Consider the following 72,089-nt stretch of genomic DNA (forward strand, 5'->3'; position numbering starts at 1 on the left):
CTCTGACGATGTTCTAATCATTTTCACCTGAGCTGGTGCACCTGATTCTAATTTTAGGTATTTGAAGTAGTGATAAATTTCGGGTGTACTTACTTTTTCCACATACAAAATTTGCATTTATGTTTATTTAAATTATACAATGGACTACAAAATGTAAATGTTTCATGATATTTGTTATATTATATCACCTTTATCTATCAATATTGTTGAAATGAAGATCAAATAGCTGTATGTTGAAATATGTTGAAAAAGTCAAAACTTTACATGGGGTGTACTTACTTTTTCACGTGACTGTATATGTATAAGTATATGTATGTGTATGTGTATGTGTATATGTACACTACCGGTCAAAAGTTTTAGAACACCTCAATTTTTCCAGTTTTTGTTGAAATTTAAGCAATTCAAGTCCAGTGATTAACCTAAAATGGTACAAAGTTAAGCAGTAAACTACTCGAGGTTAAAAAAAAGTTTAGGTTAGCAAAAACGGGAAAATAATGTAAATTGCACAGTTATATTGTAAAAAAAAAAAAAAGGCCTTCTTCAGGGAACAAGTAATGGGTTAACAACTTACAGCTGTTCTGCAGCAATGTAAGTAAATTAAGCCTTGAAAGTTTATGCAAACAATTCCTACAGGTGTCCCAACCTCTGCTGATTACTTGATTACAAACCCCCTGTCTGTATAAAAGCAGTATTGGAACAGACTGTTATTACACCCTCTGAAGCATTATTTGGACAATATTGCACTGCAGGAAGTAGTATATTGCTATCATAATGGTGAGAAAAAGGCAATTAACAATGGAAGACAGACAGACCATTATAACCCTTAAAAGTGTAGGTCTTTCCTTTGGAGAAATTGCAAAGAAAGCCAAGGTGTCAGTGAGTACAGTTTCCTACACCATCAAAAGGCACTTGGAAACTGGAGGAAACTCTGACAGGAAGAGGTCTGGCAGACCCAAAGCCACAACAGAATCAGAATGCAAGTTTCTGAGAGTCAACAGTTTGTGTGATAGGTGGCTCACAGGACAACAGCTTCAAGCACAGCTAAACACTCGTCAAAGTAAGCAAGTCTCGGTTTCAACTGTGAAGAGTAGATTTCAAGCTGCAGGTTTGACAGGTCGAGTGGCAGTAAGAAAGCCATTGCTAAGATGGCAAAATAAGAAAAAGAGGCTTGCCTGGGCTACAGAATCTTGTTTCTCACAGTCTGAGAGTCCTTTAGGTGCTTTTTTGCAAACTCCAAGCGGGCTTTCATGTGTCTTTCGCTGAGGAGAGGCTTCCGTCTGGCCACTCTGCCATGAAGCCCAGATCGGTGGAGTGTTGCAGTGATGGTTGTCCTTCTGGAAGTTTCTCCCATCTCCACACCGGATCTCTGGAGCTCAGCCAGAGTGACCATCGAGTTCTTGGTCACCTCTATTACCAAGGCCCTTCTCCCCCGATTGCTCAGTTTGGCCGGGCGGTCAGCTCTAGGAAGAGTCCTGGTTGTTCCAAACTTCTTCAATTTAAGAATTATGGAGGTCACTGTGCTCTTGGGAACCTTCAATGCAGCAGAGATTTTTTTGTAGGCTTCCCCAGATCTGTGCCTCGACACAATCCTGTCTCTGAGCTCTGCAGGCAGTTCCTTCGACCTCACGGCTTGGTTTTTTGCTCTGATATGCATCGTCAGCTGTGAGACCTTATATAGACAGGTGTGTGCCTTTCCAAATCATGTCCAATCAATTGAATTTACCACAGGTGGCCTCCAATCAAGGTGTAGAAACATCTCAAAGATGATCAAGAGAAATGGGAGGCACCTGAGCTGAATTTCAAGTGTCATAGCAAAGGGTCTGAATACTTATGTCAATGTGATATTTCAGTTTTTTCTTTTTAATAAATTTGCAAAACTTTCTAAAATCCTGTTTTCTCTTTGTCATTCTGGGGTATTGAGTGTAGATTGATGAGGGAAAAAATGAATTTAAACGATTTCAGCATAAGGCTGCAACATAACAAAATGTGAAAAAGGTGAACGGGTCTGAATACTTGCTGAATGCACTGTATATATATATATATGTGTGTGTGTGTGTGTGTGTGTGTGTGTGTGTGTGTGTGTGTGTGTGTGTGTGTGTGTGTGTGTGTGTGTGTGTGTGTGTGTGTGTGTGTGTGTGCGTGCACACATGTTACTGTGATTGTTGGCAAAGTCAAATAATGCATTATTTTACTGAAAATGAAGAGACCAAGACATTCTGCCCTCCTTGTCCCTTCCATGTAAGGGGCGCCCCTCCATTGCAGGGAATTGTTGCTGTGATTGTGATTAAAGGTGAGGCATCTTGGGACACCTGGCAAGGCCTCAGGCTGAGAACATCATAACCCCGTGGATTCAATGTCTGTGGCTCCATCAGCATGGATTATCTCTCAGCGGGCTTTTACCCTCCCGGTGTCGCCTCGAATATTCACAATAGCCGCTGATGTCTCCGTGCGAAAGTCCTGCCCTGTTTGGTATGCTGTTCTGAAACCGCAGCAAAATCACCGCGCCCGCGAGACTCAGTGACGTCATAATGCATTCCCATTGAAGCCCATAGGAAACCGATGAAATATCACGCTTACCGCAGCATTCTCAATGCCTCCTTTGGCAGAATCTAAAATATTGCACATTTGCAATTATACAGAATCACCTTTCTCTGGGTCATCAGTGAGAATAAAATCTAATTTGAAAGTCCGTCGTGTTATCTTACTTTGTGTTTCACATGCATAGTCTTCAAGATATTCTGCTTGGTTAGGCACAGGTAATATAGCTGGGATATCCATGCCAATGTAATTCACAGTGATTCTTATTATAAATAGTGATTATATTAGTGATTATAAAGTGATTATAAAGCTAATTGTAGCCAAAGACGAAATACATACATGGTACTGTAATTCTATTGAAATTCACATGAACACACCCTTCATGTGGAAAATTCAAACCCTAAGTGACAAACATATTTCTAGGCTCTTGCCATGATGCTCTTATTGGTGTCTCACTGCCACAACTCCCATGCAAACTATAGATTGTCACCCCTTGGTGTTTCGCAAGCAAGGTGTAGTGTCGGTGGGCATTCCATCTTTTAGGGAGTTGACCAGGTGTCCCTTCTGTTTACATTTGTCCTCTCTGTCAATTTATATTTTTTCCATGAATTGAAATAATTTATTCGGAATAAATTACATCCTTACATCAAATGTCAGATTATTTAATTTAAAAAGAATGCAGTGTTTCATTTTTTTTTTAAATTGTATGCATAGTCGATGGTTGTGGAAGAGCTAGAATTCGTTCACTGAATGGACATTCAAGCTGCTTGATGAATTTACTTTCCGATGCCAAACAACTCAGATGGGCATCTCAGGTCATTTGACTGGTCACATGACACTTGTTTTCATGAAAACAATGGGTTGGATTGCATTGGAATTAGCCTGATTGAAGCAAAAGCAGTTGTGCCTCATACCAGCAAGAATACAGAAAGCTCAAGTTGTACGTTAATTCTCTGAACAGTTTATTATATATTTGAACAAGAACGGCACTCAATGGAGAGCATACCTTCGCCAGGCTGAATAGTTTACGTTTCGTATCTCAATGATAGGCCGGATCTGCATCCCGACCAGAACCAAAATCTAATCAGCTTGTTCTTGTCTAGCTCTTTCACCTTGTTTGTCATAATTTTTTGAAATATTGTGCTATATATTGTTTTTCGTCCTATCTCTCAATTATGAAGAATCACTTTTAAAATTCTAGAGTGCGGATCTGGATCTTCACCAAATTCCAATAAGTTCCTCCTTGATACACACCCAACCTCCCAATGTTCATCCCAATCCGACCATAACTTTTGTACACTGCTCCTTTCCTATTCCATCCCCAGGTGCTGCATGACATCATCGCCGGGCCGGAGGGGGCACGGCCGGAGGAGGGAGTACCGGAGGGGGCCCGGCGATGACCCACGCTGAAAGGGAGTACTCAGTTTTCACTCAAGTTTCTTGTTTTCTGGCTTGTTTTTGGGGTCAAAATGTCAATAGGTCAACATAGGCCAAAGGTCACCAACTTTGTCAAATTCCTAAAATCCTCAATTTTCATCCCATTGACTTGAAATTTTAAGAGGATTTGCATATCTGGTTACTGAATTCAACCACCAACTATTTTTGAGGTCAACATAGGCCAAAAGGTCAACATTGGCCAATTTTCTAAAATCCTCAATTTCAATCTGATTGACTTGAAATTTTAAGAGTATTTGCATACCAGGTCACTGAACACAACCACCTATTATTTTGAGGTCATCATAGGCCAACAACTTATTTTCGGGATTTCGCAAGTATCGTGATATGCACGACATATTTCTTGTTTCTTTGTTTGTTTGTCCGAGCATTATCTCAGCCATTCTTTGAGCTAGGAATCTGAAATGTGGGCACGTGCTTTGGCAAAAATGGTATTCTATGTTTTTTATTAATTAATTAATTGATGAGTTACTTAATTATTAGCGATTAATTAAGTATTGATTTATAGCCTTTCTCATCTTTGCAACATCTTGGGCACTTTTTGAGCTCAGAAGATGATATTTGGACATGACAATGACCAAGTGATGTGGCTGTAAAGGCTATTTTTGATTTATTGATGAATCAATGAATTGATTAATTATTTGATGAATGACATAATTAATTATTTTTTAAAAAGTTACAGATTCAGATGAAACGGTGGTGGTTTAGGTATTCTATTAGCCAGTTGATTAATAATTTAATTCTTTTAGGATTTTTATTTATTTATTTCCGTTATTAATCACCTTTTTATTTTCTTTCTCATCTGAGCAATATCTCAGCTTTATTTTCCTCCTCAGTGCATTGAGTTTGATTTATTTTCTGTAATACCTCCAATCATTTATTAATCTCACTGGTTTCCAAATTTTTATATTTTTCCTCCCTCTCTCTTTTCTCCCGCTCCTCATTCTCTCTTTTCTCCCTCTCCTCATTCTCTCTTTTCTCCCTTGCCTCCTTCTCCTTTTTCTCACTCTCCTCCTTCTCCCTTTTCTCACTTTCCTCCTTCTCTTCTTCAACTCCTTCCTCATCTCCTGCTACCCTTGAACCATCTCCCCATAATATTATCCATATATTCATCTGGATTTTGAAATATTCTTGTATCTGTAATTATTTTTCTCATGATAGGATACCAATAAGATTTGTTGATGATTTATAAAAGTTTTATATTTCATAACTTTTAGAAGTTGATTTTTATTTAATATTTAATCAAACCTTCATTTATAGGTTTATACACAATATCAGTACAAGACCTGTTTGTCCAGATTCTAATTTTGACCTGTTTGTCCAGATGCCAAGTTCTAATTCATAAGGAATGTAATATCTAACACCCTTTTCTTGTAGGTATCCTTGAATACAAAAATTATAATTCTCTTGAAGTCTTCTCCCTACCATTTATGTATTAAAAAAATTCATGTTTCAGAAATATAGGAGAGATTAATATGATGCCAAGTAATGCCACCCCATCTTCCTGTTGTTAAATCGGTTTGTATTCCCTGGCTTTGTATATTTATCCGATTTCCTTCCTTCTTTGTCTTATAAACTATCGCTTTGCTGTCATATAATTTTCTATTCTTGAAATCATGTATTTGTTGTTTGCTAATTATGCTACCACATATCTCATTATCCTCACCAAGCGGGTAATATTCTTCTTTGCGAGACTGATTAAAATCATGTAGTCTTCTAAGTTTATTGAAGAGGACCAATTATACCCTAAATCATACATATTATACCCCCATTTATTGATTCTCATATTAACTACATGTCCTTATTTATGAAGTTAAATTGTAAGTAGATAGTTAAATTTAATAAGGAATGGTGTATGGTTTGTAGAACCAGGTGTTGTGGTTGTAAATTCTACTTGTTTAACAAATCGTGCTGTTTTATCTAAAGATATATATTGTGATAAATCATTAAATCTAATTAAGTCATTGGCATCTGTGGGGCTTGGATAATTGATTAATTTATAAGTATTTTTCAAATTAATATTTTTTGTAATATTATATTTTTGTCGTTCAGCCTGTGCCTTTGCATAATAATTTGATAAATCAATATCCTGAGGGGATTCTCCAAAGATAGAACCATCTTTTCCAACATAAGTCATTTATATTAGATGAAAAATGACATCAAAATTTTCATTATTGTTGAGTTGAAATAATACATATAAACATAATTGACCACAACATTTGGAATTAAAGTCTTGGACTTGAAATGTTTTATAAACACCATTCTGTTTGAATTATATTACTTCAAGAGGCGGTGGAAGGCCATAACTATCAAAATAAAAATAATTCCAGACTTTATAAATACAAACCCCATGAGAACCATTCCCATTATTATTTTCTAAATTAATAATAATATTCTTTGTATTTTTAGACAACTTTGTTAATTCATCTCTCATACAAATTTATAACCACATTATCAATTTTTAGATTTTTACCATATTTAGCAAGTTCTATATTTGACGTAATCTTTCCAAATTCTTTAAACCATTTATCCATTTATTTATGAGAAAGATATAATCCATTACCCCTTTTAGTTAGTTTTACACCTGCCTGTGCGATAGAAGAAAGCATGTCTCCAACTAACAATCAAGCTTTATCAGGTAGGCTTTCAAGTTTTTCAGCAAAATCTACAATTACACCACTTCCATGAAATTTTCCTCCAACTCCTTGTTATGTCTTTCCAATTCTTTTTGAGCCTGTATTTGAGCCTTCCTTTCGTTAGCAGTTTTTACTGCTGCTGAAAGCAGCCATCAATGCTCCTGCGGCACTTAAGCCAGCAAATAAAGGAATGAGAAACAGAAGAAATCCTCCCCTCGTTTCCCTTGTTGAATATTTCTTTAACATAGGTTTTGTCATTTATATTTTAAGTGAGCCAACATCATTTAGTGTTTTCACCTGCTCTCTTGTGAGCAAAACATCAATTCTTACTGCTCCTTTTCTTTGAATTGTATGAACATTAATAATACAAGGCTTTTGATTTTGAATACAAGATAATAGTTTGTTAAGATCGATTTGATTAATATTGTCACGTAACTGCTCTCCATTAAGACCGAGAGTAAGCCACGGATGGAAACGATCGTTATTGGAGGCGTTCGACTCAAATTGATTGTGGATGATACTTGATGAGGAAGAAGAGTACCGACTTACCTGGACGGGCTCACCGATGTCTTCAACCTGCAAAAAGTAACTCAAACTGAGGCGGATTTAAAATGTACAGAAAATAATGGAAGGATTTATTCAAAAGAAATGTCGATAGCAAGAACAACGCGACGATGCAACTAAAACCTAAATGGAGCGCTCCCTCACCAGACGTAAAACACACATGAGGGGAGAATATAACTGAAAATAACCATGTGATTTATCATGCACTTAGCTCTGATCAGCTTGTGAGGGTCTCGCCAGGGTCTGCGAATGGGTCCGGCCGGCGTGCGTGCGTGTAACGCACGCGTTGGCGGGAACTAGGCCTCGCTGCTGCCGTTTGCGCGGCAGCGCTCGCACCAGGCCTAGTCATGCTGCAGCGGCACGTCGCGAGTCGTTTCCACCTGCAAAACTCTGCACGTCCCCCGGTGGAGTCTCTGATCGCTTTGTCTCTCCACCAAAGTCCGATCCCAACAGGAAGAGGAAGATGTCGGCATGAAGGGCAATAAGCAAGGGCCAGAGCAAGAGAGATCGTCCAGGCCTGGTGAATGCATGAAAAGCAAAGCGGCAAGACCCGAGAATGTCGGCCAGGGAGTTCTTTTATTGGCCGACTCGTGACGTCACCGGCGCTTCTCCTCCACTCAGCGCAGTCCAACACTACCTTATCCAGTTCTCCACCTATCAGCGCGCAGTCCGCCTCTGACGTCAGCAGTGGTCTTTGCCAATCGGCGCGCCGCTTACTGCTCCTCCCTACTTTCCCCAATCGGTAAGTCCTTCTTGCTCCGCCCTGGCCAATCAGGGAGCCCCTCCTTACTCTGGCCTTTGGTTGGTCGACTCCTGCCCAATAGCGAGTCCTTCTGGGCATGGCTCCCGGCCTGCCTGTGCTATGTGTGTCTGCCAAGTCGGGGTTGTTAGCCCAAGTGCGTCATCTGGGTTCCGGTTAGGTTTTATTGTGGAGGGGGGGGGGGGGGATTTAATTAGTGTGTGTGGTGCTTTTGGGCCTGCCTCGTGTCTATGTGTCGTGCCATAAGGGGCAATGGATAAATCACAAGGTCTCACGAAGAGGGGAATTAGCATAATCCCTATTAATAATTAGCACAAGGCCATCCTCGTATGACCACAAATATAAAAGCTTAATCCAACATCCGGGCTAAACAGGTCCCTGACTTATGTACATCGAAATGGTTCTTTCTACCTCCGATAATCAGAGCATGTACCTATGCAGATCTACCTGAATCTATATATCATTACCCTAAAATTCATAACAATATATACCCCAGTTGGTTCTTTCCTACTCATTTATTTATTAGAAAAATCTATGTGATATTAATCATAACACCATTATCTGTATTAATCTGCAATTCCTTCTTCCAAAAGCAAAAAATATCTATTAACTTCTTCACTCTCCCCTCTTTCAATGTATAGGGAAGTATCCACTCTATTCGATTTTATAGTTTCCTTTTGAGAACTCAGGTCAATTGCATAGATTGTATAATGTTTTTTTAATGCAACCATATCCAAAATAGGTTCTTTATTACCGTTGCTTTCACACACCTTTTGGTAAGATTTGTATGCTTCGGCATAATCATTTTTTTCCCAATCAATTTCAATCTATCTCGCAGGTAAAATGTACCATCCAGAGAAACCCAAAGTTGTTTTACCTTAGCATTCTCACTCAGCGCATTATTCTTATCAGTACCTTCATCTCCATCTGGTTTCTTAAAAATGAGCCACAGGTATCGTGGCTTACCTTCCAGAACACCCAAATTCCACGTGTAGGTAGTTTGGTTCAGTTTAACGTGTTGGCATCTTCCTTCAAATTTAGTGGTTTTTTTAGTTGTCTTTTATTCAACATGTCTTCCGTTTTAAGATAAGGAGTATATTCACTAATATACAAACACATTTCATGAATAACAAATTTATTCTGTGCAGCTAAAGCATTTGCAACACCAAAAAGCAATCTATTTTCATTATCATTCCTTTGCAGGTAAAATCTAATTTTAAGTCCATACAGAACTTTATCATAATCATAAAATCCAAATATACCCTTAAGGGGAACTTCTACGGTAAAACTATTCTCTGCTTTTGTATCATCGTTATACATTCCCTTTCTTTGACTATAATCAGGGTCTGTGTTTGTTCCTGTTGCCATATCAGGAACAGAAACCTTCGGTAGATCCCTTACCCATTCTATCACTAAACGAATATAGTGTAAATTTCATCATTTCAGATGTAGCAGAGACATAATCAACCGCTTCAACCTCTTGTGTTCCAATATACAAACGAACACGATCAAACACTTTCCAGAAGAAATCATTTACGAGTTAGTGTTAACACTAGCATTAGTGTTATTCACAGCCTTAGTGAATGTAAATTTACACAACAAGAAACTATCAGCGAGATCGAAGTAAGTTTGTTGATTATTTATTTCAAAACTTTTTGTTCCGTTTGCATTCCAGTCTGTTCCTGTTATAGCATTTACCTTATAATAATCTTCCTTTTTAGTAGAGTTTGAGATGATAATCGTATCATACAAATCTTAGATACTATCAATTGCTTCCATACTTGTATTTATTTGGTAAAAAAAATTGTTAAAACTTTTTAAACCCTGAGCAAAGTATTTTAATGATTTTTTGCCGTATTGTGGAGATAGTTGAGTTTTGCCTTTTTTAATTTCATTGATTGCTTGTAATTTATGAGACTCCTTTTGAGCATCTTTTATACTCTTTATAGAACCCGCTACATTTCCCACCGCAGAAGCGGTTAAACCAATTAGGTCTTTATGTTTAAGAAGAGTTGAACCAATACTCATTAGAGTATCAATGATCCCATCTCCTTTATTTCTAAATTGATGTCCTACACCCCGTTATCTCTTAGGTTTGTAGTACCCTCTACCAAGAAACATACCTTCACCCTTATAGTATGGTGAAAGAAACATCCCATCCCCATCTTTTGTAATTATTTTATATTTTCCCAACTCGTGTTTCCTCACAAGAACCATTATTTATTTATTGGAAAACTTCACATAGGTGATTTATGAATGAATGAATGATCGTTTTAAGGCCATTTTTCCCCGCTACAGCGGGGGTTAGCCTTGCGGACCCCATGATAATCATGGTTCCCTGTTTGAGGCAATGTTTTTATGGCCGGATGCCCTTCTAGTCAGGTTCACTATGTTTTTTCGTTCAAAATCATGGTAGATTAGCAAACCTATACATTTTTGGAAACGTTATTACATGGAAAATCTGAAAATCAATGTTTACATTTGCCAATTCCGACCAATTCGATTCGACCAATTCGATTCGACCAATTCGACCAATCGACCAATTCCATTCGACCAATTCGACCATTCGACCATTCGACCAATCGCTTCGATCGACCATTCGACCATTCGATCGATTTGATTCGATTCGATTCATCGAATTCGATTCGATCGACCATTCGACCAATTCGATTTGCCAATCAATTTGACCGACCTTTGCTTGTGTGAAACGGACTGTGAAAACGATGCGGACTATATTGTCGGATACGACACACGGGACAGTGATGACGAACTCTAAATGGCATATTCTGTAATCGTGTATGTTTGATGCCATTGACTGCCTGTGTATATTTTGTCATTGACTGCCTGTGTAGATGTGAAGTTATACTGACTGCATGTGTATATATGATTTTGCTGACTGCCTGTGTATGTTTGGTGATATGAATTATTGTGACACATTTTGATGTTATTAACTGCCTGTACAAAATGATAACATGTATTTGATTATGCAACTTATCGCGAATATAAAGACAGTATTTTGCAATTCCAAACCTTTGATTCGTGTCTTACCATTCCCCATAGCACTAATTTGATACTTTCATTGGATTCCTTGTCCCTGAAAATATAGGTTTAGTATATTTTAAAAAGTTTTTAGGGTAATTAGAGGCAGAAATAGAACAAAATATGTATTTTACAGTGGCCATTTTGAAAATCCAAAATGGCCGCCATACAGGTATCTCTCCAAATGTAAACATTGATTTTTAGTTTCCTTATGCTATAACCTTTCCAAAAATGTATAGGTTTGCTAATCTACCATGATTTTGAACGAAATATAATTTATTGACATAGTGAACCTGACTATTCCTGACGCCAACCCTTGGTCGCCTCTTACGATGCGCAGGGATACGGTGTGCCTATTCTAAATCGGGGTATACACCGTGATCATTCATCCCAGCAAGCTGGTACTCAATTTTCCGACCTCGGAAGGATGACAGGCTGAGTCAACCCCCCCCCCCCCCCCCCGGCGTTAATTCATTAGGGTGATTATGATGGATATAATTTCTCCATTAAAGGAAATCATACTATTATCTTGGTCGATTATCCTAAAATTTACTCTGTATATGGTTTTTCCTGACACTGGTAGAGAAACAAGATTTTTCGGTTTCATATTAAATTTATAACCAATCGGCTATAAATGAACTGACTGGGGCAACACAGCAACAATAACAACAACAACAACAACATTGTATTTTGTTATGTTCATGGTATAGTATTAATTATCCCATCCCCACTCAGCAGGAAACTGGTTTTGCAATCACTTGTTGGTGTCTGTGTGTCTGTGTGTGTGCCATAACTTGTTTTACCATTTGAGTTTTGTCATAAAATTTTCAACAAAGCCTTATTATGATAATATTGGAGAAGACAAATTTCTATTTTTTATCAAAAGTTCAAAAGGTCAGCGTAACCTAAATCATCAATTTTTATCCAATTGACCTGAAATTTAAATTTAACATTTGAGTTTTGTCGTCAAATTTTCAACAAAGCTTTATTATGAGAACTAGCATGAATCACCATGCTTCGTATGCCTCACCACACGTCGCTGCAGAGGTATAGACATCTTTGGCCATGCCTTCTTTCTCCGGGAGTGAGGGAAGAGGGAAATGGTTGGTGGGGGTGATGGTGGATCGGGGGATGTGGGAAGATGGAAGAATGGTGGAGGGGCGATGTGGTGGATGGTGCTGGGGAGGATGGTGGGGGAGGTCGGTAAAATACATTTTGTGGTCTGACTGAATATACAGTCGTGGGCAAAAATATTGGCACCATTGCGCTTTTTTCAAATAACTCACAATTTTCTCTAAAAAGAAGTTGAAATTGACAAAGGTATTTGGTCTCCACAATTCTTTATTTCACTGTTAATATTACAGAACATTTGTTTTTGATTCAGAACTTAATATATCCTTTTAAATCAGAAAATAAAAAGAAATGGCATTGACAAAATTATTGACACCCTACATTTGGCAGTTGATCAAGGTGCTTTCTCCACCATTCAAACAATCCTTTTCTGCAATCTTCGATTAAGTTTTCTCTTGCGGCCACGTCCAGGGAGGTTGGCTACAGTGCCATGGGCCTTAAACTTCCTGATAACATTGCGTACAGTGGACACAGGAACATAAGGGTCTCTGGAGATGGACTTGTAGCCTTGAGATTGTCCATGCTTGGCTACAATATTGTGTCTGACCTCCTCAGACAATTCTCTGGTTTTCTTTCTTTTCTGCATGCTCATTGTGGTACACACAATGACACAAAACAACAGAATGACTCCTTTTCTCTATTAAAACTGGTTGAATGAGTGATTTTTATATTGCAGGCACACCACACACCTGCAACTCACCACAGGTGAGTTCAATTTCAAAGTAAAGGAGAATCACCTGCTTCAAATCTAATTATTTCTAACAACTTCAAAAAGGTGCCAATAATATTGTCCAGGCCATTTTAGGATTTCTGTGTGGCATAAGCTAAGATTTAGATATTTTTTCAGCTTTTTTGTTTTGTTCCACTGCAAACCAAAGAAATACATCTGTGGCTACCAAAATATTTTGTAATTTCAACAATTTTCTGAAAGACATGGTGCATTATTTTAAAAAGTGCAAAGGTGCCAATAATTTTGGCCACGACTGTATATTGTAAATCAGAATTCAGAACCCAACACGTATAAATAAAAAACAACTGAGCACAAATTTATACTTGTTTAAATTATCAGTTGGAGCTGGACGGAAAAGACGATGCAATATCAAAAACGGGATAGGAAAGTCAAACCGCCAGCCTTATAGATCAGACATTCCCCCAATACACCACTTCCCTTGGACTTCCGGCCAGGTTTTTACGTCGTATATTTTATTTTGCCCATATCTCGATCTCGATCTCGCTTAGTCAAGTCAAAGTAACAAAAAAATGAAGTCACCAATGTGTTTCTTCGGTTAGCTTTATATATATATATATATATATATATATATATATATATATATATATATATATATAAACAACATGGCGGAACTTGTGAAATAAAATTGGAAGAAGAAGACGTTTTGGTCACAAATATACATACATCACCAAATACATTTGCTCCATTCTAATATGATATGGAGAAGACAAATTAATAATTTGATTACAGGTCAAAAGGTCACAAAGGTAAGCGTCACATAAAATAATCAATTTTCATTCGATTGACCTGAAATTTTAAGAATTTGCATATTACGTCATTGAATTGGTTCACCAATCAAAAGCTAGGAGCCAGCTAATTGTTTTATTTTTTAAAGATCAAAAGGCAAAATGTCAAGGTTGCAGACAAATCATCAATTTTCATCTGATTGACCTGAAGTTTTAAGAGTTTGCATATTGGGTCCCTGAATTGGTTCACCGATCAAAAGATAGAAGCCAATTGATTTTTTTTTTAGATCAAAAGGTTAAATGTCAAGGTTGCATAAAATCGTCAATTTTCATCCGGTTGACTTGAAATTTGAGCAAGGTTTGCATATTGGGTCACTGAAGCCTACTGCTTTTGAGTTCAAAAGGTCAAGGTCGCCTAAAATCTTTTTTTGTATTTTGTTTTAGCTGTTTTCGTCATGTTTAGCATACAGAAGAAGAAGAAGTCTAAATTCAAAGCGGGCGCAGATGGGCTTCGCATTGTCAGATGCTTTCTAGTTTGTGATTGAAATGATGCTGTTTGGAATGAAAATTTCGAGATTGAGTTTAAAAGTAGAACGAAGAAATAATGTGAAGGTTTCCACCCATGACATTCGCGGATTCTGCATTTGCAATTTCGCCATTGACATCATAGAAGTATTACCCACTTAACTTCTGTTAGGGTCAGCTGCAGTAAGTGTTTTGCTCAAGTCCTTCACGAACAAGCTGTCCATACCTGACGTTGGACCGAAGGTGTCACAGGAATGTGGAATTTATTGGTTCATGGTTTAGCATTCGCCGTTTCCGCATTGTCTGTTTTCATTTGGCCTCCCACCTGTGCATAGCACGGGTGAACCTTGCTCGTATATATTTATTTATTCTCTCTCTTAAGAAAGTAACCACCACCTGGTCCACCGTTTGACAATGGAGGCAGGATGGCTTGATGAGACGTCAAAACCGAGCGTTTGCTAACAGCCTTCCTTTCATCCTGATCGGGCCTTGGGGAAGATGACTCGGGACATTTTCTTCCATTAATCTAAAGGTGGCAATTTGCGTAGTTGCCTCAACCAGTAAGCAGTTGCCTCAAACCTCTATTTTCAGCTGCCATTTTCATGACAGCAGTCGGAAATCGATAATGACTGCCAAGGGAAGAGCAGGATGGCGTTTTGAAAGCAGGCAGAGCATGGAATGATCATCGTCACGAGGGTCGATTTAAAGACGGTGGAAATCTCGAAGCCAGGGAGAGAAAGCGGAGAATGCTTTTTGCTTGTGAAGGAAGTCATGCCGCAAAAAGTCATGATGTCGAGTGGCCACTGTAGAGATGAATCATAATAAAAACAAAGCACGTTTTGTCCACAGGAAAACCGCCTTCCTTGGCTGATGCCGCTTTGTGAGGAAGGGACGTTACAATGCCGGAAGGGCTCGAAGCCGAATTCCATTTGCCCTGTCTCAAGAGCACAAACGCATTGACTCTGGGATTCTGCCGGAGCTGATAGCATGACGTCAGCTTGTAAAAGGGAGTCTGGAGGAGATTTGAGCTCTCTTCCTGGGCCACTCACTCTTGTACCGCTTGTCAATTTGAAGATGGTAATTTGTGTACCGAGTCACCTGTTTGTATTTTAAAGTGCATTTATACAGGGAGCTTAGAGAAGCTGAAAACATTCGAACAATGTGTAGCTGTGAGTGAGATGCTTGAAATTCTTTGTTTCACCTTGAGATTAAACCATGAAGAATCTGAATCGTTCTCCCATGACATTCTTGGTTGAATGGCTGACTGTTGCCCATTTCACAATGAGACATACCTCGTATTTTACTGGAGCACAATGACCTCAAATTACATTTAAAGTCGAACACAATGGACCATGTTGATGGAGGCCAATTGGAATTTTTATTGATAAAGTCTTTTCTCGTTGAGGAGTTAAACGACAGAGCGAAACAGGTTTAGAGGCTGACAGAGGGTAAAAGGTGAACGGACAGACAAGGACACACCAAACCATTGCGAACATGTAGTTGAGTGATTCTTTTTACTTTTATACATGGGCTAAGGCTCGTAATAGAGCTGACACACACACACAAGGACATACTGATGAGACAAACACTTAACACAGCCACTGAGCTTGGGCGAGTGCCGTCACTAACGTCACTTCCTGGGATACATTGGGTACTGGCGACGTCATAACAATGGCGCCGCTTTTCTCACCGTACTCAGCAGGGCATTTACTCAGGTTTAATTTCCTCCTCTCCATGGATGTCAACCAATGGGGATTGTCCGTGCTCTATCCTTTATGAGCAAGGAAGCAGCACGTACCATTTTAAAGTCTTTGGTATGACTTGAACCGGTCCAAACCGGATGGGTGTTTTTTAGGAGACACCACCTCCTTACTGGATGGCCGTTGACTCCCCACCGGAGCTCATCTGCCCTTTTCCAGGTGTTGTTTTTGGTCCTGGCAGGGTGTCACAGTTGACCTTCCCACTGCCAAAGCCAGTGAGGGGTGTCGGTTTAGTTGCCGCCAACCCGACCATGTGGCAGGTAGTTCTGGGTACATGTTACCAGTTGCAGTTCCAAAAGACTGACCTGACCAGTGATGGAATTGAAATAAAAATAGAGTAGTTGAGTGGTATGAATGGCAAGTAGTTCAGTAGAAAAGTACTAAAGTTCCAGTCCAGTTTTTATGGAGCAGTTATAATTCAGCAGTTATAATAGAGCGGTAATAATTGTGATAGTGATTCCGAATTACAATAGAATTTTTTTTTTTTCTGATGATGCCCTCCTGCCCAGATGAATTTTTTGGGGAAGAAAGCCAGCATGGTTTGCTACTGACATATTAACTTTGGCTCTTGTAGAACAGGCAGGCCATCATTCAATGTTGTTCGTGTGATTGTGTCTCCATTGTAGTTTTATCAGATGTAATCAAAACATACCTTGTACACCCAACAGGAAATTAGGGATGATGTAAGAGGAGATAGGGCGAGGAATCCACACATTAAAGTAGTTAATGGTATACATAGTCTCACAATATCTTCAATCAATCACGATATTTTCATCACTTTAAAGCCTTGTGCTTACTACAGCTTTATGACTACAGAATTGTAAATATTTCATCTTTATACACTAAATTGACAGCTTTTGTCCACTTAGCATTGTTGCCAGAGCGGAGAGAATTCATACTGCTGCACATTATACCCTCGTCAGTGCTAGTGACAGTTTGAAGCAGCATCAGAAACAAATTCCGGGAGATTGTGATGACCCCTTAGGAAACCTTCCAGAGGTGGAGGTGCGGGATGCTGACAACGCATGACAAGTTTTGTTGAGATCCGCCAAAAACTGAAGGACTTCTTGAACCAACAAAGACCGTTCCTGTTTTTTTTATTATAAATATGGGTAATTCCTCCCTATTCCTTTAGGGTATATCGTGGGCACCTGCAACAATGGTAAAGTATTCATTACGGTGAATTTAACCCAGACAGGTCACGACTACATCACGGTATTGCTGAAGAATCCCTCAGTCAGGCCAGAATTGTGAAATTTGGCCAGGGTACCCCCTGATCTGAATAGATAATGTCCTACGTTTTCAAAAGGTTCTAATATATTGTCCTGTCCGCAGCGATTAAAATCAGCCTTGGACGAATAGCCGAACAGTTTTTACTCCCGAGGCGATCAGCCGAAGGCGACGGTTATTTTTTCACGCACGGGATGAAGGAATGCGAAGCGTTTATCTCAACGGAACTCATGGGTTTATTCCAAAATCACAAAACATGCAATCACGACCAATAAAATGCAACACTAACGAAATTAATAACAAAATAAAGCAAGACGAAATAAATGTTGAGGTAAACTAAATTTCTAACTGAGGTACCTCCACACACGGACTCAAAAATGGACACACAGGGGAAAGATAAAATAAAATGTCCTTTTTAGTACACTTAGCTCATCCCAATGAGTTATTTCGCAAAGTTGATGGTGAGGGATGCGATAGTCGGCGGGATGCCTACCGCGCCGGAGTGCCCCAAAATAGCGTCAGTGCCGCACTTTAAAAACGCCCAGGCATGAGGCAAGCAGTCAAGACGGACTCCTTTTTGATTCCCTCGACTGGAAAGCACCACGCAGCTGCAGCTCCCCTGAATAGCACCACAGTTGCCAAAGCTTCCTCAAAATACTGCCGACGCAGCACAAAGCTCCTCACTCTCAAAAGTGCGCACCAACTCGACCGGCACACGATCGGCAAGATGGCGCCCTTCCTTTCCGAGCAGAGAGAGAGAGAGACACGCGAGTCGCGAAAATCCACAAATAGAGAGGAACAAACCGCGAATGGCGAGGCAAAATCCGCGAATGGTAAGGCAAAATCACAAGAATGGAGATGATAATCCACGAAGGTCAAAGATAATCCACGAAGGTCGATGAAAGTCCCGGAAATGGCGAGGCAAATCACGCGAATGTCAATGAAAATCCGTGAATGCAAGCCGTGCCAGTTTCAATGGGGGAAAAGGGAGATAGCTAAATGCACTAATAGATACTGTGGAGTGTTTTCATTCTGTCCAGTAACTCGTGGGGATGACGTGTTATGCAGCTGGTGGAACATCCCGCGACGAAGCTCTTGATTATAGTGCGGCTAAAATTCACTGCCGCGAAAGCCATGAAATCGCAAAGCACACACCAGTGAATGCAGAAGCAGGTCATGCTCGCAGCTTGTAGAAGATGTATTTTTGCATATGTCCAGCTGCTTTATGCAAGGCTGGTGACAGATGGGTTTTATAAATGTTTCAAGCGAGAGGCTCGTGAATTTTTGTTTTGTGCCCCTGAAAAAACGCTAATTTGCGGAACACAGCCACAAATGGGGGGAAAAAACTGCGATTTCACGGCACACGGTCACAAAAAGAAAAAACAACGCGAATTTGCGGGACAATTTTCCGCGAATAGAGCAACAGGACGCATTTAATCGAACCGCGAATAGCGGAGTCTGACTGTATATATATTGTTACGGATCGCGGACAAGATGTTATATTGACCGAGCGGTGGTGTATTACCGCGACCGTTACAGGATCCCCAATTGGCCCGACTCCCCCAACGTTGACCAGATCGCACCACAGATATTCAATCGGGAAACCTCTAAAGCGACCGAACGAGAAGGAAGAGAGAAGAAGACAGAGTACGGAGGAATAACAGGATTTATTATGTATTTTCACAAGCCAGCGCAACGAGAGCAATCGGTTATATTCAGCGAATGGAAGGAGCAGATACACAGTGAATCGTTAGCTTATACTATTCAATTTACTTAACCCCAGGACAACGATTAGGACAGACGACGTTCACACTTACACGGGGGAAATTGCAGGCAGGAATGGCGGAGGTGGGTTGCTGGAGAGGGAGGCAGGGTCAGGTCCCTGCAACCGGCAGGGCTGGAGGTAGCAGCTCCCAATTCTTCGCGTTTTTGGTGGGAAACCCCTCGGTCGCGTCGACGCTGCTGATGCTGTGGACGTCACGCGCTGGCTCGGTCACACCTGCTCCTCTCCTTCTGGTGGAGCCGTCTCCCTCTTCTCAGCACGTCTCTCCAAAGCTTGTTTCCTCTCCAAGTACCTCTCCTTTTTGGTTTGGAGCGTCTCTCATCTCACAGCTCACAGCTCACAGCTCAGCTCACAGCTCATCTCTCATGTCATCTCTCATGTCATCTCCTGAAGCAGTCCCTTCCAGTCGCTTTTATTACTCGGGTAGGAATCAAGCCGCCGGCTGCGAGGGCACGCCTACCGGGTCGCTCACCGCAGTCCTGGTTGGCTGTTAGGGCTGTCCGATTCCCCCTTTGATCATGACGACGTGCCACGCCTGTGAGTTGGCGGCTCCTACCCCCCTCTTCTCCGAGATTAGCACATGGGCAATGGCGGCTTGCGAGATTGAACACCACTCGCACCGCTTTTGAAAGGAACTTTGGAGAGCGGAGATGATTGGGGAAATTGAAAGGGGCCTACGCTTATTTTGTTTGATACAATGCAGAGTCAATCTAGTGGGAAACACATATATAGCCTACATAGAATAAGGAAATAAACTATTTAAAAAGATATATCGTGGCCTGTGTGTAAGTTTCATGGAATTAACTAGGAGGACGGCTGCGACCATTATTTACATTACGAGGGTGTTACACACAACAAAACCATACTTTTCACATTCGTTACACTTTCTCCAAAATTGTTACACTTCTCCAAAACCGTTACACTTCTCAAATTCGTTACAATATATATATATATATATATATATATATATATATATATATATATATATATATATATATACTAGCTTGGCTCGGCTCGCGTCGTTACTGAGGAACGGGCTTATTTAAGCTGAGGATAATGACTGTACCTGAGTTTCTGTGTTGTCATGATTTACACCAATCATAATACAAACAATTATTTTGTACAAATGTATTTGTTGTGTTTGTGATATTACATTTTTATAAGCAATTTAGTTTGAAAAAATTTATGAAATTCAAAAAAGAACCCTTCAGCACATACATACGGGAGGAGTAGGTGCAGACTGGAAGTTTGGGCTGATAACCCCTCACCACCACGAAATTCAAAACACCTCACCACCATGTAATTGAGATCGAGGACGGGCAGAACAACCAATCATGTGTGGAATTTTCCCCAGCAAACTGCGTCGGCAATCTACTATCATTTATTCGGCCAATGGGAGCCTGTGGAACATTCTGGTAAGCCTTTCGAGTCCAATATAAACCCATGCCCATCGCAATTCGGATATTCTCTCATGATCTTCCTCCTCTCTCTCTCTGATCCGGCCGACCTGCAAGTGTTCAACTCTCCCACGATTCATCTCGAAGCTGGCTGTCCAACGTGCTGGGTCATCTTTTCTGCGCTAAAGTTCGTCGTTCCTGCGGACTTCGAAGAGGCGGTACGTCCTGTGGAGCTCCTGCAAGCTTCGCGTGGCAACTGCCAGACCACATCATCTGCACGTTTCCCGGTACAATAATTGACCTGTGTGTCATTCTGTGTGTGTGTGTGTGTGTGTGTGTGTGTGTGTGTGTGTGTGTGTGTGTGTGTGTGTGAAGGCGCCTGTTGGGATTAGGTAGGTAAGGATTGATAAGACTGCCCGTCAGTCTCCTTCTCTTTGCCTTATAAATAAAAGGCTGTACATTTTGTTCCTTTCAAACCTGCTCGTATCGTCCTTTTCCCCATTGGCCTAGCATCATTCAAAACCGAATTTGGCTTGAATCAGGCCCATCAATCACGCAAGGTAACACCGCTTCCCACACCGTGCAATCGGCTCGGCACGCCATAAGGTGTGTGGAAGCGAGGGGTTCAATTCCCGATTTCATCGGCCGCGTGTCTCGAAGGTATTTGGGATTCATTGACCAGCAAACTCTTCGGCGTGTGGCTGGGAGATTGGCGATTGGAGTTGCTTAGCAACCCGTCGACCACGAGTTTCGTCGCGGCTGGTGGCCTGTGGACCTGGAGTTTGAGGAGGAACGGGGTCATAAACCCCCCTTAGTACGTCGACTGACCTGGGATCCGCAACAACAACAACAACAAATATATATATATATGTAAATTTAAATATATATATATATATATATATATATATATATTTAAGTCAGGACACCAATGGAATCGCTACATTTCAAGGCCTCCATAGCAGGCTCGTTCTCCCAAAAAGCAAGCCAGCATACACTTATTATCGGCATAAACACTGCCTGGCCTAGAGGCCAGTAAAGGAATGAAAATGGATTTAAACGATCTGGCACAGGCAGCACATGAGGCTTTCATTCACAGAAAGAACAACCGAGGAACATGTTTTGCACAATTCACCGCCATATATGTATAAAACACATTTATATCACGATCAAGAGAATATTCATCATTTCCTGAAGACGAGGCTTCTTGTCAATTTTGGCTTGCAAGCATTTTTCAGCAAAATTTGCTGAAAAAAATAATGTTGTACATTTACAATCGGTATATACCACTTTGAAGCAAGGCCTGCACATGCGAATATTGAAATTTGCACCAACCATCAGCAGAAAAAACTTCCTCCTTGCACGCACCAGGTGCTGAAACCCTGCGAGTTGCACAGGAAATTAAAATGGAATGACTGACAATGTTCCAATCGGCCTATGACGGGGAGAATGAAGAGGCAAATATGATTGGGAATAATAAACAAACAACAATTATTCCACTTCCATCGATGGTCGGTTTCCGTTGTATACTTATCAAGGATGATAATGCTTATGCTGTGCCAAGCCCAAACAGGAAATAAAAACATGGCCTCAAAATCTTCAAAGGTTTTACCCTAACACGGCTCTGTTTATGACGTCAGCACGTTAAATTTGACATCCTCTCGTTTGGATGAAACATCTTCTTGAAGGTACATCTTGTGAAATGAAGTCTTTATAATGGGCCAAGACAAAGCTGTGGATATGTGAGGCATAGTTCTGTCTGTTCAATCTTTATTTGTTTATCTTAATTCAACTAAAAGCTCATTTGTGGTCGAGTTTGTACTGAAGAATTTAATGGACATTGATGTACTTTAATGTGACATATAAGGAGATAAGTAGACAATACTTGAATAGACAAACATATCGTGTATGCGATTTGAATCTGGGTTTCCTGCATCAGGTGCAAGGTGTTCAGATGGGAACACCAATCAGGCCGCCACAGCTATTTTCTGTAAAATTTGAGAGTGACACATCATCACCGCATGATGTTTTGGGGTATCTTGGGATTCAAGAGCTCTCCAGCTCTCTCTGGGCTCTGTCCCCCAAATATTCCTGAAGGTCGCACAGGATCTGCCTGCAACCCTCTTATGGTTAAACTGCCAAAATCAAGACTCTCTGCTCACCTTCACTCTTTCATTCCTCCTTTCTCCCGCCTCTGGAACAAACTCCCCCACCCCCTTCAATCCCACTCCTCCCTCCAGGTCTTTAAAACAGCTGTTCACCACCATCTCTTATCTTCCCCCATCCAAAACCTTGATCTGTTCTACCCCCGCTAATTTCACCCCAAATCCTCTTTTTTGAAATACCAACTTCTTTCCTGGAAGTCCTTCGTGTCCTTGTGTTTATACTTCTCCCACCCACCCACCTTCCCACCCCGCCTCCCCCCAAGCCCTCTCCCTCCCACACATTCCGGATGTCCCTCACAAATGTTGTGTTTATGTGCTTCCCCTTCTCTCCCCATCTTGTCTACCGCTCCCCTTTTTATACACTTTGTTTGTTTGTCTGTTTGATTTGTTTGCGTGATAAATGTTAGCTCTTTCACGAGCCTCGATTATGTATACAAAAAAAAAAGAAGAAAAAAAAAGAGGCATTAAAACCTGTTAAAACAAGATGGTATTCATAGAATACTTACCCTGCACAGTCAACTCGGTGTGAGCGAACTTTTCTATTTTTTAACGTTTCTTTTTTTTTGATGCAATAATGGCTGCCAGACCACGTGAGCGATGACATCATAAATTTATATTCTCTAAATAATTGTTGCATAGATCATGCTCAATTAAATTTTTAACTGATCAGACGAAGCATTGTCCCTGTCGAATTATGACGTCATAATTATGGCACCAATGACGTCATCGTTAACAACACCTATTCCCCATATGGAGTTATTTACAATGAGCCACGTTTCAATTTTTTATGTGCTGACATGGTACACTTTACTTTACTGAAATGCAGACACAAATGTTATATTTTCGTCAAAAATCGTCGGAATTTCGCCAAATCTGTTTTGGTCGTGTGTTAATATACCTCAGCGATTGACAAATCTGAAATCAGAATTTTATTTGAGGTCAAAATGACCCCGTGAGGTCGCTCCGTACTTTGCCTGTTCGTCATGTGCAGTGTGATAATTAATTATATGCCCACTCTGGAGGACTCTTCTTCTTCATGCAATAACAACTTCTAGCCTCCAGACCGTACATCCAATCATCTTGAAATTTTGCACACTTGTTAAACTTCATGACTTCTACTATAATATAGAGTTTCACGTCGATCAATGAAGCGGTTCAAGAGTTATATATTTTTTAATATTTTCGTTTAATTATTTATATCTGCCAAACCACGTCACCTATCGCAAATTCCATGAGGTCATTTCAATAGACTGATATTCTGAACACATCTGTGGTCTCCCCTCGATAGGATCAAATGAGGGAGGAGCTTGGTTTTAAAAGTTTATGCTTAAAAACGTCATAACTCCGAAACCATGTGACGCATGACGTCATGACTTTTTTGTTCGTCATGGGTATGCGATTCTTGCTGCAAATTTTGGCCTCGATCTGTTCAGTCGTTTTGGAGAAAATTGGATTTTAGTGTTTTTTGCAGGCTTTTCACTCAAAACAACATGGCGCCCGAGCCATGTGACCTCCGACGTCATTATAATTTTATTTCTGCATCAATTTATACTGAGAAGATGCTCAAGAAATTTCATCCTGATCGGATAAAGTTTCTTACTTGTCAAATGATGACGTCATAACGGCGGGACCTATGACGTCATCATTCACATATGTTATTCCGCATGGAGAGTTTTTTGCAATGAGACCTGTCTCAATTATTTATGTGCAGCGGGTTTGGAGTTATAGAGGTGCAAAGTTTTTTCCAAGATGGCGCCCAGACCACGTGACCTGTGACGTCATAATATTCACGAAAATATTCTACAGGAGGAGGCCCTCTTATGGTGAAAATGTCATGTCAATCGGACCAACGGTTGTCGAGAAAATGAATTTTTAAAATGCAGACACGCACGTACGTACCCGAATGCTTAACCCTGCCTTTCGCTTCGCGAGCGCAGGGTAATAAAATAGCACCCTGAGTGGGCTGACTGTCATCTCTTGAGGTTATCGTTCAGACTCCCACTGATTTGGGGCAACCCGGCCCTCTGGGAGCCCCCCCCCACCCCCCCCACGATCTTCAGGTACGCCCCCCTGATCCGAAATGTAAAAATCTAGACCCAGCGATTGTGCGGGATACTGTGTTGTATTTATGTGTCAAGTTTCAGAACAATCACCTGGGTGATAAGGGGAAGAGTAGCAAAAATAACAAAAAGTTAACAGACAGATGGAGAGACGACCAGATGGACAGACATCCAGATATCACGACCAATTTTATAAGTTCATCTCTTCGACAATCAAGATGAGATGACCTATTAACAAGTCTTCTTTCTTACAAATTGTCTTATAGTGGGGCTGCTTAACTGATGAATTGTGCCTTTTCCCTTAAAAGCATGAAACTTGGCACATGGCTAGAATACCCCAAAAGAAAGATTTTTAGTCCAGGGGGCATCTCCAATTTCACCCCATGTGGCGGCCATCTTGAAATTCAAGATGGCCATCATACAAGACCTGTTTTGATGAATATCTCCATAATTAGAACAGATATCAAAATGGTTGAAGTGCCTATACCTACATTTTTAGGGTCTAGGAATCCAATGGCAACATAAAATATTCAATAGTATATGGCAGCCATCTTGAAATCCAAGATGGCCGCCATAACAGACCTGTTTTGATGAATATCTCCATAATTAGAACAGCTATCTAAATGGTTGCAGTGCCTACACCTACATTTTTAGGGTCTAGGAATCCAATGGTAACATAAAATATTAAGCAGTCATATGAAAATATTAATTTTGCATAGTATCATGCATACTGGGAATGCATATAAATACTCTTAACAGGTTGGCATTCTTCAGTGATTAAAAGTGTCTTTGACATCGCAGACTGTAACTGTGCCATCTTGTGGTTTTCTAGTCTTTGCTGCATTCTCCATCACATGCGCAGAGAGAAGTACAGGGAAGTGCAGCTTTCTTACACCGGCAACGACCAGTACATCCTTTTTTGCACCCACACTTAACAAGTTTATTGCAGATCTTTGCAGCCTCTGGAAGTGTTGTCCATATTGGTTTGAACTGGCCAGCAGACGTTTTTTGCCAACCCCATTCAGTGGGGCTTGGTAGATCAGGCTTAGCATGCAATGCTTGTCCCCAGCATAGTGCACCTTGGTATACTGCCCGCTTTACGTGCTGCACAAGGGCATCATGTGTTGGTGGAATTGATTCCACAGGTCTGCACTTCTTTGCAAACAGTTTCTTTCGTACAATGTTAATGTCAGTAGCAGTACTTGTGCGATCATACAACAGAATAACAAATCTCTCAATGACGTTCATGCAGGTTTCAGTTATCTCTGTGCTCTGGTGGCAAATTTCTGCTAGTACCTCTGTGAGCTCAGGGAATGATTCCCACACATTCCATGCAGTTACCTTTCCACGCCCATTAAACGCTGAAGAAGTGTCACATCCTGTTAGTGCATGAAACATGGGGAGGGCTTTAGATTTCTCAGGGCCAAGAGCTGTGGCTATATCATGTGCAGAGATAAATCGCATGTTCTTGCCTGTCCCAAATTGTAACCATATCATCACTGAAAGCTTCTGGGATGCTGTAACTGCAAGCACGACAACATCTGTGTCCACAGTTTGTATGAGGACCTTACTATGCCCTTTCTGTGTTGCATCAGCAGCATGTAGGAACATCCGACCATCTGCCTCTTCCTGAGTGCACGGGGAGAGTGATTCTAGATCAATGCGTGGTGGAGCAGTAAGAACCTCTGTATCAAGTGTGACAACTAGCTCCTTGCGCTGGTCTTCAAATGATTTAATTGTTTCATTGGAAAGGAAGCTGAAGAGTTCACGCTTGTTTTCATCAACTCGAAGAAAGTTCTGCCACTGTCCAGGAATTGCAACTGAGGTATCTACTCGTCGGCGAACCCCCTTGCCACGCTTTTCACAGGTCATGCTCTTAAGGCTGTCGGGTAGGTAACGGTCCCACACCAGATCAAGTCGGGTTGCAGATTTGTACTGTGAGAAAACAAATGGGATGAAGACCTTTTCGGCATATTCGCCAAATGTTTTGACTGTGCCAACATCGGGCTTTAGCTTTTGAACAATTACTGCCCCGTCAAGTATGACACATGTCACCTCTGGCATCTGTGTGCTTGATGGTGAAAGTTCCTCTAAGCAGTCCAAAAGGTCGCTCTTTGTACCAGGTCGAAGCTTCCCATCCTTGGACAGAGATGGAGGGAAAGATTGATTTTCATGACGGAAAAATTCATCCAGGTTTCCCTCACGGGTTTGACAGGCAATATAGAGGCGAGAAAACAGTTGAACATCACTCTTCAATGAGGCTACCTTGTGTTTATCTGTCAGCTGGTCTGTTACTGATGAGCTGCCAAACAGAGGTAACTTTTGGTGCGGGACGACATCATTCAAAGGCTTTGAGCGTTCAATCAGCCTCTCTTGCACAAATGACTCCAGAGCCTCCTTTCCCACTTTCTGCACGTCTTTCACACTTTGTACGACTGATGCACTTGCTATATCCTTTGTGTCAAGGACCAAAAGGTCAGCGGTTTCTTCAAGAAATGGATTACCTAGCTCCTCGATAACTGATACAAGTGATCTGACATGTTTGTCAAAGGTCATCTGGGTGCTTTTATTCTGATCATGATGCAGTGATGGCGCTTTGCTTTCATGTTGCTCCTGTGCAGTCTCAAACTCATCAATCACCCTTGAGACCTCTGGACCTGCAACCATCCATCTTTGCAGAGCATGGGCATTGTCCAGCAGACCCACAGCTCCTCCATCTCCCTTGATACGTGCATTGTTCTGTTCATGTGCATGATCTGTAGCAATTGAAGAAAATTTGCGTTGGGTCTTTTGTACCGTGAACATGCCAGCTCGGAAATTATCCAGAACTTTAGGGTGTGTCTTGTGCAAGTCCATCATATCACGCAAATGGACTGTGACCCATCTTGCATAGTGCGTATGGTCAAGAGCAAAGAACCATGGAAGAAGCTCCCATAAAGCATCTAAGTACATTTCAAAGTCAGCCTCCCTCAATGAGCGCACAAAGGTCAGGATGCTGTTCTCCAATGCCATCGTGAGACTCCAGTATTGGAACTGCGGGTGTTCCTTAGTCATTTTGCCACACCAATCAGTAAATGAAAGTTTCGTCTCAGCTTCTATTGTATAGTCATTGTATGCCCGATGCTGCAGTATGTGCAAGGCTGCAGCTGTCACCTGATGGGCATTGCGCGAGCGTGAAACATGTGCAGCTCGCAGGAAAGAATCTGCACTTCCCGCTGAGGCAATATTGGCTTGCACCAATGCTTCTACCCAGCCGCTTCCAGATAACCAGTCACCCGATGTCTTCAGTGCAGTCATTTCAAAGTGCAATCCTCCGAATAGCAGAACAAATCTGTCCTCTCCATATTGCTCATGCCATTTCCATTGAATCTGTTTTGCAATTGCAAATAATGGTTGATCAAGGGCAATGACAGGAGTCTGTCCTGGATTTAGATGTTGCACGGCACTCCCAATGACATCCATGGAGTGTTTTATCATGGCCACAGTGTGTGCACTTTCATGAAACAGCGGCATTAGAGCCGTTACAGATGTTGGTCGAGTTGACTGAGACAGGTTGTGAGCATGGTATGCAGCCCAGGAAATGTTCTCTGCATGGGAGGTTGAAGTGTCGTTTTCAATGTGTTCTCTTACGTTCTGGAGCCATTTGTCCTCATTCTCATCCGGTTTCTCCCGTGCAAGGGTCTTCAGACCTATGTCTGGAACTACAGATCCTTTTACACTCGTCTGAATAGGTGGTACGTTCGTGTAGTAATTTGGCAAAGGTTCAAGTTTCTTCATGCCGACAGCACCACCAAGTATGGCTCTTCCACGATCAGTACCCTCATCATGTTCCTTTGGATGCTGGAATAATGAGATGCCAGTTCCATGGAAATGGTCTTTTGCTGTTGTCGAGCTCTTATTGACATCTATGTTGTCAACGGCAGATGTAGTGAACAGGTTCCCCTTAAGTTTAGGTGGACACACGACCTGTTCCAATCTGTATAGCCGGCAAACACTATTCCCCATTTCGGTAGATATCTGAAGAACCCTATCATACGAAATGCTGACACCAAGTTGGGATAGCTTTTCGACCAACTCTCTTTTCCTAGTTTCTGCATGCAACTTCAACCCAACATAAATTGGCACTGGGGTTTCCCGTTCCTGACTGTGTCTTACATAGGTGGATTTATCCTTTTGCTTGCGGACATGCTTTACAGCATTGAACTTAAGAAGCTGTGCTAAGCTTAGTGCAGCTGGACTGGAAGGTTGGAATGCCTGGTCCTTAATACTTGGACCCTCTAGAATCATGTTGACTAGCGATACCAGCAAATCAGGCACAGATTCCTCCTGACATGTTTCACGAAATGAACCATCAAATGGCTTACACTTATCAAACAACTGTCGGCGGACGATTTCAGCTGCCCGAGCAAGGTGATACTATGCAAAATTAATATTTTCATAAGGCCGCCACATACTGCTTAATATTTTATGTTGCCATTGGATTCCTAGACCCTAAAAATGTAGGTATAGGCACTTCAACCATTTTGATATCTGTTCTAATTATGGAGATATTCATCAAAACAGGTCTTGTATGATGGCCATCTTGAATTTCAAGATGGCCGCCATATGGGGTGAAATTGGAGATGCCCCCTGGACTAAAAATCTTTCTTTTCGGGTATTCTAGCCATGTGCCAAGTTTCATGCTTTTAAGGGAAAAGGCACAATCGATCCGAATTTTTTAGCTAAGCCGCCCAGCTATTAGCCAATGGCACATTTGATGTTTTATTCCGAGTCATTTATTTATTATGGTACCGAGTGGGCTAGTCCATCCTCCGTAAGGTTGTGCAGTGGAAGTACCTTATTACGACCGACCTTACGAGTGCCTTCTTTCAAATCCCATTATCCCGCAAGTCCATGAGGTACTGCGGTGTGGCCACACCCTTTCGTGGGATATGCGTGTATACCAGATCCGCAATGGGAATTCCTGGATCAGAAACAGCCCTCAAAGAACTTACATGCCTCATCCTTGGAGATCTCTTGGAGAAGGGAACCATCGCCAAGCTCGCTGATGACCTCTATAGTGGCGGTGGCACATTGGATGAGCTCCTCCAAAACTGGCGAATGGTTTAGCATGCCCTGTATAAATGTCGGCTCCACCTTTCTGCTTCAAAGACTGTTATCTGCCCGAAGAGCACTACCATCTTGGGCTGGATCTGGTCTAATGGTACGATCCAGACCAGACCACATCGCGTGGCTACTCTCTCCATTTGCTGTTCTCCTGAGAAGGTCAGAGGAATGAGATCCTTTATTGGGGCATATAAGGTTCTGGCTCATGTTATCCCTGGCTGCTCAACACTGCTGTCCCCCTTGGATGATGCTGTGGCTGGATGCCATACACTGAACAGAGTTGTGTGGACTGACCAGTTGCATGCTGCCTTCCACAGAGCCCAAGCCGCTCTTTCTTCGACCCATACTGTTGTTCTTCCTCGTCTGAATGATCAGCTGTGGATTGTAACAGATGGTTCAGTAAAACAACATAGTATTGGATCGACTTTGCACGTCACACGCAGTGGAAGACCTCACCTCTATGGTTTCTTTAGCGCGAAATTACGTAGACGCCAACCTACCTAGTTGCCTTGTGAGGTGGCCGCTCTTTCCATTACCACCTCTGTAAAACACTTCAGTGTCAGTTTGTATTTGAGTTCTCAGTTTATTATCCAGTCTAAGCATTACGCTTTCATCCTCACCGATAGCAAGCCGTGCGTACAAGCGTACGAGAAGCTGTGTCGTGGTGAGTTTTCAGCGAGCCTTCGTATATCCACTTCCTGTCCACTGTCAGCCGGTATCAGGCAACTGTACAGCACCTTGAAGGCTCCGCCAACATTCCATCAAATTTTGCTAGCCGCAATGCAATGAACTGCACTGATACCACCTGTCAGATTTGTGCCTTCATTAGAAGCGAGGAGGAAGCCGCAGTCCTGCATATATCAGCTCAGGACATTATTACCGGTCGTGTCAAACTGCCCTTCTCCAACAGAGCCACTTGGTTGGCAGTGCAGGTGGAGTGCCCAGACTTAAGGCAGACTCATGCCCACCTCGTTCAGGGCACCCGCCCATCAAAGAAAGCAACCAAAATCAAGGATGCCAAACGATAACTCCAGGTCACTTCAGTGTCCAAAGATGGCCTAGTAGTAGTTCGTCATAACGAGCCCCTGTCCCCAGCACCTGAGTGCATCATTGTCCCACGTCAGGTACTCAATGCCCTACTAACAACACTACACATTCAGTTGGATCACCCGAGTCGTTATCAACTCAGTTCTGTCATTCACCGATATTTCTACGGTCTCGACTTGGATGGAGCAGTTGATAAGGTGACCTCCAAGTGCCATCAGTGTGCTGCATTGCGCAACACACCCCACAGCATCATCAAAGCGTCCACTGGAGACCCTCTTGGTGCCATCGGTGTATCCTTCGCAGCATATATAATCAAACACAATCACCAGTTAATTATTGTATTGCGAGAATGTACCACCTACGACAGCAGCCCATGGGAAGACCAGTAAACCCACTCACCCTCGCACTGGCCACTGCCAGTCTGAATTCACGAATTCGTGCACAGACCCTCTCAGCCCATGAGATGTGGTGCCAAATCAGATGTGGTGCCAGATTGGGATCATTTCACACATCAACAAATCCCGTTCACTGACCTGCAAATGATACAAACCCAACACCAGCGTCGCTCCCCAAACCACCCCTTTAGTGAGAAGTCTAAGGCATTCAAGGGGTCTGTCAAGCCCAACATGTTGGTGGAAGTTGGTGATTTCGTCTATCTGTACTCTGACCATAACAAGTCATGCTCAATAAACCGCTACCTCGTTTCGGCCATCGATGGACACTGGGGTAACATATGTAACATAGCGATAGTCAAAAGGATGCCGATGGGGGTGACGGGACTTGTGAAGATCAGCCACAGCAATTGAGGGGTGCCTTTGACAAGTCTGTTGCCTTATACACCGCCAAAATAACTATGTTGCATTCTCTCAAGCAGGGCTTAACCCCATGTCATCATAAAAGGTCTTTGTCCGAAGTCATTATTTGCTTTTAACGATGTGCAACATCTGCATCACACATGCATCAAGAAGATGATGAGCACCCGCAACACATACATCAGGAACATGATCAGCATTCGCAACACATGCATCAGGAACATGATCAGCATTCGCAACACTTGCATCAGGAAGAAGATGATTGGTTGTTTATTGGCACAATTAACCTGCTCATGGTCACATTTTATTCCACATAACTCTTGGGATTTTGTGGGTAAGACAAACGACCATGACGGGCCATGACATATAGGAGCCGTTGTTGTTTGAAACAGCTGTTGCTGTTTCAATCATGGTTTCTGTGAAGTCGGTGATAGCATGATTGGGGAGGGGATAATGTTAAATATTCTGCTGTTTTGTTGTGGGAACGCAACATGATAGGGGAGAACGCCCTTTTGCTTTTATGAGTGGAAGGAAGGTGAGGAGCGGAGGTCAGAGTTGTGGTTGGGAGGGGGGGAGATAAAAAATGGACATGGTTGGGATGTTGAGGAATTCCATTAGTGGGGGATGATGAGTTATGGTGGGGTGGTGAGAAGTTGTGGTGGGGTGGAAAGGAGGAGTTGTGGTGGGGTGGAAAGGAGGAGTTGTGGTGGGGTGGAAAGGAGGAGTTGTGGTGGGGTGACGAGGAGTTATGGTGGGGGTAGGGAGATGGGAAGGGGTTTGAAGGCTGAAGTGGGGAGAAGATTGATGCCTTAGGGTTGGAAGAGGGAGGGTGACTAGTTGGGGTGGGTGGTTGTGCGGAGAGTAACTATAGGACAGAATTGGGAGGGGGTGGTTGAGTACTTGGGGTGGGTGGTTGTGGTGAGAGTAACTATAGGACAGAATTGGGAGGAGGTGGTTGAGTACTTGGGGTGGGTGGTTGTGGTGAGAGTAAATATAGGACAGAATTGGGAGAGGTTGAGGCTATTTGGCGGGGGAGGGGGGAGTAAAGACTTTCAGTGGGTGGTGGTGGGGTTGGTGTTGAGTAGTCGTTGTGGAGAGGGGGTTTGCAGGCTTGGAGTTTTGGAGTCGAGGGTGATGACTTGGGGTTTGTGACGGGGTGCGGAGAGTTGAGGACTTGAAGTCACATTTTACATTGTGCTGATGCTCTGCGTGTCTCTACTTTTTATTTTTAGCATCATCCCTTATTTGTTATCATAATATTCCATCCAAATGTCTGCTGCTTGTTTCCCCTGAGTTTTCAAAAATAGATATACCACAACTATATTGTAGGTATTTCCTGAAACTTTAAGCTCTTATCAAGATTCCAAAGTTTCCTGTTATGATCATTATCAAGTACGGTATTCTGGACCTATTTATGCCACTGTTGCTTTTACATCCATCAGCACAATATGAATTACACGTTCGCCATGTACATCCTAACCCTAACCTTATTCAGGTGTTTATTACTCTTTCTATATTTCATCGACCTCCTTCACCCTTCTCTCACACACTCGGTTCTTCTACGAGCCTTACTTTCATGAAAAAGAAAATGGTGAAGACATCACAGCTTCCCAGAGACCTGAACATGCACTCCATGGCAATGGCCATACATGTCCCCTGCCAGCCAGCTCCGCCACCGATATTCACCCTCCACATTCCTTTGTAACAGACACACAGGCTCAAAAAACAAGCACATGTTCTCTATGCCTTCTGAATCTGTAATTTTGGATGACGAGGGGGCTGAGAATATAGCTTTTGACTTCTTTAGTCTGGGAAATTACAAATTCCTGCCCAAATCAGTCTAACGTCAGTCCTGGCCAGCTGGTTCGTGAAAGATTTGTTCCAGGAAGTGTACCAGGCCAACTCCACAAGAAGGTGGGAATAATGTGGGTGGTGGTGGTGGAAGTACGAGTAGTAGTAGTAGTAGTAGCTGTAGTAGTAGTAGTAGTAGTAGTAGTAGTAGCTGTAGTAGTAGTAGTAGTAGCTATAGTAGTAGTAGTACTAGTAGTAGTAGTAGCTGTAGTAGTAGTAATTGTAGTAGTAGTAGTAGTAGTAGTAGTAGTAGCTGTAGTAGTAGTAGTAGTAGCTATAGTAGCTATAGTAGTAGTAGTAGTAGTAGTAGTAGTAGTAGTAGCAGCTGTAGTAGCTATAGTAGTAGTAGTAGTAGTAGTAGTAGTAGTAGTAGCAGCTGTAGTAGTAGTCGTAGTAGTAGTAGTAGTAGTAGTAGTAGTAGTAGTAGTAGTAGTAGTAGTAGTAGTAGTAGTACTCGTGCTTTTGCTGGAAAGAAAATAGAGATTTGGGCTCAGGACTCAGGAAAGTTCAGGCAAACATAAGTTTCCTGTTTAATGTCGCTCAACGTCCTCATCCCTGCAAGTCCATGTTTTGAACCGCAGTAGTCAAGGTAGAGCATTTTAAAGTGAAAGCCATACCAAGACAGATGTAGAGTTAAAAGAACACCAAAAACACAAAATGACACCTTTATACAAATAATAACAAAGTACCTTTTGGGGAAACACTACAAAGTGCATTATTTACTGTCCAGACCTCGATAAAACTCCCGACAGATCGGGAATATTGTTTCACCTTAAACGTCGAAGTGATCTGTGAACACAAAAAAGTTCCCAGACACACAAAAAGACACTGCACGCCATTGCTTTCAATCTTGCACTTTATAGTTTTATATATATTGCAAGTTTTGCAGATGCCAAAACAAAGTTAACCATGAGATCCCGTGATCGACTCTTTTTCTTCACTGAGTGACCAAAAAGAAAAAGTGTTGGGGAGAAGTTTTTTTTTTTTTTTTTTTTTTTTTGGTATACAAGATCGAGGCTCGGGAAAGAGCTAACATTAATCACACAAAAAGTCAAACCGACAAATAAAACACAAAATAAGGGGAGCGGTAGACAAGATGGGGAGAGAGGGGGAAGGACACAAACACAACATTTGAGAGCAAGGACATCGAGAGAACTGTGGGAGGAAGAGGGCTTGGGGGGGGGGGGGGAAGTGGGAGAGGTATAAAACATATGGACACTGCAAGGACTTTCAGGAAAGAAGTTGGAATTTCAAAAAAGGGTATCTGGGGTAAAAATTAGCGGGGGTAGAAAAGATCAAGGTTTTGGATGGGGGAAGATAAGAGATGGTGGTGAACAGCTGTTTTGAAGACCTGGAGGGAGGAGTGGGATTGAAGGGAGTGGGGGAGTTTGTTCCAGAGGCGGGAGAAAAGGGGAATGAAAGAGCGAAGGTGAGCAGAGAGCCGAGATTTTTTCAGTTTTACCATAAGAGGGTTGCTGGCAGATCTTGTGCGACCTGTAGGAATATTTGGGGGACAGAGCAAAGAGAGAGCTGGGGGAGCAAGGCCGGAGAGGAGTCGGTAGAAGACAGAAAGACCACCAACCTGCCTGCGGTGAGTGAGTGAAAGGCCCTCGGAGTTAGCTTCATCGCAGGAGATTCCAATGATTCTGAAAGCTTTGGTTTCAACAGCGTGAAGCCGAGCTCGGTGTGAGGCAGGAGCACCGGCCCAGAGGGGGGAACAGTATTCCATTGAGCTGCAGATGAAAGCCTTGTATGTGGTGAGGAGCTCAGGTGTGCCAAGGAAGGACTTCGCACGACGGAGGATGCCCAGTCGGAGACTGGCTTTGGAGGCCAGCTTGGAAATGTGGTTTTCCCAAGAAAGATCATGGCAGATAGTGAGACCCAAAAGCTTGAGCGACAGAACTTCTTGGAGAGGATTGTTGAGAAAGTGGATGGGAGGGTTTTCCAGTCGGTCTTTTCGGAGAGACATAGCAAGAGTGTGGGATTTGTCAGGATTGAAAGACATGTTCCATTTGTTTGACCAGTTTGTGATTTTGTCCAGGTCTGCAGAGAGTGAGTACGATGCAGACTGCTGATCGAGGGATGAGGAATGGAGCGGCAGAGAGTGGAGTCATCAGCAAAGAGATAGAGAGGATTTTCCAGAGAGTCGGAGAGATCATTGATGAAGACCAGAAATAGCGCAGGGCCCAGAACACTACCTTGGGGAACTCCAGCCAGAACAGGAAGGGGAGATGAGAGAAATCCATTCAGGGCCACACGTTGACTACGACCAGAGAGTAAGTCCGCAAGCCATGCGAGGAGGTTTCCATGGATACCATAGGAGGAGAGTTTGGTGAGCAGAGCTGGGTGCCAGACCGTATCAAAGGCAATTGATATGTCAAGGGAGACAGCTCTGATTTCCTGTTTGGCATTGAGGACCTCCATTCATTGTTGAGACAGCAGAAGCAACATGTCCAGAGTAGAATGACCTGCTCTGAATCCAAATTGATGATCAGAGATCAAGCCATTGGAGAAGAGGAAAGATTTCATATCCGAAGCAATGATGGATTCCATGACTTTGCTGATAATTGGGAGCAGGCTGATTGGTCTGTGGTTGCAAGGATCTGTTTTTGCACCTTTTTGTGTAAAGCGGTGATGTTTGCTGATTTCCAAGCTGATGGCAGATGACCTTGAGCAAACGAGAGGTTGAAAAGAACAGAGAGAGGGTGAGATAGAGCGGCAGAGCAGGATTTTAGGACCCGTGGGCTGATGCCGTCTGGTCCAGTTGCAGAATCAGAGTCGAGGTTTGACAAAAACTTCTCCACCTTGTCAGAAGAGAAGGACACAGAGTACAGGAGCAGTTGGGTTCCAAGTGAAGCCAAAAACACAAGAGCAAGTTTTTCACCAGCAAAAACACCGGTTGAAGACGCGGACATTGCAGGTATATGTATGTGGTAAATGATTTCTGCTTGCCCACAGAAGCAACATCCACATGAATTGTTTGTGAAATGTTGCAGGAGAACTCCCGAACTTAGTGCCCCGTGAAGCAGCCTCCAACTTAGGTCCCCAACCACCCTTCGTGTTGGGTAAAGATATAGAGATTCCCAATTTGGATGGACAGGCAATAGGCGGCCGGCCAGCAAGCCTAAAAAACACTTAGCATGGCATTTTTTGTTAGAAGCTGGCAACCACGCCAATTATCTTCAGAATACCTTGCTGAATAACATAGGGGTGGATGCCACACTCAAATATGCATATTTCGGACATAATGGTCAGTTTTGACCATATATGGTCAAAAATGACTATTTTTGACTTTAATACGCATTTAACCTACATTTAATCGGCTTTCAGAAAAAATAAGTATGTAAGCCATAGCATTGTTAGGTTGAACACAATTCCTGTCTGTAAGTTTGGAAGTACATGATAAAACATAGGAATTTCAAGGACAAAATGTCGTTTTCTCGATTTTCATTTTTACAGTTGATTGCGTCTATTTCAGGGTAGATATGAACTGTCCACAGCCTTTAAAGGAAATATTCGTTAATACTAGCCTACATTACACAATCTACTCAATAAAACAAGCTTTCTTTATCTTTACAGATTCACATTAAATAGAAAGCAGTCCTACCGAAAATGGCAAGCCCTGGTGTGAAGCCGGTGAAAGTGTTGAAGCGGAGGCGAAATACAGATGTACTACATTTCACGCTCTGTCTATTTTGTCAAGACGACAAGGTAGAACCTCTGCGAATCGGCTCATCTGCAGGAAAAGCTCGAATTTCTGATGTTATTGGGATAAGAAGAAAATTAGGAAACACTGATTCGGCCCTTCTTCTAGAAAGTTTGAGCGATATTTCAGAAACGTAGTGGGAGTCAAACAGTATCCATTGACACAAAACTTGGTGCGGTAACTTTACTTCTCAGGATCGCTTGAATCGACTGAGAAAGAAACAGGGTTCCCAATTAACAACATGTGAGGTCGGCGAAACATCTGGCGAGACATCCTCACGAACAAGTCGCAGATCCCATCAGATGGATTCCGATTGCTGCATGTTTTGTCAAGATGCAGATCGACGGAAAATGCACAATGTAGCGACGATGTCCCTCTCCGACAAAATTCTGACAATGGCAAAAATTGACCCAACAATGAGAGTCAGATTTGCCAATGTAGTAGATTTAGTGGCAGCTAAGGGGAAATACCACTTAAAATGCTTGGGGGAGTTTGAGCGAAGAATGTACAAAGAACAGAAAGATGTCACAACACAGCGAGAAAATTACAAAGGTTTAGACAAAATCTGCATGGACCTACAAAACGGGCTATCGTTGGGTCATGTCTACGACATGTGGGATGTTTGGAACAAATACCAGCGAATTTGTAAAACCACGAATACAACGCCGCCATCTCGATATTTTTCAAGACGACAAACTTTCTACGATGACGTAAGCCAACGTATTGGCTCCAAGGGTAGTTTCGTGCGTCCTCTAAATGTCCAAACAGCCCTTCTAATGTATCCCAGCGATAAGTCGGATTTTGTCATTGCAAAGACCCTTGCAGTATCGAGCACTTCATCGGAATCTGAAGAAGACGAACCATCTCCAAATGTACCCCCACAAAACGACGGCGACTTACAGGAGCTCATCCACACTGCCCTGAAATTGAGATCCGAGTTGGAAAACACCCCCGGTCACACGTCTGCATGGAGAGGGATTGACCAGCAGCACGTTGAGATGATAATTCCAGAAAATCTCTTTCTGTTTCTGAGTGTTTTGTTGGGAGGAACACCAGTACTTGAAGCAAACGACGACGACATTAGCCATGATAATTCATCAAAAAGAACAGTGTGCAACTTGGCCCTGGACATTGTGTATGCCTTTTCGAAAAACAGGAAGCTTATGCCGAAACATGTGGGACTGGGTCTGTCCCTCCATCAGGCGACGCGTTCAGCAGCACTGGTTAATCTGTTTCACTCTGCTGGCCACACGATTGGAATGGACACCATTAGACATATCGACACATCAATCGCCGGCAATATTCTGAGACGGTTTGCGGAGAATGGCAACATATACGTATATACCGACTGGAATAATGCCTTTTGTTCCTGGAAAGTTGATTCTCGCATCCTGTGACAATATTGATGTACTGAAAGACACGTTGGATGGCAAAAATACATTTCATTGTACTCAGATGATGTTATGGCAGCGAGGTCCTGGTGAGATTGATACAGATGATGCAAGTCCAGAAATTGACAGAGACAAAGCCCTAAAGCAGGAAACGGTAGCCAAACCTCATCAACTCGACAAAGCTACGACACAATCAGGTAGTAGACCTTCCCCACGTTTTGACAACAGAACCCGTATAGAGGAAGACACATGGTTTGATGAGAGCGAAGAAAGAACCAATGCTGGCTTGAAGAACCAAGCCTGGCTGTTAGCTCGTTTGAATGCAAGTGGATCAATTCCATCATAGAAGGCCTTCATCGAAGCCGTTTGTACAGATGATCCGCCCCTCACAACAGCTGGAATGATGCCTATCCGACAGGCTCCAGCTGATGAGAACGACAATATGACAACCGTTATGAACAAATTCAAAGCTATATCCAGACATATTGGTCAGACAGACACGGTTATTGTTGTAATCAGCCCCTCTACAGTAGGGTCAAAGAGTTAATCTGGGCATGCCCACAACGTTTCAAAGAAGTCACAGTTTTACTTGGTGATCTACACATCCTGTTCAACTTTCTGAAGACCATCGGGCAACATCTTGAGAGTTCAGGACTGGATGACATCTGGGTCGAATCGGGCTTATTTGCACGAAACAGCACTGAAGCAATGTTGGATGGCAAAGCTTATTATCGAGCGGTACGGTGCCACACCCTGGTCTACGAAGCCTTATTCAGGATTCCTTGGCAGATATTCCTGGACTGGCTTCACTCTACAAACCGACAACTCCATCTTGACATTGAAGTTGAAAAACTGGTGGATGCTTTCAACGATTAAGGAAGTAGCAGTCCAAGCCAGCTTGCAGAATTCGTACTCCAACTGACCAATGCGATGGAAGAAGAAAACACCCATAAACATTTTGCTGAATTCAAACACGAATTTGAAGACTATCCCAATTTCCTGCTTTGGTCATCATACATGGATATGGTAGAAATCCTTCTTGACTTCATTAGAGCCAATAGGGAGGGAAACTGGCAGCTTCATCTGGACACTTTCACAGCAATGCTTCCGTGGATGACCGTGTACGACCACAAGAACTATGCCAGATGGGGACCAGTGTATCTGGCAGACATGAAAGCTCTACCAACTACAGCACCGGTGATACACAATGAGTTTGTCATGGGTAACTTCGTTGTGAGAAGCAGTGATCATCGTTTCAACCAGGTACCTGTTGATCAAGCGACAGAATGGATTAACCGTGTGTGCAAGCTATCCAATGGTATTATTGTAATAACCCGCAATTATCCTGCAAGAGACCGGTTCTGTACCACATGGGCAGAGCGATCCTACATCTCTCACGAAACGAAGCATCTGATGGGGCTGAGAGATGACGATCAGGCGATATCTACTCGCAAAGATGCCCTACCTTCTCGCCAAAAGAGTGACGAGACTGCAGTAGAACGGCTTCGTCATGAATTTCAAAGGTTCAATGTATTCCGAATCAAACAAGCGCTACCAAGACAAGTCGCCTATATTCCCGACGATGACTCAGACGACAATGAGGAACGTGAATCTCCCGACGAGAAGAGTCGACTCGTGTCATTAACAACAAATGACGTAGCTAATTTGGAAATTGAAGACGACCTTCTGAGCGCAGAGACACGAGGTAAGCTGATGGTCAAAGAGAATGTGAAGAAACGTCTGGTCGACAAGAGCGTCAAATTTTTTGATCCTCTTAAGAAGAATAACTCAAGAAACTTTGGAACACTCTACAAGACGAAGGTAACGACAACACAGAATGAGACAAAGGTGGTGAAAGCAGACCGGAAGCTTATCCAGCAACTGTTCAATGCTTCCCGAGCCGGTATAAATGTTCAGCTGGACAAGGTTCTCCAGCACGAGTTGTCCTGTCTTCCTCTTTCTCTGACGAAAAACGACAGGAAGATGAATTCAACCTCCAAGTCAGATCTGCTTGGAATCTTATCAAAGGACATAGGTAGATACGCCAGTTACCTTGCCCACATTCAGTGGACTGTCATGTGTGATTGTCGATGGGCATGCAATGATCCAATCACTCTGGACACCGAAAGACTGTCACACATTTGGTGATTACGGGAATGTGTTCTACCGTGCAGTAGTACGATATTTCAGTCCCTCTGTTCAAAGGGTCGACGTTGTATTTGATCGATATCGCTCAGCATCCATCAAGGGACCAACACGAAACAAACTAGCAATAGGAAAGAAGAAGCCCATCCGGAGAATCATTGACCGAAGTGACGTTCCTCTCCCTCAAGTGTGGGAGCAGTTCATCAGTCTCGATGACAATAAGGCTGATCTGGCCAGATTCCTTCGTGAAGACCTGATGAGCAAATGTAGAGATCTCCCCCAGGCACAGGAACTGATTACTGCTGGTGGATTCACTGAAGAATTAAAGGCACAGTCGAGCATACATGAAGATATCTCCCAATTGTCAGCTAATCATGAAGAAGCCTTCAAATCTCCCCACCCTCATTTCTTCTCCATTTCCCCCCTCACACCCCTCCTCCTCAAAGCGTCCTCCCTGCTTCTTCCCCCTTCCAACTCTCACCTCCATCTCCCCCAACCTTCTGCCTCGCTCTTCCCCCTCCTCAAATAACACCTCATTGTGCCTCACCCAATCACCATCAAAACTTTTGTCCACCCCATCCTTCCCTTTCTCTGAGCTATTCTGAAATCTCTGACACACAATCAACAGCTCTCCCTGCCTCTTCCACCTCTTCCACATCTTACCCTACCCCTCCTCCCCCCTGTTCTGTATCCGATGCTCCCCCTTCCTCTTCATTAACGGTATGGACCTCAAACATCCGGGGCCTTCGTTCAAACTTAACTGATCTCTCCATACAGGTTTCTTCTGACAAACCAGACGTGATCTGCTTAACAGAAACTTTCCTCCTTCATGATGTCTCTGATTCCTTAGTATCTCTCCCAGGTTACTCCCTCCTCCGGTATGATAGAGCTGAGCCTCGTCCTGGAGGTGGGGTTGCTATCTTTATCAAAAACTCTCTTCCTCACTCGCCCTGCAATGCACTCTCTCCACCTCACCCCCAGGAATACCTCTGGCTACGGCTTCCCCTTCGCTCCCACCTCTTGTTCATATGTGTGTTGTACCGTCCACCAAACAGTGATGACTCCATCTACATCTCGCTGTCTGATAATATGGACCAAATTCTATCTACTCATCCCAACTCTCTCTTCCTCATATGTGGTGATTTCAATTGTCACCATGCCAGTTGGCTGGGTGTGGGTACCCTCTCTCACCAGCCATGGCTCCTCAGCAAAGAACTTCTGCGACTCACTGGGTCTGACACAATCTGTCAATTTCCCGACCCGAATCTCAGTCAACGGAGCATCTTCGCTTCTGGACTTGGTTATGACTAACTTCCCTGAAAATGTCTGCTGCTCTTCTTCTGCTCCAATCGGCTCATCTCATCATGTGCTTGTTAAAGTGGACATCTCTCTGACCATTCTCAGGGAGCCTGCTCAGCGTCGACGAGTCTGGCATTTCACTCAGGCCAACTGGCACGGTCTTCAAGCAGCCATCAATCATCTGGACTGGTCTCCCATCTCTCCCACCTCTGACATCAACTCATCCTGGGATTTCTTCCAAAGTAAATTGCTCTCTCTAATGCACAGATTTATCCCATCTCGTCTTCAGTTGTCATACCCTTCCTCCCGTCCATGGTACACGGAATCTTGTGGTGAGGCTGTTGCCCAGAAACAACTTGCCTTCGTCTCCTGGAAAGCAAATCCAACGGAAGGAAATCTCATTTCCTTTCACAAAGCCCGAAACAAGTGTGTGTCCACCCTCAGGAGAGCCAGGAAACAATATCTCTCCATTCTCAAGACCGAACTTTCTTATCTGTCTCCCTCTTCCAAATCCTGGTGGTGTCTGGTCAAATCTGTTTCTGGTGTTTGTTCCCCCTCCATCCCCTCCCTTACCTCAAACGGCTACACAGCTGACTCCGCACATGAAAAAGCTGAATGCCTCAACTCTGTGTTTGCCTCTAAATCTTGTGTCCCAAACCCATCCCTCTCTGTACCCACTGTACCCAGTCGTACCCAGCTGCTCCTGGACTCCGTGTCCTTTCCTCCTGACAGGGTGGAAAAGTTTCTGTCAACCCTCGACTCTGATTCTGCAACTGGACCTGACGGCATCAGCCCACGGGTCTTAAAATCCTGTTCATCCACTCTTTCACTCCCTCTCTCTGTTCTCTTTACCCTCTCTTTTGCTCAAGGTCAACTGCCATCTGCTTGGAAATCAGCCAACATCACGACTTTACACAAAAAGGTGCAAAAACAAATCCTAGCAACTACAGACCAATCAGGCTTCTCCCAATTATCAGCAAAGTCATGGAATCCATCATTGCTTCGGATATGAAATCTTTCCTCTTCTCCAATGACTTGATCTCTGATCATCAATTTGGTTTCAGACCAGGTCACTCTACTCTGGACATGCTGCTTCTGCTGTCTCAACAATGGATGGAGGTCCTCAATGCCAAACAGGAAATTAGAGCTGTCTCCCTCGACATATCACGTGCCTTCGATACGGTCTGGCACCCCGCTCTGCTCACCAAACTCTCCTCCTTTGGTATCCATGGAAATCTCCACGCATGGCTACCGGACTTCCTCTCCAGTCATAGTCAACGTGTGGCCCTGAATGGGTTTCTCTCATTTCCTCTTCCTATTCAGGCTGGAGTTCCCCAAGGCAGTGTTCTGGGCCCTGCGCTTTTTCTGGTCTTCATCAATGATCTCTCTGACTCTCTTGAAAATCCTCTCTATCTCTTTGCTGATGACTCCACTCTTTGCTGCTCCATTCCTCATCCCTCAGATCAGCAGTCTGCAGCCTCCTCACTCTCTGCAGACCTGGACAAAATCACAGACTGGGCAAACAAGTGGAACATGTCTTTCAATCCTAACAAATCTCACACTCTTACGATGTCTCTCTGAAAAGACCGACTGGACAACCCTCCCATCTACTTTCTGAATAATCCTCTCCAAGAAGTTCTGTCACTCAAGCTTTTGGGTCTCACTATCTGCCATGATGTTTCTTGGGAAAACCACATTTCCAAGCTGGCCTCCAAAGCCAGTCGCCGAATGGGCATCCTCCATCGTGCGAAGTCCTTCCTTGGCACACCTGAGCTCCTCACCACATACAAGGCTTTCATCCACAGCTCAATGGAGTACTGCTCTCCCCTCTGGGCTGGTGCTCCTGCCTCACACCTAGCTCGTCTTCACGCTGTTGAAACCAAAGCGTTCAGAATCATTGGAATCTCCCGCGATGACGCTATCTCCAAGGGCCTTTCACTTACTCACCGCAGGCAGGTTGGTGGTCTTTCCGTCTTCTACCTACTCCTCTCCGGCCTAGACCCCCAGCCCTGTCTGTGCTATGTCCCCCAAATATTCCTACAGGTCGCACAAGATCTGCCTGCAACCCTCTTATGGTTAAACTGCCAAAATCAAGACTCTCTGCTCACCTTCACTCCTTCATTCCTCTTTTCTCCCGCCTCTGGAACAAACTCCCTCACTCTCTTCAATCCCACTCCTCCCTCCAGGTCTTTAAAACAGCTGTTCACCACCATCTCTTATCTTCCCCAATCAAAAACCTTGATCCTTTCTACCCCTGCTAATTTCACCCCAATCCACTTTTTTGAAATACCAACTTCTTTCCTGGAAGTCCTTGGTGTCCTTGCGTTTAATACCTATCCTGCCTCCCCACAAGCCCTCTGCCTCCCACACATCTCCCGATGTCCCTGCTGTCAAATGTTGTGTTTGTGTGCTTCCTCCCCTTCTCTCACCATCTTGTCTACCGCTCCCCTTTTTATATACTTTGTTTGCTTGTTTGTTTGATTTGTTTGTTTGATAAATGTTAGCTCTTTCACGAGCCTCGATTCTGTATCCCCCCAAAAAAAAAAAAAGCCGACACTCGTTTTATCCTACATGGCCTCCATGCTGGTGATGCGGGCTTTGGTAGACTCCAGGTGATATGTAGGGATACAGATGTGCTTCTCATGCTCCTTCACTTCTTTGTCTCCAGGGACGTGGAAGCATGGATGATCAGTCGATCAGCAAAAGACCTGAAATGCTATCCAGTCCACCAAATCGTCAAGAAGTTATCTCAACCAGTCATTGAAAATATACTTGGTTTTCACGCTGTCACTGGTTGCGACACATGTTCGTCGTTTACGGGTGTCGGGAAGAAGGCCGCATGGAAAGTGTATGTTGAACATCCACACCTGCTCAAAGGTCTTGGTCGATATCGGGGCTTTAAACAGACGTAAGAGTTTGTTTGTAGCTTGTACAATGTGCCAGATCCATCTGGTGGCGTGAATAAGGGCAGGCATGATGTATTTTCCAAAGGCAAGAAATCTCTGGAAATGCTTCCACCAACAGAAGACTCGTTCCAACTACACTGGGAATGGTCCAACTATCAAGCCACGATTTGGCTGCAAGCAAGCGTTCCAGTTGCCATAGCCGAGGATCCATCTGTATGCGGTGGATGGTCAACAGGTCCGACTGGGTTGACTATTGTGTGGACTCGAATCCCATCAATCCCAAAGGCCTGTATCGAGATCATCTCCTGTGGATGTCAAACAAAATGCCGCCGGGCTAATTGCAAGTGCTATTAGACAGATAGCTCTTCCAGAAAGCTTCCTTGAATGACCTACAAATTGGGTGGGCATGAATTTTGCGTGATAATATAGATAATATTACAAGAAATGTTCAGTAACTTTTCACACGTGAGATTTTGGTGCTGTAATTAGTAAACTAGGTTTTAATTCACTATATTTGTGTGGAAAACTGGAAATATTCCCGTAGCCTGGAACAAAAAAATAGCCAATCAGAAGACGTGTTTGATCGATCATTGATAAATTAGCCAATGACAGTCGCCGTAGCTTAGCACGTGATCCAACATGGCGGCCTCCAGTGAGGAAGACGGAACGTCTTCGAATGAAGAAAATACGCATGAAAAAGTGTGTTTTATGTGCATATTTCCGTCCAAAACGTGCAAAGTTTCACCATTTTCAGCCAAGACATGGGCACGCTTTTCAGAATATGTGACGAAATGGAAGACTTTGGATGGTCCGCAGGCAAAAAACGCGAGAGACTACGTTGCTCGACACTCTGCTTCCAGCAGCGGTGCCGCCAGTGGCAGCGGCGGTGCAGACTACAGTGACAGTGTATCCGCGCTACCTGATCATGGTGGATTTCATCAGACCTGTTACGCACGCTTTACGGATGCTCAGCGAATTGAACGAACTATGAAGAGCATGAAAAAGAAAGCTGATGCAGCAGCTTCCAAAGGAAAATTAAGGCTGTAGATCATGATGTAGTCGACTAGATCTAGATCTAGTTCTAACCAGTTAGATTGTCTAGTGTTACTAATAGTATACCAGTACCTATACTAGTAGTGGTTGTCAATTTTCTTACATGGTTGATGTAGATCTACCTGCAGGCACCTAGAACTATGTCTGTGCATCCACGATTCTGCGTAAATGCACGAATACGATAGAAGAGAAGGCACAACACACATGATTATTTTAGTAACAATTTAGTCATTCAGATTCATTTAAAAATTGGCGATAAAATTGCAATGCAATGAGGATTTATCATTTTTTAAAGATGTGACCAGAAAAGCTCACAGTTTCCCCCAAATAGATTGCAAAATGCGTGTAAATGAATATGGGTGCACAGAAATAGGTGCACAACAGAAAAATGATGGTAGATCTAAAATGAAATGGCAATGTTCCCTCCAAGAAACGAAGCTCAATGTGAGTTTTTTGTTTGGATTTTTTGCATCAATGTTCTTTGGAATAATTTACATCACACAATCCTAATTTTTTTTATTTATTGAAGTTTCGTTTACTTTTAATTTTTGACATAACATCCTAGGACCTATGTGCGCAGACATATCATAGGTACCTCCATGATAATTTGATGATGAGACACATAAACCTAGTCCCCACTGCGCATCACATTACCTGACAATTACCCTTCAACTTTGTCAAGCTCTTATATGTACAAAAGTAACCGTCAAATGTCAGCACGGTAGGGACTAAATGCTGATTGCCTATACTAAGGTAGTAAGGTAGGGCCCTTTGTTTGGTTTTAAGGGGTTTCCATTTTCAATATTTTCTCTGTGTGTGTTGATAATTTTTATCTTTGTTTATTTCTTCTACAGCATCCACATCCCAAGATGACAATGGTGGAAAAACTGTTGAAGAAGATGTACCACCAGCAAAAAAGAGACGGGTTCTTCGCTCCAGTTTTGATCGACCTTCAGTGCCCGGTAGGTCAAAGTATGTTTTGCCAAACATTTGTATTCTGTGTCAGAAGAAAAAAACTGTGGTGTGCAGAGTCACCGGCAACAGAAAAAGAGAAAGCCTCGTCAGATGTTCTTCTGTAGATGCAGTACATTTGAAGCAAGCAGCAGCAGCAGCAGACAATGGGAATGAAGCACTGCTCATGCAGATAAAAGACCAAGATTGTGTGGCCATCGAGGTGAGGTATCATACCCTGCTACCGTGATTTCACCCGTTACTTAACAAAGCCAACCAGAGCAGACAACACTGGTGAAACGTCTTATTCTCAAGCCTTTGAGGTCTTCTCCAAGACAGTGGAGACCCGAATCATCAAGAACAAGGAGATCATGACTCAAAAAGCTTAATGAATTGTTCATGAAGCAGATAAAGGAAGCTCATGGAGTTGATGCACGGTCATATAAGACAGGGTATCTAAAACAGAGGCTGATCAAGAAATTCCCTCAACTTTGCTTCATCACTCCTCATATGAGGTCACAAGGTGACATTGTCTATGTAAATGACATTCCTACGTCTGTTCTTGTGGAGGAAAAAAAAGTACATCAAGAGGCAACACACACCTAAGTGAAACAGACTCAACAACTGAAAACGACACAGATGTGCCATCACAAAGATGACACTGATGACGATGGCAGTGATGATGAAGTGGAGTTACCTGTGGCACTGGAATAACTTGTTGCATGTCAACCCCCCCCCCCCCCCCCCAATTTGTGCAAATGTGGCAGAAATAAATCTTGAAACATCAATGACGATGATAGCGACAATGAACTGGAGTTACCAGTAGCTTTGGAGTAACCTGTCATGTGTGAGTACACCCCCGGAACTGTGCAAGTGTGCCAGAAATAACTGTTGTAACATCGATGAGACAATGATGATGATAGCTGATAGCGACAATGAACTGGAGTTAGCAGTAGCACTGGAATAACCTGTCGCGTATGAGTACCCCCCGCCCCCCTGAACTGTCCAAGTGTGCCAGAAATGTATGTAACTGTTGTATCATGGATGAAGATGTGCAAATGTGCCAGAAGTAACTGTTTAAGCATAGATGACGATGATAGGGATGATTAAGTGGAGTTACCAGTGGCACTGGAGGTACCTGTGGCGTGTACCCCCCCCCCCCCCTCCCCCCATGCCCCGCATTTCCACTTACAGGTGGGTTAGTTAATACTCTTTCCAACCCAATTGTCTTTTCAACCCAATATACCAGTCTACAAGCAATTGGATTTCAAAAGGAAAAATACGAAAATTCCAAATTTTTTGCATCAAACATCTCAGTTTGAAGACATTAGTTGCCGCTATGTCAGGCAAACCTCTAGCAATCTTTGCAGTCATTGGCGAGAAATTTGAATGTGTTTGTAAACAGGTCTATTGCATGATTTTATGTTACCTCATTCTCTTTGAGTTCTAAGTGTTATTTTGTTAGATAATGTACATGTACATGGATATAACGTACACATCGTATGCATTAATACATGTATGCATGTACGAATAATTTGAGCGGTCGGTTTTCGCGCATGCGCAAGGTTTGCGCGTGTGAAAAAGAGTATGTTGTTCTCGGCCCTATAGGTTATCATTTGATCCACCATTTTCCCTCCCACCCCAGATGGAGGTCATGGAATCACAGATCTGAATGGATATTGATTTCTGGGCCCACTGTCTATATGTATCGAGACAGGTGTGTACTCCAGCACGTGGCTGTAATGCAGAGAACTGTTGCAATCCGTGCGATCAAACCATGGACTAAATAACCATGGGGTTATATGTTATATATATATATATATATAATATATATAATATATATATATAATTATATATTATATTATATATTATATAATTATATATATATAATTATATATAGTATATATAATAACCAAAAATAACCAATAAAATCAAACCATGGGGTAAACATTCATGGACTGTGACATAGAAATACAATTTTGAGACGTGCGAACAGATTCGTCTATAAGAACTATGCTATTCATGAACAAAGTTCGCAAGTAGAAGTTGCATCCACTGCATCGATCAATATTTCATTTATATGGATATGAATACATGTGAATATAGTATATCAATGTAAATGACGAACTCTAAAAGGACTAAATGGAAGTATTTTCATTGTATTCTTGGTTGATTCACAATATCAATTGTGAAACCGATATTGTACCCACATTGATCGAGCATTGCGCTTCGCGATTTGGGATATCAAATCCATTTCGGGGTCAATTTCATTGCCAGTGAAGAATAATTTAATTATAAATAGTAGAATATGTATGTTATCAAACAGTTTGGATGATCAAGTTTAATAAATCATTCAAGTTTGGCAAAACGGTGTCTTTATTTTTTTTCGTTCCAGGCCTGTTTTTACAATTTAGAGAAAAACGTGTTTTTGTGTCGAGAATCTGTTAGTAATTCAATAGAATTTCAAGGATTTATAAGGCTACCAAACTTTTATAAACTACTCTACATCCTTACATGATACAGTTTTGGAAAGCCCTTGTCTTATAGATGAAAATAAAGCAGGATTTGAAAAATGGTAATTTGGGTCACCAGTGGTCAGTTTTGACCAGTATGTCCGAAAACATGCGACTTTGAGCTTGGCATCCACCCCTACGTTGTAGAGCAAGGTCTTGTGAACACAGGCGGCATGGATGCCAGCTTCTAACAAAAAATACCTACGGCACTTTTTTAAAGCACTTTTTTGCCGGTTGGCCGGCCACCGACAAGGGAGGCAGAAGAACCTCACGCCATGGTGTGTCCATGCGTTTTGCCAACGCAACAAAGTGGAGTGAGCGGATTACCTGTGCATATATTCCCTCCTTGATGCATCACAGAAGGGCAACCCAGACATGCTAGGGACCTTGCTCATATTATGCGGAGGTGGCGCAAGGAAAATATCGCATCCATGCGGTTTCATTGTGAAAGCCACGGAAGTAGGAGGGGAAACCTGCATAGCTTCCTCACCTTCAAAAAGGTTCTCCAGGTAATCCATGAATCAGGAGGCAGTGAGTTTTTAAACTCTTGGAGTATCCTAGTAGTAGTGGTAATAGTATTAGTAGTAGTAGTGGTAGTAGTAGTAGTAGTAGTAGTAGTAGTAGTAGTAGTAGCCAGCAGTAGTAGAAATAGTAGTAATACTAGTAAGTAGTAGTAGCTAGTAGTAGTAGCTAGCAGTAGTAGAGGTAGTAGTAGTAGTAGTCTTAGTAGACGTAGTAGCTAGCAGTAGTAGAGGTAGTAGTAGTAGTTGTAAATAGTAGTAGTAGTAGTAGTAGTAGTAGAAGTCGTAGTAGTAGCAGTAGTAGTAGTGGTAAATAGTAGTAGACGTAGTTGTAGTTGTAGTTGTAAATAGTAGTCGCAGCTAGAACTAGTAGTAGTAGTAGTAGTAGATAGCAGTAGTAGAGGTAGTAGTAGTAGTAGTAAATAGTAGTAGACGTAGTTGTAAATAGTAGTAGAAGCTAGAAGTAGTAGTAGTAGTAGTAAGTAGTAGTACCCAGTAGTAGTAGTAATAGTAGTAGCTAGTAGTGGTAGTAGTAGTAGCTAGCAGTAGTAGTAGTAGTGGTAGTAGTAGTAGTAGCAGTAGTAGCAGTAGTAGTAGTAGTAGCAGTAGTAGTAGTGGTAAATAGTAGTAGATGTAGTTGTAGTAGTAGTTGTAAATAGTCGTAGCAGATAGAAATAGTAGTAGCTAGCATTAGTAGTAGTAGTAGTAAGTAGTAGTACCTAGTGGTGGTAGAAGTAGTAGTAGTAGAAGTAGTCGTGGTAGTAGTAGCAAGTACTAATAGTAGTAGTATTAAGTAGTAATCGTAGTAGCAGTAGCAGCTGTAGTAGTAGTGGTAAATAGTCATAGTGGTAAATAGTAGTAGTGGTAGTATAGTAGTTGTAGTAGTAGTAGTAGTAGTAGTAGTTGTAGTAGTAGTAGTAGTAGTAGTAGTAGTTGTAGTAGTAGTAGTAGTAGTAATAGTAAATAATAGCAGTAGTAGTAGTTGTAGTAGTAGTATTAAGTAGTGTTAGCAGTAGTATTAAGTAGTGTTAGCAGTAGTATTAAGTAGTGTTAGTAGTAGTAGTAGTAGTAGTAGTAGTAGTAGTAGTAGTAGTAGTAGTAGTAAATAATAGCAGTAGTAGTAGTAGTAGTAGTAGTAGTAGTAGTAGTAGTAGTAATAGTAAATAATAGCAGTAGTAGTAGTAGTATTAAGTAGTGGTAGTAGTAGTAATAGTAAATAATAGCAGTAGTAGTAGTAGTAGTAGTAGTAGTAGTAGTAGTAGTAGTAGTAGTAGTAGTAATAGTAAATAATAGCAGTAGTAGTAGTAGTAGTAGTAATAGTAAATAATAGCAGTAGTAGTAGTAGTAGTAGTAGTAGTAGTAGTAGTAGTAGTAGTAGTAGTAGTAGTAGTCGTCGTCGACGTCGTCGCAGTAGTATTTCTCATTGCTATTTTCATCAGACACGGTATAGTTTAATATCACTTTAATTCACAAACCAGTCTTCCATCAGAAATTTAAGCTGAATGATGTCACCTGTATAAAAGATTCGCTTTTTCCTACTGATGGAATTATTTAAATGTAATCATCAATCCCTTATTTTTACTGCATAAGATGTTTCTTTGTTTATTGCTTTTGTCTTTTTACCGCTCTTTTTCGCTTGTGAATGCAACCTCAACAATAATGGGTCTACTTCTATGCAAACACCTTCCTTCCCCAGCATATCCTCAAATTGTTTACTAAATTGAGCCTGTGAAAGTCTGTTGCCATTGGTGGAGCTGTTTAGGATTACAACGCATCCGGTTGTGTATCCTCCAGGAAGCCGAACACACCAATAAAACCGCAAGATCATGAGAAAGATAAACAGGCCGCAGACATCTAGGCCACAGGATGCGAACGTAGTCTTTAGTTCGAACTCCGGAAACTCCCAATTCTATTATCCATCTGGACTTAGACTAGAGGAAGGAAAAGTGGACGAGCTGGATTCGACTCTTCCCGATGTGTATGCCAGAAGTTGAATGAAACTACAAGTATAAATACTATTTAATTAACAGTTTTTGCAACAGGCAGTTGTGGGTGTTCTCGTACTTAATGGTCGACCATGGTATATTATTTATGGTGCAATGGTAAATTTTTATGTTATGGGAACGGTACTTTTTTATAAGGGTTAAACTTTAGTTTTCATCAATCAAAGTCTGGAAGGCAATTTTTGTAAAATGTGGAAAATGTGGAAAACAATTTTAACATGAAATAAATCATACGGCCGCCATTTTGGTAATGTGCAAAGCCAAAGGCAACTTTGGAGCTGTCGTTTTCACCAATCGCCATGCCATCCCTGTAAGTTTTCCTTTCAGTGTAAAACGAGCAAAGCAAGTATTAAAAGGATCATCAAATATAGAAATGTTGGAGCCGATAGGCATTGTGGGACTTGTGAAGGCCTTGTGTAGCCTATGCCTTAGGCTTCAGGCCTCTGGTGTCAGCTTATGAGCCAGTGCAATTGGAATCTAGATCCTAACTACAGTATATAACCACGATGTATTATAGTTGCACGTAGGCAGTGGGCATGATTTTCCTTCAAAGCCGGGTTATTTTCTATTTTCTGGAGCGATCGAGAGAGTGGTCTGTGGCCTATACACTGCCCAAACGACTGCGGCCTTCTATCGAGCAAGGGCTTTTATCCTGGAGGTTCCGTGGGTCCCAGATAGTTATTATAATATTTAATGACAAGGTTGATCCTCCACTGCAGGGAACAAGAGCGGCCCAGTGTGGTTACACAACTTTCTATCACTTCCGGTTATGGACGACCACCACCATTTTAGCGCGGTGAAGTCAACACTTTCGCACCCAAGTGAACGATATTCGGGACGATTACACTCAACAAAAATTACGAACAGTATAACAGCGAGGAGTGTCGTTCACCTCGTTGCTAAAGTGTTGATTTATCTGCTTGAATTCAAGTTGGACCATGACTACGTCTATTAATTACATCCTATTGGAAAATACCTTTTAGCCATTTAGACCCATTTCGACCATTTCAACTCTTCACACCCTTTAGACTTTAGGCCCTTTTAATGCTTTCAAACCCTTAAAACCATATAGACCCTAACTACTATTGGAACATACCCTTGATATTCCTTACAGATTCTTTGGATCCTTGAGACCTGTAAAACCCTATACACCCCTGAGACTCTTTAGACCTGCAGACACGTTGACCCCCTTTAGATGCACACCACACAAACATCTATAGTCTTCTTGCAATACACACGCTATACCTTCTTCAGCAAGTAATGGGCAAGCTCCACCTACCAGTAGGGTGGCTACTCTGCTAGTTTGAATATAATTTGCATATTGGGTCACTGAATTGGTTCACCAATCAAAACTTAGAAGCATATTTTTTAAGGTCAAAGGTCAAGGTCACACACATAAAATTGTGAATTTTCTTCCTATTGACTTGGAATTTGAACAGAATTTGCATATTCGGTAACTGGACTGGTTCACTAATCTGTCCTACTGTTTTTTTAGTTCACAACGACAAAGTTTGAGCGATTGATTTCAAAAGTACCGACGTTCTACAGTGCATATCAAAAAAAAGGTAATCTGAATTCAAGGGGTTAATATGCAAAGGTTATTTAGTTTGACAATTTACATGTGGTTTACCAATTATGAGGAGATTCTCAGCTTTCCATTGATGCCTTTCATGCATCATTGCTGTCACACATGACCGAGTACATGTTCATTGAAAATGACAAGTTCAAATCGCATTTTTACAAGTTTGGCTAATCGATGCAAGACAGTTTTAAATGGACGCATTACTTGTCGACTGCCAAGTTTATTATGGAAAATTGTTAAGCTGGTCTGGTAATCGTCGGTTGCGTCATCCTTTGTTTAAGATGGGTATTTAAGATGGGCCTACAGTGTATGGGTTTAGAGACAGTCAGAGTCATTGAAAAGATGGTTCAACTTACGACGAATGGCGGACCTTCGTGGTTCCAACCTTTCACCAAACTGGAAGTTTGCAGCGAACTCATGATGCGTTCAGGGAACGTTTTCCAGAACGGGAGCCTCCAGCAGCCAAAACCATCTGGGCGAATGTTAGAAAATACCAAGAGCATGGCACTAGCCTCAACCGCAACAAGGAGAATTCTGGTAGGAGGCGCACTGGGCGATCGGAAATGAACATTGCAGCAGTAAGGCAGCAAGTTTTGGAGCATCCTAGGGATACCAGCGCAAGACGAAATGGGACAGGATTGCCTTGGCAACATTCAACCGAATCACAAGACTGGACCTCCACCAACATCCATATCGGATTCACATCTGGCATCAACTTATGCCAGGAGATTTTGCCAGGAGGCTGGTGCTTGCCAGATGGTTGATAGCACGTTGCGAAGCAGATGTCAATTTCCTGTGGTATCTCGTTATCGGCGACGAAGCTGCTTTCGCCGTGGACGGCAAGGTCAATACCCATAATGTTCTTGAATATGCACCGACAGGACAACCCCCGGAATTTAATTTTGACACCAACATGAATCGACAAAAGTGGACTGTTTGGTTGGGACTTTGTGGAAGTGGTCAGGTGATCGGACCATTTTTCTTTCAAAGGAATGTCAATGGTAACAAGTATCTGCAGATGATCAATGATGAAGTTTTACCGCAGCTGGAGGAGAACTTTGAGTGACAGGTTCATGGTGTCTTCAGATATCTCTCGTGGGCCCAAGATGGTGCCCCAGCACATCGTCTTATCGCTGTCCGAGATCGACTGAGGGAACTCTTTGGAGACCGAGTCATCACCCTCAACCATGCAGTGGAATGGCCACCAAGATCACCTGACCTCACACCATGTGATTATTTCCTTTGGGGACATTTAAAGAAAAAGGTGTTCGTAACTCCTCCCCGTGATCTTGACGAATTGCAGGGCCGTATTCGACATGAAGTGGATGCTTTGCGCAATAACCCGGCTATGGTGAGACGAGCAGTTCAGGGCATGCTCCGCCCCTGTGAGCTTTGTGTTGAAAGGGGAGGTGGACATGTTGAAGGTGTGGGTGCATAAAGGCCAATCATTCCTGAGAAACGTACACATCTGACGTTCATTTTGCACCAATTATCCTGACTTGCATCGATTAGCCAAACTTGTAAAAATGTGATTTGAACTTGTCATTTTCAATGAACATGTACTCGGTCATGTGTGACAGCAATGATACATGGAAGGTATCAATGGAAAGCTGAGAATCTCCTCGTAATTAGTAAACCACATGTAAATTGTCAAAATAAATAACCTTTTCATATTAACCCCTTGAATTTGGATTACCTTTTTTTGATACACACTCTATGACCGCTTGTTTGTTTGTTTGTCTGTCCACACATAATGTATTAAAATAGGCCACAAACGCCCCCTGGTGGTAGCTAGTATCACACATTATCTTTTTTTCAACTGAGTACCTCTATAAAGTATGTACAATTAGAATGTGAGTATGTCGATAAAGTACGTAGAGTATTACTAGAATACAAGTACGTCTGTAAAAGACGTACTTTTACGAATGTGAGTATGGCTATAAAGTACGTGATACTAGGAACGTTTTTCCATAACGTATGTTCTATTTGAACATTCATACGTCTATAAAGTACATACTTTTGGAATGTGACTACGTCTATAAAATACATATGATTGCAGCGAGTATCTATGCAATATAACCGAAAAGATCTGTTCTGTAGGAACATAATCATACGTCATCAATGCATAATCTACACACCACACAAAACAAGTCCCGGCGGGGGTTTGCAATTTCTGATGTTATATTTTTACGGCATAGCCCATCGGGCAGAGCCGTCTAAAACAGTGTTTGTCCATCCGTATGTATGTATGTATGTCCCCTCAAACGTATACCAATCAGAGCTAAGAATCTGGTCACATGGCAGGGTGATGTGATTATGTCTGATGTCATTATGGCGGTGCGGTGGCTGACTCTCCACACACCGCCATTTTGATTTATATGCCGTTCATACCAAACATATCGTCAAACCTGTCATATATCACAATCGCGATGCTCTACCTTTACATTTTTCATACAGTGTGAAACAGAAACAAACCGATTGTTAAAATGACCATCAAATATCGAAAGCATAGATGTTACGTCTCTTCCAACAATACCATGCATATAGGCCTTAGGCGTTATGACGTATCTTCGGACCGCTTCGGACAAATTAAGCCCAGGTTTATTAATATAGTAGTGTATCGTTTCAGTAGTATCGTTTTCGTAAGAATAATAATAATAGAGTAAATATATCCATAATACTTTGATCCCAATGTCGTGAATGGAAGGTTAATTAATTGAAGCGGTGTATGGTTCGTGATTGGTGATAAGCGTTGTTCGGCATTAATATTAATAACCGAGGAAGTAAGGAATTCACCTCGGTTTTTCGATAGTAATATCATTTTCGAAATAATGATAACGTAACGTTAATATTATAGTAAATCTAATCGTAACACTAATCCCTTTGTAGTGATTGCAAACGTACTGGAAGTTAAAATATATCATCTGCTACATATTAAAGTAGCGGCGGTTTTGTGTCCGTTACGTCATTACGTCATTACGTCGATGATGTCATTACGACGGCTGACTGCACCGACCGACATTTGAATTTACAAGTATACCCGCTCATTGCGGGAGTGGGCAGGAAGGGCCATTCATCTTTGGGGTAAAGAGATTACTGTAGCGGCTACCGCTGGGTTTTCACAATCGCCTTGCACCTATCAAGGACGCGGAGCGATCACCATGCCGGGCTCGTCCAGGACGCCCGGGCAGGCTCGCCCTCAACTTGCCAGGCCGCAGCCAGGACGCTGGGCCACGCCCCCTCTCGTCTTTCCTGGGCAAACGCTCCGGGATAATATGTATATATATTGCTGCCCGATAAACGGGCTTTTCAGAGTGCCTGAGTGTTTGGTTTGATTAAAGCAACTCGGATGAATTCCAGCTTTTTGTCGCGTCCATTCTTCCGATCGACGTGGGAGCCCCAGCTCCTTCATTGGTGACCTACCGACATGGACACGGCAGTCGCCCTTAAACTACCTACCTTCTGGGAGGCTCACGCGGCGGTTTGGTTCGCACAGGCGGATTCCCTGTTCGCCCTGCGAGGCATCACGGCCGATGACACCCGCTTCCACCATGTGGTAGCAGCGCTCGGTTCAGCCACCGCGGCCCGTGCCCTGAGCCTCCTCGAGAGCCCGCCAGCCGCTGACAAATACGGCGCGATTAAGAAGCTTCTCCTCGACGCTTTCGCCCTCCCATCGGCGGAACGCGCACGGCGCCTGCTCGACCTGCCCGAGCTCGGCGACACGCGCCCTTCCGAGCGAATGGACTACATGCTTTCACTGCTCGGCGAGCACTCTCCGGCATTCCTGTTCCGGGAGCTGTTCCTCCGTCAGCTGCCTAACCCGGTACGCCTCGCCCTGGCAAGCACGACGATCACAGATCCCCGGGCCCTTGCCAGAGAAGCCGACAAGATCTCCGCCGCAGGACAGCGCATCGCAGCGGCGACATGGGACCCACCGCCGTCCGATGCAACACCCATGGCGCCCGAGCACCCAGCACGGTCGACGACCGAACTGCCGACGCAATTGGCGGCCGCTACCCCGAGCCGACCACCTCCAGCACGACGACCGGGGCCTCCACCTGACCAAGCGTGGTGTTACTATCATGCCAGGTTCGGACAGAAGGCCCGGACATGCCGACCCCCGTGCACCTTCGGCAGGCCGGGAAACGGCCGGGCCGGCGTTCATTACCAGCCATGAGCACCGGCCACACGGGCAACTTACTGTTCATCACGGATAAAGCGTCCGGACGGCACTTCCTGTGCGACACCAGCGCCCAACTGAGCGTCATACCCGCCTCTGACCAGGACAGGCAATCCGCGGTTTGCGGCCCCTCCTTGGTTGCGGCCAACGGATCGACCATCCGCACCTTCGGCCCGCGCAACGTCACCCTCTGCTTCGGCGGCCAACGCTTTGCTTGGACGTTTGTAACCGCAAACGTGCCCATGGCTCTGCTAGGCGCCGACTTCCTCTGCGCACACGGACTGCTGGTGGACGTCCAACGGCGTCGTTTAATCAACGCCGAAACCTTCAGCTCCCTGGTATGCACATTGAGCAGCTCCGCGCCGACCGAGCTGGCATGCGCCGTCCCGGCGGCGAACAAGTTTGCTCGCCTGCTCACGGAGTTCCCGGCCCTCACGCGGCCGACGTTTTCGGCCGTCGCAGTACGGCATGGGATCGAGCACCACATACCAACCACGGGCCTGCCGGTCTACGCCAGGGCCCGCCGCCTCGACCCAGCCAAGCTCGCCGTGGCGAAGGCCGAATTCGACGCGTTGGAGCACCTCGGCATCGTGCGGCGCTCCGATAGCGCGTGGGCCTCGCCACTGCACATCGTGCCAAAGCCGGAGGGTGGATGGCGCCCGTGTGGCGACTACCGCCGTCTCAATGACGCTACCACCCCCGACAGGTACCCGATCCCGCATATCCAAGACTTCTCCGCCAGTCTGGCGGGACGGGTCATTTTTTCGAAAATTGATCTCATACGGGGATATCACCAGGTACCTGTCAGGGCGGCCGACGTCCCTAAAATGGCAGTCATCACGCCGTTCGGCTTATTCGAATTCTTGCGGATGCCGTTTGGTCTCAAGAATGCGGCTCAGGCGTTCCAGCGCTTGATGGACGGCGTGCTGCGTGACCTGCCGTTCCTTTTCGTTTACCTGGACGACATCCTCGTCGCCAGCACGTCCCGGGCAGAGCACCTCCTCCACCTCCGAACACTGTTCGGGCGCCTCAGCGAGCACGGCCTCATCGTCAACCCGGCCAAATGCCACTTCAGCACGACGGCCGTTGATTTTTTGGGCCACCACATCACCAAGAACGGGGCCGTGCCGCTGCCAACCAAGGTCGAGGCCATCACCACGTTCCCACGTCCCCGCACCATAAAGGCCCTGCAGGAATTCCTGGGAATGGTGAATTTTTATCACCGCTTCGTGCCCCGCGCTGCTCAACTCATGCGGCCCCTCTACGAAGCCCTCCGGGGCAAGCCGGCCAAGCACGACATCGCCTGGTCCGCAGCAATGGATGCGGCCTTCCAAAGCTCAAAGCGGGCCCTCGCCGACGCAACACTGCTCGCTCACCCGGTGCTCAACGCTCCCATCGCCCTCACCACGGATGCCTCCGACTACGCGGTGGGCGCCGTACATGAGCAATGGGTGAACGGGGTTTGGCAGCCACTCGCTTTTTTCAGCCGGCAGCTCCGGCCGAACGAGCTCAAATACAGCAGGTTTGACCGGGAGCTCCTCGGTCTACACCTGGCCGTCCGCCATTTCCGCCACCTCCTGGAGGGCCGACCTTTCACGGCGTTCGTCGACCACAAGCCGTTGGTTTACGCCATGGCCAAGGTCACGGAGCCGTGGTCGGCCCGCCAACAGCGCCACCTCTCCGCCGTGTCGGAGTTTACCACGGACATCCGGCACGTCGCCGGCAAAAACAACGCCGTGGCCGACTGTCTTTCCCGGGCCAGCGCGAACGCGGTCCACCTGGGCGTGGACTTTGCGCTTATGGCGGCGGACCAAACCACCGACACCACGGTGCAAGCCCTCCGGGCGGCAGACACGGGCCTCCGCCTGGCCGACATCCCCTTCGCGGACACTGTCCTGCTCTGCGACGTCTCCCAAGGCCAGCCTCGCCCCATCGTGCCCGTCACCTGGCAACGCCGCATCTTCGCCTCCCTCCACGGCCTTTCCCACCCGGGCCGGAAAGCTTCCCAGAAGCTGGTGTCGGCGCGATTCGTCTGGCACGGCCTTCGTCGGGACGTCCGCGATTGGACCAGCACCTGCACGGCCTGCCAACGGGCCAAGGTCCACCGACACACCCAGGCCCCGCTGGCACCTTTCACCGTGCCCGAACGACGTTTCGACCACGTCAACGTGGATCTGGTGGGCCCCCTCCCCCCGTCACGGGGGTTCACACACCTGCTCACCATGGTGGACAGGACCACCAGGTGGCCGGAGGCCGTTCCCCTCGTCTCCACCACCACCGCCGACGTGGCGCAGGCTTTCATCACCACCTGGGTCGCCCGCTTCGGCGCACCGGCGGACATCTCGTCAGACCGCGGACCACAGTTCACCTCCGAGCTGTGGGGCGCGGTCGCCCGCAACCTGGGGGTCAAGCTCCACCGTACTACGGCCTACCACCCCCAAGCAAACGGGTTGTGCGAGCGATTCCACCGCTCCATGAAGGCCGCGCTCATGGCCGGCCTTCAAGACGGCGGTTGGGCCGACCGGCTGCCGTGGGTCCTTTTGGGCCTCCGCACGGCCCCCAAGGAGGACCTCCAGGCATCCACCGCCGAGCTTGTCTATGGCCAGGCGCTACGCGTCCCGGGCGAATTCGTGCCCGACGCTACCAGTCCCTGGTCCGCAGCTCACCAGCGCTCGGACCTCCAGGAGGCCGCCCGACGGTTTGCCCCCGTGCCAACATCCCACCACGGTGACCCCCAGTCCTACGTCCCCCCAGCACTTCGCACAGCGGAGTATGTTTTTGTGCGTCACGACGCACATCGGGGGCCACTCCGGCCGCCGTACGACGGGCCCTTCCGTGTGCTGCGACGGGACGACAAGTCGTTCGTCATCGACATCGGCGGCAGGTCGGACCGGATTGCGGTGGACCGCCTCAAGCCGGCGCACGTGGACGTCGACCACCCACCACGGGTGGCCCTTCCGCCGCGCCGAGGCCGCCCCCCGTCCACGGTGCCCCCCACTCGACCGCCCACCACCACACCGGACCCCCTCCCACGACCCGCCAGGGGTCGCTTCGGCCGGGTCATCAGGACCCCCCTCAAATTGACCCTGCCGGTGCAAGTCGATTCTGGGGGGACGTGTGTAGCGGCTACCGCTGGGTTTTCACAATCGCCTTGCACCTATCAAGGACGCGGAGCGATCACCATGCCGGGCTCGTCCAGGACGCCCGGGCAGGCCCGCGCTCAACTTGCCAGGCCTCGGTCGGGACGCTGGGCCACGCCCCCTCTCGCCTTTCCTGGGCAAACGCTCCGGGATAATATGTATATATATTGCTGCCCGATAAACGGGCTTTTCAGAGTGCCTGAGTGTTTGGTTTGATTAAAGCAACTCGGATGAATTCCAGCTTTTTGTCGCGTCCATTCTTCCGATCGACGTGGGAGCCCCAGCTCCTTCATTACAGTCAATCTCTGGTCGGGTCTCAAGAACATTGGGTGGGTGTTCATTTACCAAGTTTATTGTGGAGAGATCGCCAAGTGGTTAAAGCATTCGAGCAAGCACTCCATGCAAAACCGTTAAGGAACGGCTGGCTTGGCAAGCGCTAGCAAGCTACTTGGTAAATGAGCACACCTCCAACCCTTGTGGGGTATATAGATTACAGTAGATCTTCCCACAGTTCTGTAAGGAAAACTTACCTCACGGATGTTGTGATTCCTCCAAATTTCTTTGTTTGTTGTTATAAACAGCATTAGTGACTGTTTAAAAAGCTAATCATATGTGTTTTTGGTTTATAATATTTTACAAGCCCAGCTACGCCGCTGATAGACTTTTGGTCTTGTTTTTAATGAAATTAATTTTTAATTAAAAGCTAGTTATTAATTTTTATACTGTAAAAAACTAATGGAATATAATAAATATGCATCGTATGAAAAATGAAAAGTTGGCATGTCTTGGACTACGTATCGCGTGTTCCATTCGTAGAAATTGTTGAACACCCCTCGTATAAAAGGGTTAACGCAGGGGCACTGGAAGATAAGTTTTCTATTGAAAACAGAACAAGAGATAATATGAAAGGCTAACAAAGCTCTTTTCAGGGTTTTTTGCCCTCCATTATCTGCATCCCTTCCACTGGACACACGTTGCTTCGTGATTCCTGGAAAGCAAATGGATTTGTTCAGATTAATAATAATAATAATAATGCATTTATTTTATATAGCGCTTTTCAGGAAGCCCAAAGACGCTTTGACAGAGTGCAAAACATAACGCATAGCAAAACATAAAGACAATTGCAAAAAAAGAAGAATCAATAGGGAAATATTCAAAGCACAAAGGAGGGAGAAGGAGAGGAGATAGTCAGGGGTTAGATGCTGTGGGTTAAATGTTGAATGCAGTGTTGAACAGGTGGGTCTTGAGTGATGTTTTGAATGTGGTGAGTGAGGAGGAGTCTCTGATGGTGTGAGGTAGCGAGTTCCAGAGGGTGGGAGCAGCGATGGAGAAGGCCCTGTCCCCCCAGGATCTAAATTTGGTCCGGATGGGGGGGGTCAGGAGGTTGGTACCAGCAGAGCGGAGGTTGCGGGTGGGAGTGTGTCTGGAGAGGAGGTCAGCCAGGTAGGATGGGGCCAGGTTATGGAGGGCTTTGTAGGTCAAGAGGAGGATTTTGTACTGGATTCTCTGGGAGATGGGGAGCCAGTGAAGCTTGTAAAGGACGGGGGTGATGTGGTCACGGGTCCGGGAATGGGTGAGTAGACGGGCAGCGGAGTTCTGAATGTATTGGAGTTTATTGGTGATTGTTGAGGGTGAACCATAAAGGAGGCTATTGCAGTAGTCCAGACGGGAAGTGATGAAGGCGTGGATGAGGGTTTCTGCAGCCACAGAGGAGAGGGATGGACGGAGACGGGCGATGTTTTTCAGGTGGAAGAAGGCTGTCTTTGTGATCTGTTTAGTGTATTTGTCGAAGGAGAGGGTTTGGTCAAAGATGATGCCAAGATTCCGGATGTGAGGGGAGGTGGACACTGGGAAACCGTCGATGTTGAGGGCAAAGTTATGGGTGGACTTGGTGAGCGTTTTTGGGCCAATGATGATTATTTCAGATTTATCACAGTTAAGTTTGAGGAAGTTGATTTGAAGCCAGGATTTTATTTCAGTGATGCAGTTTGTCAGGATAGAGTGGGTGGCGGTGGAGATGGACTTGGTGGAGATGAAAAGCTGGATGTCATCGGCGAAGCAGTGGAATTGGAGACCATGACGGCGGATTAAGTGACCGAGGGGGGACAGGTAAAGGATAAAGAGGAGGGGGCCAAGAACTGAACCTTGGGGGACACCTTGGGGGAGGGGAGCAGTGGGGGATTTGCAGTTATTGATGGAGATGAACTGACGTCTGTCAGAGAGGTATGATTTAATCCAAGAGAGGGCAGTGCCGGTAATGTTAAAGGTGGTTTCAAGTCGGGTGAGGAGGATGGTGTGATCGATGGTGTCAAAGGCAGCGCTGAGGTCGAGGAGGATGAGAATGTTGAGGTTGCCAGCATCAGAGGAGAGGAGAAGGTCGTTGGTGATTTTGAGGAGAGCAGTTTCAGTACTGTGGTTGGACCGGAATCCGGATTGGAATGTTTCATACAGGTTATTGGCAGAGAGGTGATGCTTGAGTTGAGTGGCTACAGCGCGTTCCAAAACCTTTGACAGAAAGGGTAGGTTGGAGATGGGTCTGAAGTTATTTAGGGTGTCAGGGTTTAGTCCAGGTTTTTTCAGAATGGGGGTAACAGCAGCAATTTTGAGGGATGGTGGGACGATGCCTGTAGACAGGGAGGAGTTTATTGTTGCAATGATAAGTGGAGAAAGAGCAGGAAGGGAGGCCTTGACAAAGCTGGAGGGGATGGGGTCAAGAGTGCAGGTGGCAGTTTTCATTCCGATGAGGAGTTCAGAGAGGTCAGTAGGGGAGACTGGGGAGAATTGAGACAGGGGATGGCAGGATAAGGGGGGGCAGGTGGTTTGAGGGGGAGCGGGTGCGGCGGTGGTCAAGCTGTTGTAGATGTTTTCAATTTTGCGTTGGAAGAATGAAAGGAAGGAGATGCAGTTGTCTATTGTGAATGACTGGGTGGTGGTGTTCAGGGGGCTGAGGAGTTTGTTTATTGTAGAGAAGAGTGCTTTTGGGTTTCCGGAGCCAGAGTGGATAATTTGAGAGTAGTAGGCGGAGCGGGCGCGGGAGAGGGCATCTTTATAGTGTTGTATGTGGTCCTTGTAGGCCTGGGAGTGAACTGTGAGACCTGTTTTATTGCGGAGTCTTTCAAGTTGGCGAGCACGAGTTTTCATTAGGCGGAGCTCAGGGGTAAACCAGGGAGCAGAATGGGTGAAAGAAACTGTTTTGGTTTTTATAGGCGCAATTTGGTCAAGGCAGGAAGAGAGAGTGTGGTTGTAGTAGTCAGTGAGGTCAGAAGGGGTGTGGAGGTCAACGAAGGGAGAAGTGGACATTTTTTCAGAGAGGGTCGATGAGAATGAGGCAGGTGAAAAAGCGTTTAGCTTACGGAAGTTGATAGTGCGATAATGCCTTGGTGCTGGGGTGGGGATGTTGATGGTCAGAGTGATGGCTAGGTGGTCAGAGAGAGTGAGGTCGGAGCCAGAGAGATGGTGCAAAATTAGTCCAGTAGAGCAGACAAGGTCCAAAATGTGACCACGGTTATGGGTAGGAAAGTTGACATGTTGAGTGAGGTTAAAGCAGGTGAGTAAATCAGTGAAGTCAGTGGTTAGCGTGGAGTCAGTGGAGTCCATGTGGATATTGAAATCACCAAGGAGGAGGATTGAGGGGGAGAGGGAACATAGCTGGGTCAGAAAGTAGGAGAAGTCAGACAGGAATGATGGGTGTGGTTTGGGAGGGCGGTAGACAACAGCCATGACTGACTGTGTGTGACCAGAGAGTTTAAAAGCCAGGTGTTCAAATGATGGAGCAGATGAGATGGAGATGAGGTTGGTCTTGATGTCTTGTCGGTGAATAACGGCAATTCCACCACCTCGGCCCTCCGAGCGTGGTTTATTGATGTAAGAATATCCATTGGGTGTGGTGAGGTTGAGCGTGTAGTAGTCCAGTGGTTGTTGCCAGGTCTCAGTGAGACAGAGAAAGTCCAGTTTATTTTCCAGGATGTAGTCGTTCAGGATGAGGCATTTGTTGTTGAGGGACCGGGTATTGAACAGGGTGAGCTTGATGTTGTTTTGTACGGCGGGTATGAATCCAGGTGATTTGGCCAGGGTTCGCAGACAGGAGGTGCGATTTTGTGCGTTGTTGTGACCAGGTGTGTTGGGACGATGAGTGGGAGTGCGCTGAGCCGACCAGAGGATGGGGATGGAGTGACCTGATTGTAAATAAACAAACTTACGACCGGAGCCACGGTGAATGTACCTGGGTCGACGCAGGAGTCCATTCGATCTGATTGCAGAGATGCATGATGGGGTGGAGCGGGTTTTAAGCAGGAGAAGCCTTGCGGCAGAGTACCGCAGAGCCATGCCAGCAGGAGCGAAGGCAAAGCGAGCACGCGGCCAAGGGTGAGGAGGCGAAACAATCGACACAACCAACGGGAGTGGGCCCGAGGAAACAGCGATGGAGCCGAGCAGGTGAAGCCCGGAGCAGCAGAGCAGAGCCGGGACCGCGCAGAGGAAGACTCAATGGCCATAAATCCGCCACGACCACCAGGAAAGCAAGACACGGACAATGGTCCAGTCAGAGAAGCGGCGAGCAAACGACGCCAGCGTCCTCTCACGACCGGACCGGAAAACCTTTTTTTTTTCAGAAGATTAACAGGTTCAGAAGCTTCTGCTCTGGTTAGGAGCACAGACACCCCCAAAGCACGACCTCCTCACCATGATTTCTTCTTCTCCAACCAAACGTCGCTTTTCCCAATCAGTGAACATCTAGTGCAAACCAGGCCACCACCCAAACAATTCCAACAGGGCCACGGTATTTTCAACCAGCACCCAGAAGGCTCACAACGGGGGGTGGCGACTGCTCTTGCCCCATTTGCACCCAATGGGTAATGGAGTTCCTAAATGATTGCCCATCATTCATCCCGACAGGGCGTAAGGATGGATTTGCGGAACCGGGCAACCACGTCAGACCTCCAGATGGTGTGCCTCCACAATGTGGGCTTTCTTAGGCAAATCCCACTTGGTGAAGCTCTGTTGGCGATAGGGCGTAGCAAAGGCTGTGGGAACCGCAAATACTTGGAGATAAAAATCAGCAGACGCAGGCAGAAGTAACATCATTGCTATTAGCAAGACATTGCAAATTCCGTGTCCATCCGTGCTGTTGTCGTCGCCTGTGTGAAGGTTGGCATGCACTGTGGCATGAAGAACGTCGGTAAGTATGAAAATGAAGTGTTTTTGAACATTGTCTGTGATTGAAGGCGACAACAGAAAAGTTTTGTATCTGCAAACTAAACTCCTCAAAATTTATGCTTTATTATTTTATCGAGAACTAATGCTCATAGAGGACTTTGTACATAAATTGTAAGTCTTAAGCAGGACAAAATCATTGGTGGTACTTTATATTATTAAATTTAATTATTTATTATAAATATATTCTTATTAATTATTATTATTAATTATTATTAATTAGTATTAATTATTATTTTATTGTCCCCCGTCGCACCACGGAGCGAAAGAGGGACTATGGTTTTCCCCTCCGTCCGTGTGTGCGTCCGTCCGTCCGTGCGTGCGTGCGTGCGTGCGTGCATGCGTAAGCGAAGGACCGAATTCTAATTTGGTGTGTGGGTGCAACCCACGTCAAAATCCAAGATGGCCATGTATGTCTGAACCTTGTGAGCGGAATATCTTGAAAAATAAGCGAAGTACCAACTTCTAATCTGGTGTGTGGGTGTATCTCGGCATAAGGAAGAACGCTATTGAAAATTGGGTCGCCACGTCAAAATCCAAGATGGCCGCCACCGTATATATGTCTGAACCTTGTGAGCGAAATATCTTGAAAAATAAACGAACTACTAACTTCTAATCTGGTGTGTTGGTGTATCTACACATAAGGAAGAACGCTATTTAAAATTGGGTCGCCACGTCAAAATTCAAGATGGCCGCCACCATATATATGTCTGAACCTTGTGAGCGAAATATCTTGAAAAATAAACGAACTACTAACTTCTAATCTGGTGTGTGGGTGTATCTACGCATAAGGGAGAATGCTATTGAAAATTGGGTCGCCACGTCAAAATCCAAGATGGCCTCCTCCATGGATGTCTGAACCTTGTGAGCGAAATATCATATCATAGCATGTTTTCTGCGTCTTCCACTTTGTCAACTCACATCACTTCACCGACGGGGGACCTAGGCGTAACGCTTGTTATTATTATTAATTATTATTAATACTTATTAATTATTATTAATTATTATTCTTATTAATTATTATTTCATTATTTTATTATTATTATTAATTATTATTAATTATTCTTAATTATTATTACTTATTATTAATTATTATTTTATTATTATTAATAATTATTTATTACAATTATAATTATGTTTTTATGAATTACAATTATTATAATTTCATTATTTGTTACTATTTTTATTATTTAATCTTATTCAATGTACATTTACTTGACTCACAAAGACATGAGGAAAACTATAAGGGAACTCGGAAGAAAGCATACCACCACCAGGTTGAACAGTTTATGTTTTGTATCCCATTGATAGGCCAGATCTGGATTTGGACCTGAACCAAAATCGAATCAGCTTGTTCTTGTCACCGAACGAACTCATTCAACAAGTTTTGTCATAATCCGTCCACAACTTTTTGAAATATCATGCTATATATCCTTTTTGGCCCCATCTCTCAAAGGAGAAGAATCACTCAAAATTTTTTTTAACTCTCGTATCCAGATGTGGTTCTTCACCAAAATCAAATCATTTCTTCCTTGTCACACACCAAACATGTCCACAAAGTTTCATCCGAATCCGTTCATAACTCTTTGAGATATCATGCTATGTATCGATTTGGCCATATTTCTCAATGATAATTCAAGAATTACTTTAAAAATTCTGGGATCCAGATTAGGATCCAGATCTTCACTAAAATCCAATCAATTCTTCCTTGTCACACATCCAACCTGTCCACCAAATTTCTTCCGAATCTGTCCACAACTTTTTGAGATATTATGTTCACAGATAAACAGACAGAAATATGTGAAAAAATAATCTCCATTCACCTTCGGAGAGAGCAGTACTCCATTAAGCTATGGTTAAGCTGAGCAAGGTGAGAGGCAGGAGCGCCAGCCCGGAGAGGACAGCAGTACTCCATTTAGCTATGGATGAGCTGAGCAAGGTGAGAGGCAGGAGTGCCAGCCCGGAGAGGACAGCAGTACTCCATTTAGCTATGGATGAGCTGAGCAAGGTGAGAGGCAGGAGTGCCAGCCCAGAGAGGACAACAGTACTCCATTTAGCTATGGATGAGCTGAGCAAGGTGAGAGGCAGGAGTGCCAGCCCAGAGAGGACAGCAGTACTCCATTTAGCTACGCATTAGCTGAGCAAGGTGAGAGGCAGGAGCGCCAGCCCAGAGAGGACAGCAGTACTCCATTTAGCTGCGCATGAGCTGAGCAAGGTGAGAGGCAGGAGCACCAGCCCAGAGAGGAGAGCAGTACTCCATCAAGCTACGGATGTCATGTGAGATATTGGGTTCAGATGTAAGATTATTTTGGTTGATATGTGAGATTATACACAAATATGTGTGATGTCTACATTGGATCAAAGATTAATCATTTAACCTGTAGCTGTGAAATGTGTCGATAGCGCCCCCTGGCGTTTTGTGTGCTCTCAAATTGAAATAGCTTCACTCGCATTTACAATCAATGCTGTTTTCTTCCCTTGTATTTGCAAACACCACTCAGGTATTGATTTTGTTTTACCATGCAGCGTGCATTTGCTGAATGTAGAAAATGCAGTTTTTATGAAAGCAGTTCCTTTCTTAAAAGGCAAAGCTTGTAAAGAACATTATTACAATAACAAACTCTAAACACTGGGAAAAGATGTAGGCATATGACCTCTACTGGCTGGCAGGTGAGAGACGTCCAGTGCTTTCATGATTTTTGACCTTTAACAATAAACGACAGTAAAAGTTTGGAACCCTTCGAACATCTTGAACATGGAGATCATCATCATCATCATCATCATCATCATCATCAACATCAGCATCGTCATCGTCATCGTCGTCGTCGTCGTCGTCGTCGTCGTCATCATTCCATATCATTTATAGCGCAGCCAAAACAGTCTGTTGGCATGAGTTATGCAAGATCATTTGGTTATGCTCGGTCAGGAGTCGTAAACTCAAATAATAAGAGCAATTTTTTCAAATTAGGTTAAAAATGTATTTTAAAAGCTGCAAAGCATAAAACTCGATTTGAATAATTACCCCACGCATGCAAAGCCAAAAGCGGGGTTAAGTAATCGGTTTACTTCCGTCCGTTCTTCTATAAACGTCAACTTAATTTAAATTGAATGTTATATTTTGAACGAATCAGAACATGAATCGAAAAACGAACCTGCCGTTTAACAGTACTTTGTCTCTGAATTTGTCCCAATCACACACGCGCAGAGGAAAGTGAGGGAACTTCTTTACTCTGTCTGTCTGGCCGTCAAACAAAACTGAAAATCATGCCAAACAGGAGAATCGAGTGCCGTTCTAGTTTCTGAATGTTTTTATGCCTCCGCCTACAAAGTCGCCGGATGCATTATGTTTTCGGGTTGTCCGGACATCCGTCCGGAATGGCTAAACCACGTTTTTCTCAGCAACCATGTGTCAGATTGAGACGAAACTTTCAGGGTAGGAGTGACACCCGTGCAGAATGTTTTTATAATAATTGTGACGTCATAGGTCACGTGGTATGGCAGCCATATTGGATTGAAAGCAAATAATAAAAAAATTATTTCTTGGAAACCGCCGAATAGAAAAATTTTAAACTTGGCACATTGTCAAGTACTCCCAATGGGGAACAAAAGCATGATAATGATGACATCATAGGTGAAGTGGTATACCAGCCAAAAATGTTTGAATGGAATTCCTTATCCTAAAAATCTGAAATTGCATGCACATGATCTATGACCCATTTGTATTGAATTACATTTATGACATCACAGGTCAAATAGTTTGGCAGCCATATTTGATTGAAGGAAAATATTAAATAATTATATCTCTGAAACCACTCACCCTATCGATGCGAAATTTTACAAATATCATCTAACAGCACTGTTGCATATAGTTTGAAAATGATGTCATAGGTCACGTGGTTTGGCAGCCATCGTGGATAGAAAAACGAACCTTATCCGATCAACACAAAACTTTACAAACGTGGTCCCCTACCCATTCATATACAGAGTGATGGCATCTACCCGTTGTGGTACGATGCGGAGGCATATTGGCGACACAGTCGCGTTGTTCTTGTCTTTGAAATGCTTTCTCCCCAAAAATGTACTCAGATTGTTGCTCCCTTGTACTTCCTTGTTCATCATATTGTGATCTTATGTGGAGTAATACATTTCTGTCGAATCATAATAAATTATTTATTTTACAGAAATAAAAATAACTAATAATATGTGGGATGTATCACCTGGAACTCAAACCGATCAATTAATTTTGCATTCAAACTTACTAAATTTGTATGATCACACACTTTACCAACATGGTATTTCCATGTATAAATGTGTGAACATACACCAACCAGCCTTCTCATTTGTGTAATTTGTTCGATTTTAATTATGACATTCACAGGTATACTACCAGATAAATGTGTCGTCCATTTTTCTGTAACTACCAAATCAATGTTTCGTCCATTTCTCTATAACTACCAGATCAATGTTTCGTCCATTTCTCTATAACTACCAGATCAATGTGTCGTCCATTTCTCTATAACAACCAGATCAATGTGTCGTCCATTTCTCTATAACTACCAGATCATTGTCTCGTCCATTTCTATATAACTACAACATCAATGTTTCGTCATTTCTCTATAACTACCAGATCATTGTCTCGTCCATTTCTCTATAACTACCACATCAATGTGTCGTCCATTTCTTTATAACTACCAGATCATTGTCTCGTCCATTTCTATATAACTACCACATCAATGTGTCGTCCATTTCTTTATAACAACCTGATCAATGTGTCGTCCATGTATCAATAACTACCAGATCATTGTCTCGTCCATTTCTATATAACTACCAGATCAATGTGTCGTCCATTTCTTTATAACAACCCGATCAATGTGTCGTCCATTTCTCTTTAACTACCTGATCAATGTGTCGTCCATGTCTCAATAACTACCAGATCATTGTCTCGTCCATTTCTATATAACTACCAGATCAATGTGTCGTCCATTTCTATATAACAACCCGATCAATGTGTCGTCCATTTCTCTGTAACTACCAGATCAATTTCCAGTCCATTTCTCAATAACTACCAGATCAATGTCCAGTCCATTTCTCTATAACTATCAGATCAATGTCCCATCAATTTCTCTATAACTACCAAATCAATGTCTCATCCATTTCTCTGTAACCATGCACCCTGCATGTTAAAACAAAATCAATACCCAAGTTGTGTTTCGTGTCCATGACAGGAAACACCATCATGTCCATCATGTTTTCATTTTTAATGTGTTAGCTCTTACATGAGCCTCGATTCAGTACACAAAAAAAAAAAAAAACATCTACCAAATCAATACATCAACAAATCCACCAAACCAAACATCTGCGAAACCAAGCATCCACCAAACCAAACAAACAAATAGATTGGTGGATGTGTTTGTTTGGCGCATGTGTTTGTTTGGCGGATGTGTTTGTTTGGCGGATGTGTTTGTTTGGCGGATGTGTTTGTTTGGCGGATATGTTAGTTTGGCGCATGTGTTTGTTTGCCGGATGTGTTCGTTTGGCGCATGTGTTTGTTTGGTGGATGTGTTAGTTTGGCGGATGTGTTAGTTTGGCGAATGTGTTAGTTTGGCGGATGTATTAGTTTGGCGGATGTGTTATTTTGGCGGAAGTGTTAGTTTGGCTTTTGTGTTTGTTTGGCGGATGTGTTTGTTTGGCTAATGTGTTTGTTTGGCAGATGTGTTCGTTTGGCGGATGTGTTTGTTTGGTGGATGTGTTTGTTTGGCGCATGTGTTTGTTTGGCGGATGTGTTTGTTTGGCGGATGTGTTTGTTTGGCGGATATGTTAGTTTGGCGCATGTGTTTGTTTGCCGGATGTGTTAGTTTGGCGCATGTGTTTGTTTGGCGGATGTGTTAGTTTGGCGGATGTGTTAGTTTGGCGAATGTGTTAGTTTGGCAGATGTATTAGTTTGGCGGATGTGTTATTTTGGCGGAAGTGTTAGTTTGGCTTTTGTGTTTGTTTGGCGGATGTGTTTGTTTGGCTAATGTGTTTGTTTGGCGGATGTGTTAGTTTTGTGGATGTGTTTGTTTGGCGCATGTGTTTGTTTGGCGGATGTGTTTGTTTTGCGCACGTGCTTGTTTGGTGCATATGTTTGTTTGGCGCATATGTTTGTTTGGCGGATGT

The 72,089-nt window shown here is 43.9% G+C and overlaps 1 long non-coding RNA gene across 1 annotated transcript; it reads left to right on the top strand.

Annotated features, from left to right (window-relative positions):
- Window positions 1-20,523: 20,523 nt before the first annotated feature.
- Window positions 20,524-48,566, top strand: LOC144890884 (uncharacterized). Its single transcript, XR_013622560.1, has 3 exons — window positions 20,524-20,581; window positions 46,687-46,794; window positions 48,429-48,566. It is a non-coding gene; the product is annotated as an uncharacterized LOC144890884 (long non-coding RNA).
- Window positions 48,567-72,089: the final 23,523 nt, after the last annotated feature.

This window comes from Myxine glutinosa, chromosome 2 (assembly GCF_964187855.1).
Source record: "Myxine glutinosa chromosome 2, kmMyxGlut1.1, whole genome shotgun sequence".
Classification (NCBI taxonomy): domain Eukaryota; kingdom Metazoa; phylum Chordata; class Myxini; order Myxiniformes; family Myxinidae; genus Myxine; species Myxine glutinosa.